Source organism: Convolutriloba macropyga, chromosome 4, assembly GCF_964194025.1.
Source record: "Convolutriloba macropyga chromosome 4, txConMacr16.3, whole genome shotgun sequence".
Lineage (NCBI taxonomy): Eukaryota > Metazoa > Xenacoelomorpha > Acoela > Convolutidae > Convolutriloba > Convolutriloba macropyga.
The window spans coordinates 71,736,976-71,809,064 of NC_134471.1; the positions used below are offsets into that span (position 1 = coordinate 71,736,976).

A 72,089-nucleotide genomic window follows, 5' to 3' on the forward strand; every position below is an offset into this window, starting at 1 on the left:
TTGAATCTTTCGATTAGGACGAGCAGCCAACGTATGTCAACACCTTTAAATATACAATAAACCTCCGAGTTACAGGAATCGTGTCTCCGCAAAGTTGCACAAGGGACCTGGAAAATGAATTGACATTTTGCGTAAGAACAGAACAGAACAAAACGAAAAGTTTACTGATTGTTGGTTAAAAGATGGCCCTCTAATGTGGAAAAAATCCTCGGATGATGTCGCAATAAAAACAGCAGCAGTTGCGAGTTGTTAGGAATAGTATCATGCCCATGCCTTTCTAATGATACGTGTGCAATACTATCTTACAGAATAAAAAAATCGATAGACAAAACAGCTGCTGACCCGAAATATGCTTGCACGTCGCTCAAAAAACACAAACGAAATCCACCGACAAATACACGGGAATAAAAGCAATATGGAATATGGATCCCGAGAACGCGCATGCAAAATGGGAACAGCCATAACAAACGCAATTATCGGAGAAAAATTACTACAAGAAGCTTACAAATAAGTTTGAAATGAAACTTCATCCTGGTCGACATTTCTTAGTAGTCATACAAGGATCATATACGATGCCATGTAAATCATAACGTATTTCCTAGTACGATCCCTGTATGAATACTAAGAAATCATTCATGATCCTTGTATGATTACCAAGAAATCATATATGAACCTTGTATGATTACCAAGAGTCATAATTTTTTATTAATTTTGTTAACATTCAAGTTTTTTTAAATTTTTTTTGGAAAGGCATCACCTATGTGATTCCCCGCCATCACCCTAACGCACAATATCATTTGCAAAGTTGGCACTAAGTAAAGGAGTAAGTCCATATATAAAAATAAAGTTTTGATATTCTCTAAAGTCAGTTTATAACAATAAATGTTCATTTATAAGAAAAATAATTTTTTTTAAAAATGCATATTACCTGGCTGCATTGATCAAGTTTCTTTCTGTATCAGTCGTTTAGGGCGTGTTGATTTAAGCATTTTAGATTTACGTCTGATTTTTTGTATGATCCTTGTTTGAAAACTAAGAAATCATGCAAATCATATTTGATCTAGTAAGATTACTAGAAATCATAAATGACCTAGATTGACTACTGACAATTTTGTAAAATGAGCAACCCGAACGAGTAAAGCGTGAGGCTCTAACAGTGCTGCTTGGCCACTTAATGCCCTCTGAGCACTACATCTTTAGCCCGTTTTTGAGGACGAAAAGTCAAATGGGTCAGACACAAAATCGGTCAAACAAAAAGTTGAATGAAAGGACCTTAGGATTAATATAATTGCCACAAACTTCTTTTGAGAGCAATCAAAAAATTTTTTTCCGTCAATGGTTTTACTCAAAATGTTAAGATTTTTATACGTTTCACAGATTTTTTAACTTTTCGCTGTAGTCTGAAGTTGTTTGATCGTTTCTCCTCAGTTTTAATGCTAAGAGTTGTTTTGATGTCGTGGTAGTTATTGCAAGCAGAGTAAAAATAACTAAATAACAGAGTACAGCGAAGAGCGAAAGAATCCCAAAACTACTAAAGAAAACAATGCTAAAGTCATTGAAGGTATTACATGCAAAATGCAAACACGAAGAAGATTCAAGGCCGTTCCTTTGAAATGTTTCAATGCCTCATCACTTTTTGAATCTAAAAGAAAAAAATCAGAGTTAAATGCGAATAGTAATAGCTTTGGAAACAAATAATATGTTTTTCAACCCGTTAGTTGTTCTATAATGGAAATAAAGAAAATTTTCAAATACGACTAACCATATAGCTGATTCAAACTTATAAAAAATGAATTTGCATTAATATCTTCAAAACCATAAGTACTAATTTTTGTAAACGCATCTGCAAGATTTAAGAGAGCGGTTAAGCTCAATGAAAAACCAAAAAAATTCAAAAAGACAAAATTTTTTAAATCTAAATTTTGATGTCAATGCTCAAACGTTTCTCGTTTTGGCAGCTTCGTTTCTCGTTTCGAGTGACTTACCTCACTCAATGAAACGACCTTTGCACTTTAAAACTTATGTTTAATTTATATTAGTTTAAAGTCAAAGGAGCTCAGAAGCATAAAAAATATTACCATTAAAAGTGCTTCTGCGGAAAATTAATATAATTTATTAATTTATCACTGAATATTTTTTAAATAGCTTTTTGAGCGGTACCGATAAGTTTTTCAACTTATATCTACTTCTGTTTCTATCTATGTTATACGGCACGCAAGTCTATTCTGCAGCTACTCCGTCAACCTTCCGGCTATGTTTTATTATATAGCGCTTATCACACAATGCGACTGCGTTGAAAAATGTTATTTATCACTATTCGGTTACAAAAATGCTCGCTTAAATTCTATGGTTCTTTCCTTTTTGTCCCCCACTTTTGCAAGCAATCAATTGTTGAAAAGATCGGAAGATTTAATTTTCGGAGCGAAAAGTCACATTCAACAAATTGCTCAGTGTAGGGTAAGTGACGCTGCTTAGAGCTAAACCTCTGGCGTTGACCGAAAACCGCTTTTTGCAATCTTAGGTTAGAGTTGCAAATTTCGAAAATATGTTTTTCTTCTCACAGAGAATTGCCGAGTTCATTTCAGGCATTATATTAGAAAGATAAAAGTGGTACCATTCAGAGAGAAGATCACTAAGAGTAGAATTGAGCGTCAGAATTAGAAAAATACTCCTTTTATCTAGGAGTAGGGTGTTGTGTTAACAGTCATTGACTGTTAACACAACGCCCAACTCCTAGAGGAAAGGAGTATTTTTCTATTTTTTTCCGCAGAAGCCTTTTTAATGAGAATATTTATTACGCATCTGAGCTCCTTTGACTTTAAACTATATCAAATGAATCATAAGTTTTAAAGTGCAAATGTGATTTTATTGAGTGAGGTAAGTCACTCGAAACGAAAAACGAACCCGCCAAAACGAGAAATGTTTGCGCATTGACATCATTGAAACAAGTTGAAAAATAAATTGACATAAATCAGCGACAATACAAAAAACATTAAAATATAAGACACAGTTTCGACAAAAAAAACTTTGAAATTTTTGATACAGCAAAATGTAACGTTATTAAAAACATTCGGCCATATTCAATAAAGGCCTAAATTCATAGTACGGTCATTACAGATGGGCGCAGAAAAATGAGAGGGCTAAATTATGACAAGAAATAATTCATAATACGAGTCTTAAAAAGATAGAACTGCACAACAAACTCTGAACAAATTGACATTGTAGAATCATAAGGCAAATAATATGCTCCAAACGTAAACTGAAATTTTTAAAGGAAAAAAACTAAAAATTAGAACTCAAGAACACGAATTTTTCAGAGTCACTGCGCAATTCAGACAAAAACAGGATATGCTTCTCTCTTGTTTGAGATATCATAGACAAAGTCAGCTCAATTTATTGCAAAACTTAGATTAGTCTTTGAAAAGACGATGAGAAGCAGAAAATTTCAGAAGACAAAAAACTGATACCAGGGTTTCAAATGGAATTACAGCAATTTTCAGTGTTTAATTATATCATTTGAAAGCAATTGCAAACTTGAAAAAATAAGCATGAAAAAACATATTGTAAGAAAAATGGTTAATCATAAAATTTTAATAACAACTGATGAATGCAAAACTAATGGTTTTCAGGGGAATACTAGAATGTTACATGCTAGATTGTGGAGAAAACTGACACATTGTAAAAAACCAGAAACAAACAGACTACTAAAAAAGATGAAAAAATTAAAGCAGAAAAACAAATATAATTCATTATTAAGCATTGGAGGCTTATATACATTAGCTTTATATAGGGCTTTATACACATTGAAGGCTTGATAGACACTTACAATAGAATGATCATTCAATTTCAAAAAAAAATGAAGTAGAAAACGAATTCAATTCAAAATTAAGCAATGAGGGCTTAGAAACATTGAATGATCATTCTATAGTAAATGTACAAAGATAATGTTTATAAGCCCTCAATGCCTAATAATGAATTGTATTTGTTTTTCTACTTCATTTTTTTCTTTGTTTTCAACTTTTTTTTGCGAAAATCAATAAATTGTTTTTTTTGTTTCTGGTTTTTTCTATCTGCCCGTTTTCTCGAAATTATAGCATGTATCATTCCAGTATTTTCCTAAAACCTATTTGATTTGCTTTTATGAGTTGTCATAAAAGATTTATGATTTTAACATTTATTCACAATCCTTATATCTTTCATTTTTTCCACATTTCTGATTGCTTTCAATTAACATAATTCAGCACTAAAATACTGCTGTAACTCTGTTTAAATCCCGGGCATCGGTTTTGATTTTAAATGATTTTTTGCCTTCAAAAATGTTTTGTTTCTTTTCGTTTTTTCGTGACTCTAAATTAAAGAATTTTGTTTTCGTGAGCTCTTGAATTTCAGTACAATTTTTCCTTCACAAAAATTAGATTATATTCTGAGAACTAGATATGCTTTTTGACTTCACAATGTCTTTTGTGTCCTTTCATTATTTAACCATTGAATAACTCTCTATAAAATTAGGTGATTTTTTTCTGATGAATTTGTACACATCCTACACAGATTTCGAGTTTTCTGTCTAAATTTTGTTTTTTGTTTGTCTTTTTACTTTATTTAGAAAATTTTTTTCGTGTACTGTCCAGGATGATAGTTCCGTTTTATCAATAATCAAGTTAGGTTTTGATAAATGCAATTTTGGCAAATTTTTTACACTTTTTTTAGTAAAATTATTTGACAGTTTCGAATCTTTGAATTTTTTTATCTACACAGGAGGAATGTTTTTGCAAAAAATAAATTTCAATTATGCAAAACTTTAAAATGTTCTACGAAAATTATGTCGTTTTTAAACTCAACTCACGAAAGTTTTTCAAAATTTAACATAGAAAACTAACTCAATTACTAATAACACGAAACAAATCCCGGACAGTGCACAAAGAAAATTTTCTGTTTTCTAGTATTTAAAATAAAGATAAGCAAAAAACCGAAAATTGGGCAAAAACTCCCGAAATCTCAGTAGAAAATTTACCTAATGTTATAGAGAGTCCTTCAATGCATGAATAGTGAACGTGAAGTTGCCATATGTACTGCGTTTTCTAAAAAGTGCTCTTAAAGATCATAAATTGAAGAAATTAATTTAAAAAGGCAAAATTATTCATTTTCAGAGCTACATAAATAAAGCATCAAATTAAAATCTGTCTTTACCGAAAACTCAAATGAGCAAAAAAAACTGGGCCAGTTGGACAAAATTGGCTAAGAACGGTTATCTGGTTATCTATTTACTCCATTCTATCAAAAACACATCTTAAAGTCGCAAAATCATTCATCGAACGCAGCGCATAATCAAAAAAACCTTGTTTGCTCAGAAAAAATTAGTTCACAGGCGATTTTAGGTCTTTATATTGATCATTTATGGAAGTCAATTCTTTGCGTTTATTTAAATGTCTAAAACAAGAAAACTGTTGCAACGCCTCATTGGCTAGTGTTGGGCTTCGCAATAGTCTACCCAATAGATTAATCAACTTGTACATGCAAAAAGCAGTTCTAACTTACTCTATAATAACTACTAATACTACTACTATAACTTTTCTGCTTCTTGTTTCTAGCGTCGATTACTTTTTCTACCATTGGTTCTAGCGTCGATTAGATTTTCAATCATTAGTTCTATTACATTAATATTAGAAACACGTAGAACTGAAAACTCTTCTTATATTGATGGATAGGTAGGTTGTCTAAGCTACTGTTGCTCTTCTTTTTCGGACAAATGTTTGTATGTAAGATGAATTGAATGCAACGATTAAACCAAACAAGCAAAGACATGAATGTATGTATGTATGCAATTGTATTGATACCAATAATCATCAGTAGCAGTAGTAATAGTAGAGAACAACTCAAACACGAGATAAATTACTCCACCGACCCTCAATTCTTTCATCACTAGATACAAACACACAACACGGTCCAATTGAAATTTTAAACGTTTTCAGAAGACGAAAGCAGCATAAATAGCAAGTTAGACGGACTACTACATCTTAACCAAAATAAACATTTGCTTCAGTCCATTTCATGGAAAATACATCGCCACGCGATTTCAAATCTATGAACGTCAAAATTGAAGATCATCAAATTATTGAATCGTTGACGTTCATTGATGGATCATGCTCGTATGATAGCAAAACAAAACTTAGTTGAAATTAGTACAAGACAAGAGTTGTGCTATCAAAAATTATTCAAGGTAACGCTAGTTATAAGTAAAGGGTAACTGTTTGGTTATAAATAGGGTGAAAAGATTAGCATAGTAGCAAGGTATGGTAAAGGAGGAAAGGTATAAATGAATAAATAGTTTCAAGGTACGCATTGTTAGGGAGAGAAAGATTGCTTAGTTCTGTATTTTAGTGAAACAAAATAAGATACACATTTTATTACAATGTACAACATATGTACACAACACTTGCATTGGACAACAGCATCCAACATTCATCACCAAAATTCTGCAAAAATCCAAAACCCACTTTTCGCATCATTCAGTTAAAAATTTTGGGTTTTCCATTTTTGTGCTAAATTTTATATCACGTATCGACTAGGAAATTCGATCTATTTTACGGCTCAAGTATTAGACACTAGTTTAATCAGCATAATACATATTTATACTACAAAACAAAAACTGTAGATGTAAGACATTACAATAGTACACTAGTTTAATAATGTAGCATGGCAAGCTTTTGAGTGCTTCTGAATAAATAACGGCGCCTGAACAAACTGATTGAGTGTTATCAACTAATCAAAAAGGTGTGAAAACTTCCTCATTAATTCCGGGCGTTGAACTTTCCGCCTCCATTAGCTGAATAGGTCATTGACCTTTAAAGAACGCATGAACAAAGTTAAAACTGCAAAAGATGTAATCATTTTTCGCCCATTTGAAAGCATCAATCAAATCATGAACAAACGACTAAAGAGCGCTTTTTGCAATCATAGTTTACTTCTAAAGGTTGTTTAAGTTAAACTTTGGTACACTTTAAACATTTTTACAGGTATTTTTAAATAAGCCAGCACCGAAGTTCAAAATGATTAACATTCGAGAGAAGAAGGGTAGCAATACAGATGACTTAAGAGGTTAAATAGTTCGCCCTTTACCGTGACAAAATCATGCGCAACGTATAATTTTGTATCAAAACTGCGAGGAAAAATAATGACTAGCCAATACACCATGCAAAATAACTTCTTCTGTTAAGAACTAAAAAGAATAAGGCTACAAGGAGTAAAGCAAAAAGAAGTTGCGGGAAGACATTTATAAACTGCTAGATGACAATTACGCAATCAAGGTATGGTAAGAGAGTAATTAGCAAAGTAACTATTACGCAATCCGGGTACCTTAACAATGAGCATTACATAACACTAAGCACAACATAATGGAGAAAGGACTAATACGTGTTATTTAACATGACAAATTTAGCTATAAAGTTGGATAGAAAAGTGAACAGAAAAAGGGATCTAAATCCCCTTCAAAGTTGAACAGATCAGATCTTGAAAAATCGAAGACGCACAGGGTGCGATAAATAGCATCATATCGAAGGGAGAGATTAATACACCAAATGATTTGATCCTTTACATTAACTTTTTGAAGAATAGTTTTCTCAGATTCAGTTTTGTCAAGTTTGTTAACTGCTCGAAATTTTGAGGTTTGTGTCCATGAAAGAGAACTGCATCCTTACATCGATCAGTTACACTGCCTGTAATTGTTCTTCATTTTGTAATTTTGCACAAGGCAACTTTTTCTTAATTCAGCCCCGTGTTCAAGTTCAGTCCAATACTGAAAGCATTGACAGCCGACAGCTCCGAACCTCCATGATGTCCCAAAATGTCATCTGCGCCTTGGACCAGTCCGCTATGTTTTGTATAATACTTCTCCATTTTAGCAATGATGTGCTTTCCGTATGTGTACTTCCTCAGCATCGAAATATGCGGTCGGATCTTTGCCATGAGAATCTTTCTTTGGCTCGGTTCCGCGACGTCAATCATTTTCTGGACGACGTAGTTTGCGAACTGGTCTCGCATCATTGTGCACAAGGCACTGTTTGCACCTTCGCCGTACAAGACCTCTTCAATCAGCATCGCCCTTTCTGGTCGAGATGCGTGAACGACACATTTCTCGACAACATTGCTCGCAAATTTGTGCTGAGCAAGCAGCATCACTTTGCCTCGCAGTTCTTGTACAATTTTGCTTTTGTCTTCAGCTCGTCCGTGCTCCAAAATGTGCTGAAACAGAAATATATGATTTTACTTAGAACTCACACGCATCAGTCAAACTTCGAGTGCAAAAGAAACAAGGTGAAAAAAACGTGTAACCAATATAATACGTTCTCGAAACGCGTCAATGAAATAGATATGACATTCGTTTAACATATCGGTAATCCTATCTGTATTCGTCAAAATGTCATCTTTCTGCCATTTTCAAACGTTTAGCAGCTAATTTGATAAGCAGTTTCTGGGAAACTCGATTATACTTAGTGTCAAACTTTGTTTAGAACATTTTACTTAATCGTACCTGAATGACGTAGTTGCCGTACTGATCTTGGACAAGTTTCTCAGTGTGAGCGTGCAACTCCTCTAATATGGGTGCAGTCTGGTGGGTAGTGCAGTGCTCCAGAATTCTCTGGATCACCCGGCAGCCGTAGGGATGCATTGAAAGCTCCGTCACTTGTCCTAGCAAAAAGAGCAACTTCAATTTTCCCCTCCAAATAAATGGACAAATTTATGCAGGGCAAATATTTTTGATTTCTATACAGGGGCTGCATATCAAAACAAATTGTAGGCACTCTCTGATATCTCGTCTGATTGTTTTTCTCTTTCTCAAAACAATTAATCAGAGCGATATCGGATTAGACACCTTAATTGGCAGAACTTTGCAGCCGTTGGAAACATGTTACATATGAACCAAATTGGGTGCTGTTTTCGCGCAATCATTGCAGTTTTTACGTCGTGAAAGCAAAATCTGAGAGAAACACGTAGAAAACCAATCTCCTTTTGGAGCACAAAAGTCATCTTCGCGCTAACAGGTGAATTTTAAATTTATAAGGGAATTACCATGACAACCATTTACTGCAAAGTTGTTTATTACAGGTAATCTTCGAGACTAATCCTATATTTTGCATATGGGCAATTAAAACTTGTTCCACTGTCTAAATGCATACTCAATCGCTCAAACACAATACGGATCTTGCAAAATCAATTATAAAGTCGATTTTGAAAAATGGGCTTGTAGGTCCCTTAAAATAATTCTATACTCTCCTGCTAAGGCTTGCAAATCTGTTAATGTTATTTCCCATAATGATCACTGGGGGTGGCTTACCTGCAAAAGCGCTGATGATGAACTGGAGAGATGCAGGTGCCACTCCTTCAATGGCCTTCTGAACAACATGATTTCCATTTTGATCCTTGACACACTTGATCACGTGTCCATCCAGCTCACGAATCATCTCAATCTGTCTGTCCCGCCCAATGCAGTCAAGAGCCTTCTGTATCACACGGCAGCCGTACATTTGCAGAGCCAGTGGCAGAACATGTCCTGAAACACAATATCACCAGTCAGTCAAAAACGACGATATAGCTGAAAGTTCAAGAATCCAATTCACCTGTAATCATACGTCTGGTTTCCAAAAAAGCCTCAAAACATCGGCAGAATTGATTTCAATCAACCATCATTCGAGTCTTTGAAGTCATGGAGTAATTAATATTACTTATAAAAATAGCTAAACACTTGGATTGTTCAACTAATAGAACGTCGAGGTATATTCTAAGCATCCAAAAATATTCATGTTTATGGAAATGGATCATCTCATACCTCTGATTTTATCAGCCAGCACATTCTTCTGCTCCGGGGTGCCAAACTCAAAGAACTTCTGGATGACGTAGTTGCCGAACACATCAGTCATAAGAGAGTAAGCACTGCTGATGATCTCAGAGAACACCAGCTGTTTCTCACTGTTAGAAGCCCGCTCCAATTTCTGCTGAATGAACCTGAACACACTTCATGATTGTTTTCAGGTATGAAGCTAATGGAATTTTTGACATTTATTCAAAGTCGCAACCGCAGCATTAGTAATGTCTAACGTGCAACGAGACATTGACACGATTCGATCAGACACTTTTAATTTTGATCATTAATAAACTCAAGGAATTCTGTCATTTTATGGACTTTATTATAACCAAAAAAGTGAATTGTCAAAGTTCTGATCGCAAATACAAGTTGCAATTATTTTTCAGATCATTCAACTTTCTTAGTTTCGCAAAAGATCTATCGCTGAATTCAGAAAAGCTTGCTTCATTTTAGAGTTATACATTAAGTCAACGCCCACAACAGACCTCGAGAGCGCTTAAGTTTTAAGTTCGTTTAATTTCCGTTAAATTTTCAATTTCTAGTTGAAGTTCATTGAAGATTATCAGAGAGTTAAAGGTTGCTTTAAAATATTATGAAAGCAGGGTAAACAGATTAAACATCAGCCGAATCAAAAGACTTAGGGTACCCAAGAGGCGAAACCGGTGGAGGCAACATAGCCTCAAAGAAGAAGAATTCGCGTTCTGTATTTCTCACCTAGAGCCATGCTGATCTTGAGTGAACTCAGCAATGTGACCAGGCAAGTCCTTCAGCTGCAGATGTGGGAGTCTGTTGTTCCTGAAGTCTTCCAACAATCTGCTCCTCAGCAGTCCGTTGTTACCTACAGTCGATGTCATCTGCACCTGAGGGAGAAAATTTTTTAACTACAAACTGGTTCCATTCCATCTTGTGTTTGAGCAGCACAGTAATTTTAATGCTCTATGGCAAGAATTAGACCGAAAATTCAGAATTTTAAAAACCACGAAAAAGTCGTTTGATATGCTCTTCGAAACGTGTTCGTCGGTCAGTCAAGAAGCACCAGAATCTTCCATTTAAAAACTTGTCTTGCTTTAACCTGTGAGAGTTTGTCGTATCCTCCCCTCAGACTTCGAGATCCTCCGCTGCTGAACAAAGAGTTAGGAGAGTTGAACAAATTAGCCGAGTTACCACTTCGGTACTTGGCCTCTGCTCCAGGCGCTAAAACGACACCAATTCTAGTTAATAATTCTTGGTTCCAACATTTAAACGGGCTCTTTTAAAAATGGATCGCTTCCTCTGAAATTAAAGTGAACCAGATATTCCTATATCGAGATTGGTTATCGTTATAAATTTTGTGGGTTGAGGAAAGACAGACAATTGTTATTGAGAGAACAAAGAAACGGGCAACTCACCCAAGTTGATGGGCGAGGACGCAGGAGAGAATTCAGTCGGGGGCGAATTGCTGTACAAATCGCTTCGCATCAACATATCTTCAAACGCAGGTGAGTGAGAATACAGTTTACTGTTAGTAGAACCCGAAACAGAACCAACTTCTGAAGAGTAATAACTAGATGCGTTATTATACACTCCAGAATGGTGCGCAGAGGAACTTCCAGTAAAGCCTCGCGCAGCTGGAGGCGGTGACGAGGTACCACCAACCAGGGCGCTCGTGTGGTGATGACTTCTTGCCGAAGATCCTAGGTGTCCCGAAGCCGAGTTGTGATGACTAGCTGAGCGTCTTTGATGATCGTTTGAGAAAAAGTTGGAGTGATGGGTGGAAAAGACATCTACAGAAAGAGAAAGGGAAGTAAACAATGAGGTTAAGTTAGTTAATAGACAGTTAAGTAGAGGAAAGTAGACACAAATTTTGTTCTTACTAGCTCCAGATAACTAATGGCAGCATAATCTTATTTGGACCACCCGGATGGTTATCTAGTAAAAGGGCACAATATTTTGCAAGACCTCAAGCAAGATAACGCCATTTCAATATTCATTCAAGATTTTCACAATAACTGCAGGTGTTCAACAATGAAACCCTGCTTTTCATACATAAATCACTTAGACTAATGTTTAATTTACAAGTTAAGTTACCCTTATTGTAATTTTTGCTTGAAAAAATCGCCATTATCCAAATTGCCGGGAACAATTAAACTGTTAATGTTAAGCAGTTCTTTAGTAACCTGGAGCATCTTCCAAAAATGGCGATGGCACCGTCGACGCATTTGCAAATGCGTTCAGTCCTCGGTTCGAGTCCGCTTTGAACTTGGTTGGGGACATCAATCGTGGGGGAGGGGAGTGGACTCGTGACGACATAACGGATATACTCTCATCCGACAATCTCCTTCCAAGCATGGGAGGTGTATCGTTTTCAGATCTGTTATTTACATTAGTCGTTGAGAAAAAGGAAGGGATCTGTTCCACAATATTCCTTGCGTCAATTCCATGATCCGAAATGCCAGAACTCAATTTTGAGGAAAATACCTCGTCATCGTATAGTTTTCCAGGTGCTCCTGATTTGGCAAAACTTTCCAATCGTTTTCGATCTATTTCATCGTTTGGTTGATCTACCTTGTTATTGTTGATGCTACTGCTGTTATTGTTGTTGTTGTTTTCAGATTCCTGTTGTTGATTGTCGTTATTGCTATTGTTTTGATTGGTTGTTCCACTTGTAGTGTTGGTTGCGGTCGTGTTTGCGTTTAAGGTTAAACCGTTAGTCGAGACCACTGCAAGTTGGCCTAGAGAGGAAAGATCATTTGAGTTAATGGATAGAGAAGAGAAAAGAAAGAAATACAAACACGATTAAGCAAGATCAGACATGTTTATTAAAGTTACAATTATTATTATAAATCAACATGAAAAAATTGACAGTCTAGGAGCAATACTGTTAAGAACGACTTCTATTTATCAGAAAGTTGAAATTGTTAGTATTGATTCATTTGGGGAGTACAAAGACCAAATTTTTTAGAGGTTTAAGAAAATCTTTGCAATCCCTCTCTTACCTCCAGTGAGAGAATTAAGCAACATTGCAGGCGGAAGCATTCTGAGAGCAGCAGCTGCAGCTTGTGCGTCCCGTCCTCCTGTCGCATTAGGCGGCAGAGCCAGAACCAGTTGTCCCGTGTGGTCATAGTAAGCAGGGGTCGGTGCCAGCAGCTGAAATCCGGGTCCCCCCAACGGCATCAACGATCCGGGCGCATTCGCAGCAGCTCCGTTCTGAAAAAAAGCCTTGTTTTAATTTCTGGGATTTATTTAAAAAACATGGTTCAATGAATAGTTCGGAAAAAAATTGCACGATTTATCAAATTAATTTTGGAGAAACGAGGCGCCCGTTTTTCCCGAACCAATCAACTTTTAAGACTTTCCGTTTATTGCATTTATCTCTTCGACGCATCATTACAGAACTCTTCACGCTTTCTATTTCACATACATTTCAGACTTGATTTTGTGAAAAATGATAAAATCAAAAATGCAGCCGGCATATAGCCGCTCAAAACGACAGGATTGATATTCAATATTGGGATTCAAACAGGTACCAAAAAATTTGAGATCTTGTTTTCCTAAAAAAAGTGAGTATTCAACTTTGGTGCTCACTCCTTATTTCACAAACAGCATTTCGAGAAGGAGCAGAACCATTTTACACATCACACGTTTCATTCAGTGGCACTTCAATGACCTTCTATCAAAATTTGAAATTGAAGTATTTAGTGCAAAGTCATTTTTGTGCGCGAAGATAAACATACCCGGCAGATTGCCGGAAAATAGCCGCCGTTGATTCCAATAAGCATGATTGGGATTGAAAGAATAGAAGATATTGAAAAAAAAAGATTTTTGTACAAAAACATTTTTTGAGTCCGATTTATTTTGATGGCATTTCGTAGTTGAACATAAGGTACTTCTGTTTCTTAGAGAGAGGCTACAGGGGCTACTATCAATACCAAGAAGCATTAGAGATGGTAACTAACACTTATAGGAACGACGTTCAAATAGCGGGCATCTAAAATTGGGCTTTATGGGTTTATCCCGTTTCTTCTGACTTCAATTTTTTATACTGACTCTGTTCATTTTGAATTGCTTTGCTGAGCAACTGATGTTCAAAATCACTTTTAGCAGAATGAGAGAAGAGAGAAACTAGCCTAGAGAAGTCAAAAAGATATCACGCAAAATGTTGAAGCGGCAAAATGAGGTAAAGCGAAACATTTTTTTATTCGACGAAGTAAAAAACATAGCAGGACAAGTCCTGACGTACAATTCAAAGAATTTTCATTGACTAAACAGGAAAACTAGACCTAGAATGGTTTATGAGTGAATTCAGAAAACCATTTTCAAAAAAAAAGATCAAAAAAAATAAGAAAAACAATATCAAAATGCCGCATGTGAACAGAAAAACCCCCAGCGAGAAATGAAAATTTAATTCAAATTAAAAACTAGGCCTAGAATGAGCTGTGAATGGATTGGGAAAACCATTTAGAAAAAAATCCAATCCAAAAAATCGAAAAAACAGTAAAAATCAGAGTGAAATTGCCGCATGTGAACAAAAAACCACTACCGAGAAACCGAATTTTTGTTCAAACATCGTTTTTTCACTCTATTTTAAAATTAGAGCGAAAAATTAGGGCTTTTTCGCTCCATTTCCTGTTTCGGCGTGACCAAAATCACTACTCCAATTTGACTTAAAAAATCATGAAAATGTGTGAACAGATCTTAAAAAAAAAAGACAGCGCCCCAATACAATTCAAATTCTTTGAATTGTAAAAAATAGGAGCGCTATAATAGCCGGCTGAGAAGATGAGGGCGGCTATTAACAACCCATGAAAGCCAACTCTTATCTGATCATTGACATGAAAACTTTCGCTAAGCCAGAGGAGAAAATGTCATGCAAAAAAAGTTGCTGAGCATAACTGAACAATTGATGTTTTGAGTTTGCGATGACAGCAAGAAAAATTAATGCAGAGGAACTGAAACAGAACTGTAGATACAACTCTAGAACCAAGACTCTAAAACAAACGCACAAAGGATGCAATAGAAAAATATCAGTATTGCCCAAAATTCAGTCTAAATATTTTATTTTCAAAACTAATGGTGGAGTTAAATAGTTCGCGGATGTGTAGTTTGGGGTTAAGTTGGCGCCTTTTATGTGTCTATATGGGGAGGGAGTTATGTATAATGTGGTAGTTGGGTAAAGTGGGAGGCGTGGTCAGGGACGTAAAGGTAGAAACGGACACGGGAAGGTTGGGAAGAGTATATACAAGGGTAGGAGAAGCGTAGAAACAGATCAGGACAAGAAAGCAGAACATTTCGACATTACATTTCTAATGAGAGACATACTCAGCAGATTCACGGAAAATAGACTCTATTGATTCCCAAAACAACGATTGGGATTGAAGGAACAGAAAACCATGAAAAAATTGATCGTTGTACAAAAAAAGCTAACTATTTTGTTTGGATTTCGTATTTAGACCTACTCTTGCTCTTAATAAGCAGATACAGGGGCTAGTATCAATACCGAATAGCTTTAAAGATGTTAACTAAGACTTACAAGAACAACGTTTAATTAGCTCGCATCTGAAATTATGCTTTACTGGCTTATCTCGTTTCTATTTTGGATTTCATTTTTCGAAAATTCTGTTCAATTTAGATTGCTTTGCTAAGCAATTGCTGTTTATAAGCACATAAAATGAAAGAATAATAAAGCTTTCCTAGAGAAGTCAAAAAAGATTTCATGTAAAATATGAGGGCTGCAAAATGAGGTAAAGAGAAACCAATTTTTATTCGAGGAAAATAAAAGTAAATAGTAGCGCTATAATAGCACGGTGAGAAGATGAGCGCAGCTATCAATAAACATAACTAACGTTGCTCTCGAACGACTGGCGAGCGATTGGCTTCGGTAGTAGCCAGCCGGGGCTTAGGGATGCTATCATTAGAGGAGCTGAGCGGAGTTGGTGGGGGGAGGAGAAGGTTGGGAGGGCGGGATGAGAGGGGGTTTAAATCGCTAGGTGGAGGAGGGTTGACGGGGGCAGTGGGGGCGGGTGTGGTGTGACTGAGGGGAGGCGGAGAAACAACTTGGAGACTAGTAAGGCTGTAATAGCTGCTAGTCAATCGCTCGAACAATCTAGGCACTTATTGTCCTCCGTGCTGTACCTTTTTTTTCTGTTTTTGAAGACGAAAAATTGGTCAGAGAAAAAATTGCATAAAAAAGACAACAGGAGCAATATAATTGCTACAAACTTCGTTTGACAGTAAATAATAATAGCGGTTACACGCATTAACTTAATTTCGAATGTTAAACCCATTTTCGAAAACAGCAGTCAATATTCTGACAAAGTCAGCGTTTGAGAATTTCAATTTAAATCGTGAGCAAAGTGCTCCAGCTTAAAACACAACCGGAGGACTCCACAATCTACAAAACTTAAGAACCATCTTCGAACTAAAAAAACTGAAAATCCTTTTAGAATCAAGATTTAGGGTCTGACTCAAGAAATGTCCTTGATATCATGAATGTTTGCCCACTCAGCAGTTTCGTTGAATCGTATAATAAGAGACGTGCAAGGTTATTGCGTTGCTCAGCGACTTAATTGCCAGAGACTTTTATTATTTGATTTGTTAGACTAAAAGCAACAAAAATTTGATGTCAGACGAAAAAATCTGTGGTACAAAAAATGCATTAATAGACCGATATATCTATCTACACTTCCATTTCAGCTATAAAGGGACAACTCAAAGTCTGCTGCAGCCGACCGGAGTATATTAGGCGTGATTGTGATTGTAGCTTACTCAAGTTTCGGACTGGTGCAAAAGTAGTAAAACTGTAGTAGTAAAACTGTTAACAATAGAGCTCAGCTGCTTAACACTGAATAAGAAAGAAAATTTAGCTTAAATTTTCATATTTATCAGATTGAGAGTATTGAGTATTAAAGTTTTAGCCATCTTTGAATATTTTGGAGAATCTATCCTTACAGCGTTTTCCTGGTCAGGGACAGACTCACATGGATCAATTTACTACTGATTGCTGACGATTGCGCAATATACCTCTCGAAAGAAAGTAAAGAAAGTAAGATCAGAATTTCACAATTTTTTGCTCAATTCTAGGACGCTTTTCTGCTATGTTGCTTATCAAACTTAAGATTTCGTTCGAGAATCAAAATCAAGTTTCAAGCATCAAAATTTACCTGGTTTGCATTTTGGTTCTGTACATCATTCTGTCCCACATTAGCTTGGGTTGTTACACTGTTCTGCCCATCGTTACTTTGCCCATTGATGGAAGCCTGAGCATTTTGCTGCTGGAAAAGCTGCGGGTACATGAACGGCAAATGGTTGTACCCTCCTCCGTTGTACGGGTTCAGGAACTGAGATCCAGCCATTTGTGCCAGAGCATATGGGTCCGCAAATAGGTACGGGTTAAGAGCCGCAGCAGCTGCCAAAGCGGCTGCCGAGTTTTGGGGCTGAGACTGGTTAGGGGCGCTCTGGTTGTTCTGGCCGGTTGTATTGGTGGCAGCGTTGCTCACTGCAGGATTATTCTGTCCGTTAAAGACAGCCATTGCTTGAGCTAAAACAATCAAACGTTACTTATAAGTAACTGCCCTCGCTATACGCTTTTTAACGCTATACGCTTTTTAATTTAAGTTCAAATTTAAAATATTCGGCTATCCGCATTTTGATGATTTCGCGTGTTTTTTTTTAACTTTGTGGCTAAACTATAGCTAGTAAAGACCATAAATTTCAATAAGAGACCCGTGAGATTTTGTTTTTAAAAGCAACACGCTTTTAAATCGACTGGAGGTATCGCATTCACCCACACGTTGAAGCTTCACGAATGAAGACAGAGGTAATAACTGGCAAGTAGGCAACAAATATTTGGAAACAGGTGTAGTTTAAATTGCACTACTTGTCGCTGAAAACGGTTACAATGTCATAAAATTCCTGCTATGAGGTATACTAGAAATTACCATTTACACCATTACTAAGGTGTTGAATATCACCTACAGGTGATCAAATTCAACAGGGGGGAAAGTAAAGTTCCAAAGATATCTTTCCAATGAGCTCACTCACCCAACAAGTTCTGCTGTTGTTGGTTCTGCAGAGCAGTTGCCATGGCCATCGCATACTGTTGTTGCTGGTTACCATTCATTGACCCCGCAGGGTTGTTCATTCCATTCAGGTTCTGCTGTTGATTACCAGGGGCTGGATTCACACCTGGGTTCACCTGTTGCTGATTGGTGGCAGCAATCGGCTGGGAGTTCCCAGTAAACGCCTGCGGCGCCATTTGTCGCAGGAGCTGCATTGAAATAAAGCACGAAATTAATATAATAAGCGTAATCAAATTGTTAAAATTAGAGATTTCTGTAACGTATTTTTGATAATACGATATTTCTAACTATTAGCTTTATTCTGAAGGCACTGATTAAAATAAAGCTTTGTAATAAGTTTTCAAGGAGGCTAAATGGATGTCATTTCAAGACTCAAATAAGAATTTTAAAAATCAGCCTCAATATAAATTAATATTTTGAATCCACTATTGTAATTGTTCTCAGGCTTTTTATTGTTTCAGCTTTATTACAGTACAGAAAGATAAATTATATGTGACTATTTGGAGACGCTATTTTGTTGACCTTGAAATTAAATGTGGATTCATATAATCGTACCTTATCTTCAAATTTGAGTCTAGAATTCACGACGCACGTTGATCAGTGACCTTGTACACAAAAGCGGTCATGCACACTAATGTTAAGTGGTCATCGGAAACAGCTGTATGGCAAAAAGCTCATTATCGTCTGTCCCATAAAATTGAAAAACGAACCTTCGAAAACGCCAGACTTGCGAATGAGCAACAATGTGAACATTTGAAAGAATTCATTTTCTTTCTCGACAATATTAAAATAGATCTTTGTGATTAAAAATTCCGTCCATTGCTTTTTGAAACGTTTCCTTATTTCAATCTTTTCAACTTGTTGTGACACTATGCTGTCTAATGTCCAGACAATTACGAGCATTCCTAAAAACTTTTACGTAAACAGGACGTAGCCCAGACTGAGTTTGCGAAAGATTTAAGATTTGATTTCATTAACTTGCAACTGCCCACTCAAAAATTCACGAGAAGGCAACGAGAGCAAATCAACTTCTCGAAAACCGAATTCCCTTTATTTTTTACATTAAAAGGACACTATAGAATTACAGAATTTTGTGACTAATTATCTGGCAATAGTTTTTGCCTCAAAATTCTTTTCGTATATTTATACTTATGTTATTTATGTATTTATACTTATGTAATGATATTTTACAAACCTCTCAAAAGTAATCAATAATTGATAGCTGTGAAGGGATGGCTGAGTGAGCAAAGCTTGTATTTCTATAAAATCTATTTACTTTAATTGAGGCTTATTAGAGATCAGCTAATAAAAGCACAAAAATGTTATTAATACCAAAGAACGTCAATAACTTTGAATCACTTTTTTTTGCTTCTATTAGCTGATCTCTAATAAGCTTCAATTAAAGAATAGATTTTATGGAGAACAATTTGCGAACAAGAACGTTAAAAATTTAATTTTTTCCGCTACTTCCTCCAGGTTCAGTAATAGACAACTGTGGGAGAGTGGGTGCAAATTTAAAAGCTCTACTTATTTCAGGCAACAGTATAAAACCAGTACTCCTCGTAAAAACGAGACAACCCAAAATAGTGCTCACTCAGTATCGCTTTACAGCAAAAATTGCATGAATGAATGTGCAAAAAAAAGCATATTTGAAGTAAGCGTAACGTCATACGGTTCCATCAAAAAATCTGGACATATAAATACCAAAGAACGCCAAGAACCTCGAATATGCCAAGATTTTTTGGGGCAACCGTATGACGGTCACCGATCACTTCAAAACTGCTTTTTGCTCATTTATTCATTCAATTGCGACGGAATTTGATTCATGCGGTCATTTTTTACTTTTAGTGCAGCAATTTTTTATTCATGTGATTAAAATTTTGGTCATGCATGTGGCTCTATATCACTCTCACTATATAAAACTGTTAACATTAATTCCAAATTTAATTCACTCCAATTGAAGCTTATTAGAGAGCAGCTAATAGAACCAGCAATAAGTTGTTTTATTTTTAGTAACATTGTTATTTATTTCAATAACAGCTTATTGCTTCATTTATTTCAATAACAACTTATTGCTGCTTATATTAGCTGCTTTCTAATAAGGTTCAATTAGAGTGAATTAAAGTTAGAATTAAAGTAAAAAGTTTTTTATAGTGAGATAAAGCCATATGTCAGAACAAAATCTTAAAGAAATGAAAAAAAATTGATGCACTAAAAGTAAAAACTGACGCCAGAAACCAAATTCAGTTAAAATTGCAATCATAGCTTAGCGAAAAGAAGATTTGAAGTGATCACGACATCATACGGTTGCACCAAAAAAATCTTAACATATAAATACCAAATAATAGCCCCAGCTATCGCTTTGTGGTTAATAAAAAAGCAATATAGATCACAATTAAATCACGTCATATGTGAAAAATTCACCCGACAAGTGCAATCGAGAAGTTCATCACACGAGAAGAACGTTATAGAAAAAAACCGCAAAAATGGTCATGCAACAATTTTGCATAATTTTTTTGGAAGTAGTTTTCTGTGCAAAAAATAACATTATTAAAAAAAACCACAATTAGACCAATAATAGACTCGCTATCGCTTCGCGGCTATCAAAAAACAATTGGCAGCTCTATTAGCTGCAAAATGTACTTCAGTCCTCTTACATTTAACATAAGATACAAAACTGAAATAAATTAAATTCCAGGATGGCAGTCCGACGCTTATACCACTCAGCTATAACGGCTTAGACACTCCTTGGCCCAAAAAATTTTGATAGCAATTAATTTTATTTCTGAATGAGAGCAATTGAAATCACGCAAAACTTGTATCAAACGTGAATAAGTCACATGAAAGCGAAAATTTTTCTCGAACAAAAGGGCAAAAAACGGTCAATTTTTGCATATAAAACGACACACACTTCACTACAATTGCTTCAAACTTCGCTCGAGAGCAATTAAAAAACTTAAAAAGCCCGTAGATTGGCAGAAATTAGTATCGACATTTGCTGTGACATCTCCATTTGCTTTAGAAGACCTTGCCTAACTTACGTATTTTCCCGAAAATCTGCCTTCAAATAACATTCCATAGTCAGATACACTCGGTTGAGCTGAACTCCTCTAATTCAATTAAGCAAAAATCGGTTTGAGAGTCAGCTAAATCATGTGTGAACAAATAAATATTCACACAAAAACACTCATTCCAATACAAACGAAAAAGACGTCCGACACACCACTCAGTCGAAAGATTGCATGCATGTCACGGTTGCAACAAAATTCGACATGAAAACAAAAAAAAAGGACAAAAACAGTCGGACAAATTCGAACGACAAGCGGGGCAATTTAATTCGGAGAGGGCCGTAGCCTGGTGAATTTTTATGAGCTCAAAAAATTCCGCCTGAGGAGGGCTTCGAACTCCGAAACTCCGGGGTACCAGCCTGAAGCAATAGCACTCGGCTTTCAATGCCTTAAAATAGCCTATCTTACAATCGCTTCCGTTTTAATAACAGAAGCGAAAGCGAAAGAATGTTCTAGAGGAAAGGCGGGAAAAACGGTCAAGCAAAAATTTTGCATAAAAAGACACTCACGTTTACAATGATTGCTTTAAACTTCGTTTCAGGGCAATTAATGATCACTCCAAATAGATAATTGATAGCCATGGGGGACACATTGAAATTTCAGTTCCATGTAGTATCTACCACTGACCTGGTTTTGATACTCCTGAAACAGGTGCGAATCAAGCTGCTGGTAGTCAAACGGAGTCTGCTGGGCTGGATGGGCCTGTCCCGCTGAGGACACATTTGCACCAACTCCATTCACCTCCTGCAACCCTACGCCAGCTGCAGTTTTATCATCTTCATTTTGATTCAAAGAAGAATTCTGGGACAAACTGCTCTCGGGTGATCCAGAAATACCAGTTGCTTCAGATGAAACTCCATTTAGACCTCCTCCATTGACCAGATGTCCGTTACTGCTCCCGGGATCGCCACCCACCTGGGCTGGAGCAAACTCATTTACCCCGAGACCAGATTTGGCCTGGTTCTGAGGAGTTGCGACTACTTCAGAGGCAAATTCGTCCGGCGTCGCAGTGCTCTCTGGTCTCGCAACAACACCTGGTTGTTCAGCGTCATGATTTTCACTTTGATGACTTCCATTAGATGTGGCGTTAGTCCCATTCGAGGCTTTTGAAAGGACATCCTGGGCCGCACCGATCTCGGAATCCATTTGCGCATTCGCTGCACTCTGATTGGTTGTTTCCTTTGATGACTCATTCGCATGGTCACCATTGGCAGAATTTTCTCCGTTGCTAGTTGCATCCTATTATAATAGAGAAAATGAAAGCTTGCGAAAACTGGTGAAAACCCCTGGGATTAATCACTAAGACTACAAGAAAAGTGCATTTCATTGCCGATCAAGCTAACCGTTTCTATCTGCATGGAACTCAACTTCTCAACGCGATTGGTTAATTGAGTTATAACTTTAATTGTCAAATTCTTCACTTCAATATCCAAAAATGTCCTCAATACACTTTCGCCTACTAGGGACGTTTCAACCAAATGATAGAAGTCTTCTTCATAACTAGTTAATTTGCTACCACTCACCTTTTTAACTTCATCCATGATTTGAACCATTTCAGACAGCGCAAACAATTATCGACAATCAAAATTTAATGAACAATAAATAAATTCAAATCAATTTCTACGTTGAAATAAAACAGGTTTTTATATAGCTGAGGGAATTTGCAAGGGTTAGCTTATTCAATGGGTTTAGTTTTTGTCAATGGATTTCGATGACTCCAAAGATTTCAGCGTATGCACATATGACTATAATATACACAATTAAGCCGGCGCGCAGGTATGTATATGTTAAATAATTTTCAGTTTAAGCGAAGTTTAATTCAAGATGGTTTGTACAACTTTTATCTACACAAACTGACGAAAAAGTGAATCAAGTTGGTGAAACTTGAATGTTCGTGTTTTTGTTTTGCTTTGCTAACCTCAATTGTAAAAATAACGCACAGTAAGTTAAAGCCAGGTACATTCATTCTTAATTAGCTTCACTTAGTTTTAATTACATTCATAGATATGAACTCAGCTCTAGAAAGCTTATTTCATTGCCAAATTTTTATTCTCAAACTTAAGCAAAAACTTTTTGCGAGAACTTGAAAGTACTTTCTGACGCAAAAGAACGTAATTGTGAAGTAGAAAAATCCACGTCAGCTAAAAACTTCACGAGCTAATTTTCATGAGAGTTTTCAGGCCGCTCTGCTGAGCTCTACTCAGGCGAGCTTTGGTTATAATTAATTAAATAACTAATTAACTAGAGGTGCTAACTTTCGAGCTCAGACAGGGCGCCACCGTTCTCAACTAACCTCTACTTTTTACTTATCATAACTATTTTATTTCTCAAGAATATAGAAAGCCTTAACGTCAAGCGTGATCAAATAAATCGCAACCACTTTCAGACGAAAACTGTAAAAATCACGCTGAGCAGATAAATAAATCTTGATCATTTAATTTTCAGACAGCTCAATTTACGATTGAATCAACTTTATTTCGTCAATCTTATATCTTTTGAAGACCAAACGAAGATAGACAAGCTATTAATCAAATTCGAGTTCTTAATATCTTAATGAAGCTTACATGAAGACGTTAGTTTCACAGTTCGTGAACTAGAGATTACAGTATTTAGACTATATCTTTTTATGCTTGAAATATAATTCAAGATAATTGAAACCTTCATCAAACGTTTTTTCATCAATAAAAAATTTTCGCTTTAGAAAAAAAGATTTGATATAACTTAACACTCCGGTCAATCTGAAATACTGATTAAAAACCGACAAATCTTTTCTTGACTAGATAACGGTCATGCGAGAAATTCATTCAGGTTAGCCTCTGGGATGACCTACAATAATCTCAAATGCTTCCAACAAAGACCAGCTGGAGTTTTATATAGAACTTTCTTGGTTCTCTCCATTGGCCGTCGTAGTTCACGATCAAAAATTTTACTGATTAAAAACAGGCAGATTTTTTGCTGGTCCGCATTCCATTTGTAAATTTTTATGACAATGCCCAAAAATTTCTAATATTGCACAACAATAGACTAAATCAATATCATATTACTTCAATAATTCTAACTTGGTTTTCTCCATTTGAGGTTGCGATAGGTGCCGTTATGTTGCCATTGTTGTTTGGAGCGGGTAATGTCATCCCCATGCCCATCAATGCAGCCGCTACATCCTGCTGACTGATCATTCCACCTCCGCTTGAGTTTCCACCCAAAGACAGTCCACCTAAACATTTTCAGGACTTAATAAAAATAGGTCATATCTGATCGAACCATCTACTTTGGCTAATTTCAAAAACAGTGCGTTTGTCATAACCTAGCTGGATAAACCCAGAACGAGCTGGTGAAAGGTTTGTCCGAGGTAATTTATGGAGTTAGATATTTTAGCCCTATAAACGGCGATAATAAATTATACAGTGCGTACAGGTAGGTATGCCTGACTAAAAAGATGCTCTTTCAACCCCTTTTTCAACTGGGGAGTACCCGAAGCAAAACGTATTAAATATTCAACCATTTCAATTCTCTGATTACTGAAAATCACAAGATTTGTTAAATACCAAAATCTTTTTGCTGTCCACTTGAGTGAATTTTGGATATTTCTCCTCAAAGTAGAATATTAAAAAATAGGACAAGTTTTCAAAATTTTCGTTCTGTTCTTCACAAAGTTTTTCTTGTTTTGTTAAAAACCAGAATTAGTAAAACAAGTTAACTGTTTTGGTAGATTGTCACAGCCTTGAGCATTGATTTGGTTTGACAGTTACAGAAGATGGGGCATTGGGGGAAAACAACCATTTTTTTTAAATTCTGCTTTTTATTCTATACTAATATGACCGGTTTGTTTCTCCAAGAATGTATTTTTGAATGACATTTCAAACAAGGAAAAAACCTTGTCCCCGGCCGTTGCGTTTTGACCAGTAAACGGTTTTCTTAGAAAATTGATAATATATGGAAAAAGTCTATGGCCCTGTTTAAAAAAGATGTCTGTGTGCCGTTCTGCGTTTTTTCCTTGACGAGTACGGTGACCCCTTTTTTTCAAAAACCCATATTTTTGAAATATCTTTCCATTGAGAGAAAATGGTCCCGACCGTTTGGCTTTAAGATAGCTGTGAAAAAACCGAATGGAAAGAGATTTTGCGTGATATTGCAAAAAGGCAAGCAATATCTACCGTATGTTAAGACTACCCAAATGTGCAGCATGAGCAAAATGTGCAAGAAAATTTTACTTAACTTTTTATATTGTCTCACACTACAGAAAAAATTAACATATTCAACTACTGCATTTAGAAAAATGCTCGAAAACTAACAAAATTTTCCCGGCAATTCTGAAACGTTTTAAAAGCATACGTTGTGTACAAACTTGCCAAATACCTTGGATTCTCAGTGAAAAAAATTCAACTCAAACTATACCAGTTAGAAAGCAAAGTTTAAGAGCTATGAGTGTTTGAATTTGGACAGGTGCTATTGTGAAAACAATGAAAAATAGGCATAGGTTATCATAAAAGTAACTTATCGACTTCACTTAGTTAAAAAAACTGGACATTCTTACTTGGGCAATTAAACCCCCCCTTCACCGTTGGATTCACTGACCGGAGCCGTACCCGTGTGAACATACCTGTTTGTCCCTGTAACAAACTGGCCACCAAGCTGTTCACATTTCCAAGTCCTGCAGCGGCGTTCCCCACGCCTGTCAAACCCAAATTGGGCTGAGTCTGATTGGCTGCACTGGTTAATGCACCCAAAAGAGCAGGGTTGAATGATGATAAAAAGCGCTGTTGGGCTGCCAACGCATTGGCATAATCTTCCAATGTACTTTGTTGCTGTGGTGTCAAATTCAGCAGAGACGGCAGCTTTCCTTGAGCTTGGGGACTTACATTATTCACAGTCCCATGGTTTACAACATTGTTGATCAAAGATTGCTGCTGACCCGTTCGTAAATTTTCGACCGAAACTTGATTATTGCTGGCGTTCACAGCCGGTGGTAAAGCTGGATTCTGATGATTTTGTTGTTCTACGTTAGCTGCAATATCACTCACAGTTTGATTAGACGAACTATTCAATGTTTGGGGCGAAAATAACGAATTCATTATCAAATTATTTGCTGCTTGTGTATTGTTCACATTTGCTGACGTCAGAGATTGCGCAATTCCCCCTGCGTTGTTACGTAACATTTCCGGGCTTTGTTGCATATTGGCCGAATTCGCGGAGAGCAGAGCCGCGGCCATAGATGGTAAATTTGCAATACTGTTTTGTGAGTTGTTGAGGCTTTGCGAATGCTCAACTCCTTCGCTCTTGGAGGACAGTGTCAAGTTAGATTGCACGTTCAGATGTTGTTGATTACTCAGTTGATCGTTGTTTGCTTGGGCAAGGTTGTTGTTTACAGGTATTGCAGAAGAGGCGCCGTTTACCTGTGACGAGGTATTCAATGATGACGTGAGGGCATTTGCAAGAATATTCGTCTAAAACAAAGTTTTTTATTAACTAGTTTTCAGGCATAAGGATATCAGGATTAAAATTTCTCACAAAATTTGCGTATGCAAAAATCACATCTAATTCTTTTTTTCTATTAGTAATGTCAGAAAATCTCATTTATCACTTCTAACGTCCAACGATATAATTGCTGAGATATTTATATCTCAAAAATAAGATAACCAACAAACGTTAGGCAAAGGCGAATCGCTCTCAAATGACCGGCGAGCGGTCGGCTTTGGTAGTCGGGTGCGAGACAAAACAAACCATCTAAAGTTGGATAAATTGCTCTAGAACGACAGGCGGGGTAATATAATTGAGGGACAGTAGCCTACATAAATTTTTCTTTATTGTTGCGGCTAGGGAGAAACTCAAACCCTCAACTTCCAGAGTTTTCGACAGATGCATTAAGCTCCCGACTAGCAGACACTCCTGCTCTCCAAGCTTAAAATCGCTTTTACATCAGCAACAAACTATTTCAGAAGGAGAGAAACTGAGAAAATAAGCAGTCAAGTGAGAAAAAATCACTTGAGAAACCAAAGAAAGTTCTAGAACAAAAGCGCAAAAAAGATTGAGCAAAAATTGTGCAAAAAGACACACGTTTACAATAATGGCTTCAAATTTCGTTCGAGAGCAATCAAATTTCGTTCGAGAGCAATTAAAAACTGCCCTCGGCAAAACAAGATTCTTTGTCACGGGCTCCGGCGAATATTATACTTAGAAACTAGTAGAGCGCTAAGGGAGCTGCCCAGCTCAGTGACTTAATGCCCTCCGGGCTTTAACTATTTATTCAATTTTTGAAGAGGAAAAGTCGAAAGCGTCAGAAGGAAAACCGATCAAGCGAAAACTTGCGTAAAAAGACCACAAGACTAATATAATTGCTACAACCTTCGTCTGAGGGCAATTAACAATAAACGCAAGTCAAAATTTTATTGGTTCAAACACTGTCAAAGCAAATTCCATACAGCAAGAAAACTTACATATTGATGTTAAAAATTAAATATTGGGAAAACAATTTAGCATGAACTGACTTAAGTTGAAGTCTGATTGAAAAAAAAATCGACAGCAATAAACAGACACCCAAACTATGTAAATAGCACAGCCACTGTAGAATGAATATAGCAACAAATCTGAGTACAATGTTGTGCTTTACTAACAAATAGACAAGTAAAATAAAAAGAAACATAGCCAGTAAATTGCCGTAAAAATAGCCGCCTTTGACCCGCTTGACGCACATTGGGATTGAACAGGAAAAAAAGAGTTAAAAATTGATAGAATTTTTTTAAGTGTCATTTTTTATTTGGTGTGCAAATTCTGCATATTCGGTAAGGTTCTGAAATTACTCTTAATTCAGCTTTTAAACAGAACGCTATTAAGCATAATACTAATGCCAGCTAGCAATGCTTTAATAAACTTTGATAACCTAATGCACTATGACTTAATGACCCGGCTTTATATGTTTATCCCGATTCTTTTGATTTTGCACTTTTGACTTTGACCAAATTCACTACATTGCGTAATTCAATGCGTAAAAGAATTTAAAATCTATTCAGTTGAAGCAGTGAAGTAAGTCAGAAGTCAAGCGTGAAAATCGTGACTTATGTAAAGCGTGATCAAAAAGTAAAGCGAATTAAAAATGAGAGCGCCTATATAATAGCCGTTGAGAGGCTGACGGTGGCTATTAACAAGGTGCATCTGCTTCCTAATGCGCCAGCAATTAAACAACAATTGAAATAAGTGAAAGAAGAATTTTCACATTATAACACCAAAATTATATCACTAAAAAGTATTCGGACGCAATTGTTATTGTGACGCTACGACCCAAAGCAGCAAATGCAAGAAACCGACGCCTAAAAATGTCAGAAAACACTAATAAAACAACACGAGAGAAAATCGTAAGATGTAAGTATCTTTAACGAATGAGTGCGCGTAATAACGAAAACAAGGTAATCGTATTTGCAATTCTCGATTGATTAAATCTCATTGACTTGAATTTGGCTGTTCTGATTTGATATTTGCAGGGCAAGAGGTTCCAATTGGAATGGAGATGAAAAGTCGTCAAACTTTAACAAATGACAGCGACGTTGACATCTCTCATATGTCGCAACAGAAAAACAGCAACATTGCAAAAGTCAATTCCATTAAAAATCTTAAAACTTCCAAAAACCACTTCTAGGCTACTAAAACCACAAAAACAAATATAACCCCATAAACAGCAAAAAAAAATCAATACATATCACTACGCAAGCAAAAACACAGGCTGCCCAATTGTGCGACGAAATCTTGAAAAAATTAACAGTGGAGAAAAGGCGGCATCGGCCTTTCATATTTCTTCAGGAGCACTCTGCTGATAAGTTTTGTGGTCCTCAATTAGAAATTATAATAGTGCACAGAGCGCAAGTCATTTTTAGAGAGAAAATCAAGTGGAGATAAAAAAAACTTAGAACATTATTGACTTGAAACCACAATCAGGTTCACGAAATTGTCAGCACGAACTCATCTGACAACCTGTTCAAGTTTAAAAAAAATAAAGTTTCAATATAGCAAGAAATTTGACTGCGATGACGAATTGAAAGCAGAGCAGATCAGTAGTTCAAATCAAAATAATTTGCATTTCAGAGACTCTATTATCGACAATTCATTGCACACAAGCAAAAAGAAACGATGATACAAGTAACCAATAATGTTATCGTTGGTTTATTTTAATTGACTTTTTTAATATCAGAGAAACTTCGGTCTCCCAATTTATAGTAAATGTCCAATTTTCAGATATCATACTCGGCCGAAATCCGCGAAAAAGTTTACTATTAGTAAAAAACAATAAATGAATTTCACAGCTGAAGAAATACAGAAATTTGCAACGCCCAAGTTGCTCATGTTTCAGAAAAAATATGCTTTTGTTACAACTTCCAGGTCAAAATAAGATCTAAACCAAGCACGATAATTTGAAAAGAAACAACAATAATTTTTAACAAAAACTTAAAACCAAGCTGAAAATACTATAATTCATTAATTTAAGCTACTCAAAAACCAATAACTTCTAGAGAGAATCGACATGAAAAATCTGAAATTTCAGAAACCTTTTTCATCCTTAAGCAAATCATACATACCGAACAAAAAATAGCACTATGAGTATTGGCAAATAACCATTTAGCCGAAAACAAAAAATTTAGCCGACAGCTTCATTCTAATTGTTCAAAAAATTGCGTCAATAAATCAGTTCGCGGGACTAGTATGTTTAGTATGCCGTCAGTTTGCGTTTCGCTCAGGAATCCAATTTCCACACCCAAAATATACAAAAAAGAGCAACTTTTTTGAACAATTTTTGTCTCAAAATCGCGTCATCGAACATGTACGAATAGGCAAAAAGTACATGTTCGACAAAAAGGAAATATATTTCACTAGCTGTAATGAACACAAAAATTACCTCGCCCATTTGTTGTGCGCTATTGAGTGGCAATAATATAATGAAAGTAATATATAACTCATGACCAAATTATACAAGATACGAACCAAGGGTAATCTTAAAGCAAACTTCTATCTGAGACAGGGAATAAATTTTATCAACGTAGCAACTCGTATATAGTCTGACAGACACAGCTGAATTTGAACTGCATGGGCGAATGTACAGATATGGTCTAGTAAATATCTCTACACAAACAGCACTTTACAATACAGTCAATGTTAAATTATCTATCAACTCAATAGTTATGTCAAAATCGACCGATTCGACCAAACACGCACAGCCTAGTAAAGCAAATACCATATAACTAACCATCAATGGTTTGCCAGAACCAATGCGAATTCGCACATAGATATCAATAGACTGTATAGTTTCAATATTAGTTATAGTTTCATTCTGCAACCAATGTCTCCCTCAGACATTTAAGTATTTATAACTAGGCTAACTAGAACTGGTTTGGCCAATTTTATGGGTCACTAAATCATCTTATTGTATATAACAAGACAAAACGGATCGGAAGTTTGGCGCTATAAATATGTGACACGAATTGTGAATGACAAAAATGGCACGACTGTTTGGTTTTGAGCACTTCTCAAAATGCGCATCCTGTAACTGAAGTAAGCATTAATCGGTCCTCAAAATGGACATTGGTGAGATCAACTGATAAGTGACAATCATTGCTGTTATAGATGTCAAAGTCATGATTCGTTATGCTTAAATTGGTGTCAGGACAATTTACCATATGCCATTATACCCAATGCCAATATACCCAATGAAATTATACCCAATGTTCTTTGATATTTTCGTTCAATAATCCGACAAATTAGCAGTCGCTATTACCCGTATGTTTTAACATACTTAATGGTCATGACCATGCCTCAGCGGCCCGTGGGACTTGATATGAAACTATCACAACCGAACATGGGATTAAATTTTGCGAACATGGGATAAAAATACGTTTAAGAGCTATTTTCTGCTAACAAGTACTCGGATTATGGAACGAAAATATCATGTGAATTGGGTATAATGGCATTGGGTATTTTGGCATTGGGTATTTAGGCATTGGGTATAATGGCATTGGGTAAATTGTCATGTAACCGCTTAAATTAGCGATCTTTGAACGCCATACGTTCAACTCATGTGAAATTCCACCTTAGAGCACCTTTTCAAGCATATTCTGATAAAGAATAAGTTCTTAAGACGCTATTTTAGCCTTAAACTTAGAAGTGTTTTTACGATGGTGGTAAAGAGTGTAAATAACACTGTCATTCATCCTAAGCGCATAATAGTAGTCAACGTGTCGTCAAAGTTAAAATGATTTAATTTTAAAACCTTCAATTTTTTCAGTGAAAATAATGTATTTTCATCGAAAAATCAAGCTGATGTTAAACAACGTTCTATACTAAAGAGCCGAAATAAGGATTCAAAAATCAAGTTAATGTTAAGTCATATATTATGAGAGGCAATTAAAACATGAATTTTAAGAATCTAGACAGGGGACTAAAACGTTACTTATTCTATATTCATTTAAACCTTTAAACTCACAGTTAACAAATAAATTAAAGAGCAGAACAATAGCAACTTTGCAACGAAATTTTCGATCCTGCTAAGACAGTTGCAAAAATATTATAACTCACCTGAAAATACACGGCGTAATAACAGAAACGAGAATAAACAATAACAACTGGTAACTTTCACGCTTGCCAAAAACGTGTGACCTCAAAGCACCCTCGAGTCAAATCACAAAACGCACAATTTAACTTCAGGCTAGCGTATATTGGAAACAAATTGAACAATTTAACTGGTGAATAAAGTTTTACATGGTATTAGAACACGGTTCAAGGAACAATCTGTTTAATAAAATGAACAGATTAAATTCAGAATCTGAAAGCTCAATTTGGCGAAAAACCAGTTGTTTCCCAAAACAGAGTTAGTTATACTTTGCGAGTATGTTCCCAATTTTGAACTTGTTAAAGAAACCCGAAATAGAAGCAAGCTTGAATTATCTCTCCACGACTTTGGGGAATAGGTTCGATACAACTCAGGGGACGCACGTAGTTAACGAGTAGTTATAATAGTTTATCAAGTTATAACTTCCCTTATTATTAGTGGCTATTTGTTATCAAGTGTATAGGAATTCGCTTACGAAAGAGACAGAACTCACTTGGTTAATACTATAAATACTAACCATACATAATTCTTATGTGAGCGCAATCATAAATCCCCCATGTTCGAAAATAGGCCTTTAAGCAGTCCAAATAATTACATTGGTTGCTATTGGCGATATATTACTTGACAATAATTATATCGAATTTCCTTGGCAACAATCTTATGAGGGCCGCAAATTTATATCACAACAGTGGACAAAATTACATAATTAGCCAGAAAATTGCAGGAATTAGACACAAATTTACAACAATTTATTTCAAAATCACTGGTCAATTTATTATCAATGCTTCCTTTAAAAAATTGTAAGACACACAGATCCTAAATTCCGCAATGAAGTCTAAAGTAGCGAGGAAATATGAAGGCAAATATAGAGAGGCAAAAATTCTGTACGATTTCGGTTTGTCGCACATCGCTCCTCTATATGGCACTGTCACTCTTATCTAACTTATTTAAGCCAGCCAAAATGAGAAATTGAACACCCCTCATATTTAGAAAATTTAGTTAAATACAAAGATTAAGAAAGAACAATTAAAAATAGTTCGAAACCTCCTTTTGCACTTTAAGAACTCACATGGAAATTTATTCAACTGATTTTACTGACGATTACTAGTTACATAGAAGGAAGTAACAGTTAGTTAATTATTGAATCGATGAAGAGAAATGTGACCTCATAAAACATGTTAATAAGTAACAAGTGACTTTGAAATGAGCTCGTAGGCATTTCGATAGCAGCCAAATAAAATTTCAACATCTACATGGTCGACATAATAGTAAGCAGACAGAACTATCACCAAAAATTATAATAAAAAATTAGCATAAAAAATAGTAAGTATAATAAACATAGCTGGCAGATAGCCGGACAGTATTTGCGATAGCCTTGTAGACCTGTAGCCTGAAAATACCAAGGAAAGAATGACATCTAAAAAATTTGTTCAAAAATCAGATTTTGGTGCAATGTCTTTAACTGATTTAGACTTGTGTAATGCGAATCTACCCTAGTAAATCTTCAATTAAAGTTAGATATATTCATTTGACTTTGACGCTTCTAAGTAAAGTAAGCAAAACTCATTTTTAGAGAAATGAAAAGTCATTTTGGGGAGTGAGGCAAGTCACGCACACCAAAAAGTAATTAAGTGAATGAGCAAAAAAGAACTTGTTCCAAAAAGTGAAAAGTGACGTCGAGCATGCATCTCAGTCGAAAAACCACCATCTGAGTCGGATATAAGGGAAAGGCCCGAATTGTCATTGGACAACTAAAAAATTCAACCTAGAAATGCGTAGGAATGAATTCTGAAAACCATTCAGAGAAAAATGAAAAAGAACAAGACAAATAATTTTAAAGAGACTACAGCGACAAAAGAATTTTTCATGAATTGAAGACTTTTTCAAGATTCTTGTTCAAACGTGACAGAAACTAAATCTGGAATTTGATTTAAAAGATCGCCGAAAAAAGTAACAGATCATCAGAAACAAAGCTACAAGAAATCCCAATAAGACCCGAAAATTTAACTCATTCAACAATTTTGCTCTATTACTCTCAAAAATTAATCAGACAGAAATCACTGTCAGATGTTTCGAACTGCTTTAAATTGTTGCCAAACACTTACATGTAGAAAGGAGAATGTGATGACCTAAAATTCTACTTCTTCAGTTAATTAGGACTGCGAAAATATGAAAATTAACTGCAAAGAATGCAGAGTGCTGGACTGAACAAAACGGCGTTCTATTGACCGATGTCAAATCATTTTAAGAAGGCTAAAAATAGACTCAAAACCGTCACTTACTTCTTTCAGGGAAGAAATAGAATGACTTACTGGATTGGACTTTTTGACTTTCATTGACATTAAGCAACACCAATTGTTAAAAAAAACGTTAAATTCTCAACTTCTCTATAACAATTGAAACAAATGACTGAACTCTTGAATACAAATTAACTTTCAGTATTCAATAAAAGAATATTCTGCCAGAAACTTGCTAGTGTTTTATTCAAATAGGGCAAGCCTTATAGGTTAGGTCACAACAAGAATAATCGGTGTTTTGACTCAGACACTATCAAAAAGGACAATTGTTGGTTCCATAGGACCAAGAACAACGATGATACAAAGCCTTGCTATTTCATCACCAAAATAATGAATTTTAAACGGTCTGCAAAAAACAGCCAAAAATTATCACCAGTCATTGCATTTTATTTCATAGGGTTGGCCCCACGACAAGAGAAAATGCTGTAACTGCATTTCAGAGCATCTTTCTACAAAAAATGTTTTAAAAAGAGTGGAACTTTACTCAACTGAATAGAGTCTCACTGTCTACCGATAGTTTTGCCAAGAGTCAGCTAATAGGAAAACGTAATTTTTTTTGCAGAAAATGGATTAACTCGCCAAAAATATATACGAAAAACCAAGCACAATTTAAAATAGAACTTATAATCCTACTAACAGTCTCTAATTTTATACTTACTTCTGTAAAAGTTTATTTATTGTTTGAAAATCATCACACATTTAGAGATAAAAATTTATGCTCAGCAAGCAAAGATAAAAATTGAACAATTAAACGAGTTATCTATTGCTGAGTACCAATCAGAGGAGCACTTCTGAAACACGAAGCGAATAATCATTTCTGAATTATTAACAAATGACTGAACTCTTGAAAACAATTATATTTTCAATTTTCGATAAAGAAATACTCTACGAGAAATTTGCTAGCGTCTTATTCCAATAGGCCAAGCCTTATAGGATATGTCAAAGCAAGAAGAATCGGTGTTTTGACACAAGAACTCACAAAAAGGACAATTGTTTCTTTCATAGGACTAAGAACAACAATGAGACAAAGCCTTACTATTTCATCACCACTATAATCAAAATTAACCGTCTGCCAAAAATGAGCCAAACATTTCAATTATAATCAGTCATTGAAGATATATATAATTTATAGGGTTGGCTCCATAGCAAGAGACGCTGCTGTCCCTAAATTTTGGAGAATCTTTCTACAAAAAATGTTTATAAATAGAGTGGAAATTTACTCTATTGAATCGAGGATCAAATTTTACCCATAGTTTTTTCAAGAGTCAGTTAATAGGACAACCTAAATCATTTTTTGCAAAAAATGGATTAGTTCTCCAGAAAATTTGGATGAGAAACCAAGCACAGTTTGAAATGGAAATTATAATCATACAAATAGACTTTAATTTTACTTCTGTAAGCTTTTATTCATTGATTGAAAACCATGACACATCTTGAGACCAAAATTTATGCTTAGCAAGCAAACAAAAAATTTGAACAATGAAACAAGTTATCTATTGCTGAGTAATAATCAGAAGAGCGCCTTTTTCGGAAACACTATGCGAATAATCATTGTACCGGCTAAGCTCATCGTTTAATTAAAGTTCACTTACAAAAATTCAACTAATTCAACACCCCTGCTCTATTGCTTTCAAAATTTAATCAAACAGAAAACAGATTTTGTACTGCTTCAAATTGTTGCCAAAAAATTACATGGAGAAAGGGGAACCTCAATATTCAAAAATGTGACTGGCCAAAAAATTTACTTCAGTTATTTAAGGACTGCAAAAATATGCCAATTAACCACAAAGAATGCAAAGTGCTGTTTCGAGCGAAAAGGTGTTCTTTTGACCGATGTCAAATCATTTTAAGAAGGCTAAAAATAGACTCAAAACCGTCACTTACTTCTTTCAGGGAAGAAATAGAATGACTTACTGGATTGGACTTTTTGACTTTCATTGACATTAAGCAACACCTCCAATTGTTAAAAAAACGTTAAATTCTCAACTTCTCTATAACAATTGAAACAAATGACTGAACTCTTGAAAACAAATTAACTTTCAGTATTCAATAAAAGAATATTCTGCCAGAAACTTGCTAGTGTTTTATTCAAATAGGGCAAGCCTTATAGGTTAGGTCACAACAAGAATAATCGGTGTTTTGACTCAGACACTATCAAAAAGGACAATTGTTGGTTCCATAGGACCAAGAACAACGATGATACAAAGCCTTGCTATTTCATCACCAAAATAATGAATTTTAAACGGTCTGCAAAAAAACAGCCAAAAATTATCACCAGTCATTGCATTTTATTTCATAGGGTTGGCCCCACGACAAGAGAAAATGCTGTAACTGCATTTCAGAGCATCTTTCTACAAAAAATGTTTTAAAAAGAGTGGAACTTTACTCAACTGAATAGAGTCTCACTGTCTACCGATAGTTTTGCCAAGAGTCAGCTAATAGGAAAACGTAATTTTTTTTGCAGAAAATGGATTAACTCGCCAAAAATATATACGAAAAACCAAGCACAATTTAAAATAGAACTTATAATCCTACTAACAGTCTCTAATTTTATACTTACTTCTGTAAAAGTTTATTTATTGTTTGAAAATCATCACACATTTAGAGATAAAAATTTATGCTCAGCAAGCAAAGACAAAAATTGAACAATTAAACGAGTTATCTATTGCTGAGTACCAATCAGAGGAGCACTTCTGAAACACGAAGCGAATAATCATTTCTGAATTATTAACAAATGACTGAACTCTTGAAAACAATTATATTTTCAATTTTCGATAAAGAAATACTCTACGAGAAATTTGCTAGCGTCTTATTCCAATAGGCCAAGCCTTATAGGATATGTCAAAGCAAGAAGAATCGGTGTTTTGACACAAGAACTCCCAAAAAGGACAATTGTTTCTTTCATAGGACTAAGAACAACAATGAGACAAAGCCTTACTATTTCATCACCACTATAATGAAAATTAACCGTCTGCCAAAAATGAGCCAAAAATTTCAATTAAAATCAGTCATTGAAGATATATATAATTTATAGGGTTGGCTCCATAGCAAGAGACGCTGCTGTCCCTAAATTTTGGAGAATCTTTCAACAAAAAATGTTTATAAATAGAGTGGAAATTTACTCTATTGAATCGAGGATCAACTTTTACCCATAGTTTTTTCAAGAGTCAGTTAATAGGACAACCTAAATCATTTTTTGCAAAAAATGGATTAGTTCTCCAGAAAATTTGGATGAGAAACCAAGCACAGTTTGAAATGGAAATTATAATCATACAAATAGACTTTAATTTTACTTCTGTAAGCTTTTATTCATTGATTGAAAACCATGACACATCTTGAGACCAAAATTTATGCTTAGCAAGCAAACAAAAAATTTGAACAATGAAACAAGTTATCTATTGCTGAGTAATAATCAGAAGAGCGCCTTTTTCTGAAACACTATGCGAATAATCATTGTACCGGCTAAGCTCATCGTTTAATTAAAGTTCACTTACAAAAATTCAACTAATTCAACACCCCTGCTCTATTGCTTTCAAAATTTAATCAAACAGAAAACAGATTTTGTACTGCTTCAAATTGTTGCCAAAAAATTACATGGAGAAAGGGGAACCTCAATATTCAAAAATGTGACTGGCCAAAAAATTTACTTCAGTTATTTAAGGACTCAAAAAATATGCCAATTAACCACAAAGAATGCAAAGTGCTGTTTCGAGCGAAAAGGTGTTCTTTTGACCGATGTCAAATCATTTTAAGAAGGCTAAAAATAGACTCAAAACCGTCACTTACTTCTTTCAGGGAAGAAATAGAATGACTTACTGGATTGGACTTTTTGACTTTCATTGACATTAAGCAACACCTCCAATTGTTAAAAAAACGTTAAATTCTCAACTTCTCTATAACAATTGAAACAAATGACTGAACTCTTGAAAACAAATTAATTTTCAGTATTCAATAAAAGAATATTCTGCCAGAAACTTCCTAGTGTTTTATTCAAATAGGGCAAGCCTTATAGGTTAGGTCACAACAAGAATAATCGGTGTTTTGACTCAGACACTATCAAAAAGGACAATTGTTGGTTCCATAGGACCAAGAACAACGATGATACAAAGCCTTGCTATTTCATCACCAAAATAATGAATTTTAAACGGTCTGCAAAAAAACGGCCAAAAATTATCACCAGTCATTGCATTTTATTTCATAGGGTTGGCCCCACGACAAGAGAAAATGCTGTAACTGCATTTCAGAGCATCTTTCTACAAAAAATGTTTTAAAAAGAGTGGAACTTTACTCAACTGAATAGAGTCTCACTGTCTACCGATAGTTTTGCCAAGAGTCAGCTAATAGGAAAACGTAATTTTTTTGCAGAAAATGGATTAACTCGCCAAAAATATATACGAAAAACCAAGCACAATTTAAAATAGAACTTATAATCCTACTAACAGTCTCTAATTTTATACTTACTTCTGTAAAAGTTTATTTATTGTTTGAAAATCATCACACATTTAGAGATAAAAATTTATGCTCAGCAAGCAAAGACAAAAATTGAACAATTAAACGAGTTATCTATTGCTGAGTACCAATCAGAGGAGCACTTCTGAAACACGAAGCGAATAATCATTTCTGAATTAGTAACAAATGACTGAACTCTTGAAAACAATTATATTTTCAATTTTCGATAAAGAAATACTCTACGAGAAATTTGCTAGCGTCTTATTCCAATAGGCCAAGCCTTATAGGATATGTCAAAGCAAGAAGAATCGGTGTTTTGACACAAGAACTCCCAAAAAGGACAATTGTTTCTTTCATAGGACTAAGAACAACAATGAGACAAAGCCTTACTATTTCATCACCACTATAATGAAAATTAACCGTCTGCCAAAAATGAGCCAAAAATTTCAATTATAATCAGTCATTGAAGATATATATAATTTATAGGGTTGGCTCCATAGCAAGAGACGCTGCTGTCCCTAAATTTTGGAGAATCTTTCTACAAAAAATGTTTATAAATAGAAAGGAAATTTACTCTATTGAATCGAGGATCAACTTTTACCCATAGTTTTTTCAAGAGTCAGTTAATAGGACAACCTAAATGATTTTTTGCAAAAAATAGATTAGTTCTCCAGAAAATTTGGATGAGAAACCAAGCACAGTTTAAAATGGAAATTATAATCATACAAATAGACTTTAATTTTACTTCTGTAAGCTTTTATTCATTGATTGAAAACCATGACACATCTTGAGACCAAAATTTATGCTTAGCAAGCAAACAAAAAATTTGAACAATAAAACAAGTTATCTATTGCTGAGTAATAATCAGAAGAGCGCCTTTTTCTGAAACACTATGCGAATAATCATTGTACCGGCTAAGCTCATCGTTTAATTAAAGTTCACTTACAAAAATTCAACTAATTCAACACCCCTGCTCTATTGCTTTCAAAATTTAATCAAACAGAAAACAGATTTTGTACTGCTTCAAATTGTTGCCAAAAAATTACATGGAGAAAGGGGAACCTCAATATTCAAAAATGTGACTGGCCAAAAAATTTACTTCAGTTATTTAAGGACTGCAAAAATATGCCAATTAACCACAAAGAATGCAAAGTGCTGTTTCGAACGAAAAGGTGTTCTTTTGACCGATGTGAAATCATTAAAAAATGGCTGAAAATTGACTCAAAAGCGCACTTACTTCTTTCAGAGAAGGAACAGATACGAATTTTACTGGAATTGTTGGCTTTCAATAACATTCGGCAACATCTCCAATTATTTAGAAATGTTAACTTATCAATTTCTCAATAAAAATCGAAACAAATGACAACTCTTGAAAACAAAATAATTTTTAATATTCGATAAAGGAACATTTTACGAAAAATTTGCAAGCGTGATATTCAAATAGGGCAAGCCTTATAAGATAAGTCAGATAAGCCTTATAACAATAATCGACGTTTTGTCTCGAAAACCACAAAAAAAGGACAATTGTTGGTTCCATAGGTCTAAGAACAACGACGAGACAAAGCCTTGCTATTTCATCACCGCTATAATGAAATTTAAAGTCTACCAAAAACTGCGCCAAAAGTTTTAAGTATCATCAGTCATTAATGATATAAATGTTGATTTATAGGGTTGCCTCTATAAGACGCTGCTTTTAATGCATTTTGGAGCATCTTTATCCAAAAAATGTTTTCGAATAGAGCAGTTGTACTTTTTTGATTAAGGTACATTTAAGAGCAATTTAGGTCAGTCAGAAAGAATATAATTCGATAAAAAATAGTCAGCGACAAATCAACCTTTCTATGTTAAGACTGAATACTGAGATTGGTAACTATATACAATTGGAATTTAACAAGTTTTATATTCAAACTTGACGTTAGGAGCTAATAGCGATATAGCACATTTACATAAATTTTTACTCTTTATTTCTTTCAAAAACCGCTACAATGGAAAATCCTCGGATCTATTCTGCTCCCCTCCCCTGTTTAATGGGCATTTAATTTCGTCTTACACAAATGCATTTATAACATAGTAACGTGAAAAGTAATAGCACCTAATTTGGAAATGGAAGTCGTAAAAACACCGCGAGGGGGGGGGGACTAGATGCAAATCCTATTACAATATTCTACGTTCGATTAAGCCAAGATTTCTCCATCGGTCAACTTGGTTGAATAAATCATGGAAGCCGCTGTTCATTTTGAAAATCAGTAATGATCACGGTTTTTTTCTTAAGTGAGTCCATAATTTTAAGAGGCCAAGTATGTCTATCCGAAAACATTCCATGTGTCAAATTAAAAATTTAGGTAAAATGTGGAGGTGCGGGGCATCGATCCCCGTACCTCTCGCATGCTAAGCGAGCGCTCTACCATCTGAGCTACACCCCCTTAATTGTCTCTGCAATTGGCAAGTTATTTATGCTCTAAATTTGTTCCGGGGGTATCCGCCTGCTCTACTTACTGAGTTAAAGGAATTGTTGTTGGTATCCAGAGCGAATGGAAGCGATCCAGAAAGTGACGCAGAAGAATTCAGCAAAGCCGCCAGATTTCCATTTGCTGCCGCGAGCGTTGCAGCCAGCAACGCCGCTTGGTTTGTCTGGCTGAATGCAGGCTGCGCGCTGTTGCTCGAGGTCACAAAATTAGCTGGTTTCTCGAGATTCGAATTCTGTGCCTCTGGAGCGACGTTGCAGTGATTTGAATGGTCCATGTCTTACTATTGTTCAAAATTCCAGCAGCTGATATCGTAGTTATAAATAGTACAAAATTAAATACGGTGTTTGAGGTTTAGTTTCGATGTGCAATGTTTACAACTATATCAAAACAAAAAGGTGATGTAAAGTTAGCCAACGCAAGTGTATTAATCAACTATTGACAATATAATACAAAGATTAGTCGATCAAACAGGGTCAATGCATTGCGATAAACTATTACACCGTTCGCGTATTCTTTCTATTCATGGCTGTAGAGCGGTGATTTTTTCGTCGTGTTTCACAGAAATGTACAGCTTTCAAATAGTCAGAAGGCAGCGGTTAAATGATGACATACATTGGAGACTCTGAAAGACGTAGCAATTGAAATAAAGCAAAAATGGGGAACCGAATTTGTACGTATAATACACTTGAGGATCTAATCATACAGGAAATGCTGCAAGGCAGAGAGAGGAAAACATGAGGCGTGCAAATGGCAACAGCACACGGCTACAAAGACACGGGAAATTAGACCGTCTATGAGCGCATATAACTCTAACCGCACATTCAAACCACAATATGAATCAGACAGATTTGAAAAGAGGGAATTTACCTCTCTCAGTGGCAACATAGGAAAAGGTAGAGCAGAGGTTCTCCTTTTGTGAAAATGTAAATGGGTAAAATCTACAACTCACAATGAAAGTAACTTGATTGCATGCAACGCTGATAGTGCAGCTCAAGTGTGGTTTAGTTAAATGATTTCACTGTTGCAGATTGGAAAATTTATGCCTTAGGTTTTCTTGTCCTAGTCTTTTAGTGAGCCGCAAATAGACTGACCAATTTCAGAGGTTACATGTAACCATTTCAATTATGGTACGCTTATGTGAAGACCCAACAAACAAATTAAACATGAAAAATAGATATTAAAAGTGAAATACATTCAATGGTAATTGTTAAGTCAGCTTGAGAGGCGGTAATGAAAAGAAAAACTACAGGAATATGTATACCAAAGGCCAATTAAAATTTTTTTGTTACAATATCACCTTGTCACCTTGCAAATCTGTTCAATGATTATTTCAAATATGATATCCTCCTTGATCGAGAGCACAAGAGCAAACTCCTGGAACTCTACAATCGGTTCTTTATATCCCGCTACAACGAATCAGACCCTTGCACTTGGCGTCTCTTGTGTGGCTGCAATAACTGTAGAGACTTGAAGAAACTCATCTTTACGAAAATAACAATAAATTTTGAACAACTCAATAACCGGGTTTTATGCGAACCCGTGGATTATTTTATCCTAAATCCTTTATTATTATTATTATTATTATTATATTGCCTAACTAAATATGAATAACCTCGCGGATGATACGGTGTTAGTGGCAACACTCAAAGAAGTCTACATAACTGGATGTGGTCAAAAAGCGGTAGGGCATGGCGAAAGAAGCCCGAACATGATACCTTCGAAGAAATATGGACTGAAATGCAAAATACTTTTAAATTGACCAACTCTCAAACAAGTCAAATATTTCAAATACGTAGGGTGTTCGATTTCATCAGACTGCAGAGATGCCGTTGAACTAAACAGCCAAAATGGAAAATCCAAAACACATTTGCTTTTTGACAAACTAAAATGAGGAACAACCTAACCAACAAAAATGTCCTAAAATGATTCATTTGGCCAATACTTTCTTACTGTTCAGGCATGGACCACAATAAAGAGCATTGAGAAGAGAATAGAGCAAAAGGAAAACAAAGAATAATGGGTTCTTTCCCATTATAGTCCCCCCACCTTAGAGGTCAGATAACCTATAGCCCCCCCCCCATCATGGCAAACATACCATAAGTGGATGGGGGGCTATAATTTAGTGGGGTGGGGGCTATAATGGGAAAGACCCGAATCATCTACCTATAACAGTTTTGTGTATCTGCTATCTGCGTAACACGAAAGAACATAAAACATTTAAGTATTCTGCAAAGGCAGAATGGGTTGGTGCTATGACTACATTCAGTTTCTCTGCTGGAGGTCTGTCTCAAAACTTGACCATACGCTAAGAAAAAACGTTAATAAACCGTTCAGCCGTCCCTCGTGAATAGTATTTAAGATAACTTGAATTTGAGGGTAGCCGTGTAGAACATATTGAAAACTGCTATCATTTACTACTGATTATCAGTTACTACTGATTTGCCATTAGGTATTGAAGTAGTAAATGAGATTCGACACCCAGAAAAAAGCCGACAGCAGGTTCCTTCTCATCTCAGATTCTGCGACAATTCTCCGAGCAAATAGAAAAATTTGAGAGACAAAGAGGAAACCCAGCCCATCACCAGTGGCGGGAACGTTATCCCCACGTGCAACTGCGGCAGCTACAATCCCTGCCAAAGATGAGTTAACTATCAGCTGATTCTTTTCCGAAAGCTTGCCATTAGATATTCCTAATGTTAATAATCACGTTGATAAACTTGCACTACGGTCCATTCTCCTATGATGCCATTAGTTATCTTTGGCAGCGCCGAAGTTATTTCTAAATCTGAAGGACCCTCTTCGCTGAGTGGTCTCCATCAATTCCCCGAATACACAAAACGTCCCAGAATGGTCAACAAAGCCAATGCGACACAAGCTCCACATGCAGCAAGAAGATTAAAGGGCATAAGTTTTCGTGTTTAGCAAACAACAAGGTCCTACACCTCCCTCCAGAATGCACTCTGTTCGCCGAAGAAGACATAAAAGTCCTCATCAGATTTGATGTCCTCACCAAATAAATAAAAGTCCTCATCAAATTTTTAAGTTTCAACGATATCAAGACTTTGGACTATCCTGAGCACTGGTATTTTTATCTGCATGAAAGTTTTAGTCAAAGTGTTAAGATCAAAAGAGCTAAGCGACGTAATGCGCCAATATTTTTCTCCTCGCATACAATGCATCTTCTGAATCAGAAAGAGACTAACCTCCGTAAGCTTACAAACAACTGGACACTTCTGCTCTCACTAAAACAAAGAGAACTTGATAAATCACTTAACGAGTCGATTGAATTGGACAAGCAATTTTTCATTGAACCTATCATGTTCTTCTCACTGTTTTAGGCTGCTGAGAACACTTGGCTTCAGTAAGTCTTTACCTTCTGTTATGTCCTATAGCGGAGTTTCTCTGTCCTCTAGCTCCGAGATCGCAAATGGTTTTAATACGCTCTTTGGTTCCGTTTTTTCTCCCAAAATTAAATACGATGTGCCAGCATCTTATGAATTTTTGCCAGAGTTGTGTATAGACAACGTAACGGTTTCAGAAACAGAGATAAGAACCCTATTATTGCGCTGCGATGATTCGAGCTCTATGGGTGCTGATAATATTCCCTCATTCGTTCTTCGTGAGTGTGCAACTATTTTATCTCCAGCAGTTCAACAACTCTTTTACTGGGTTACCAAAAATTGCACCTGGCCTTCGTTATGGAAGGTATCGTATATTACGCCCTTACATAAAACGGGACCACTGAACCTGGTTGAGAACTATCGTCCAATAAGTATTTTATGTAAACTTTCGTTGGTATTCGAACGTATTTTGTTTGATTTTATTTATCCAAAGGTGAAGTTTTTAATTTGCAAACAGCAACACGGATTCATGAAATTAAGGAGCACTGTAACTCAAATGATTGATTACTTAGATATTGTTTATAAATCTCAAGACATAAGCTCTCCTGCACTTTCAGTTTATTTTGACATCAGGAAGGCCTTTGACACTGTTCCTCATCGATTATTGCTATCTAAACTTCAAATTCTTGGCTTCTGTCCTGGTTTTTTGTTATTTTTTGAGTCTTATCTTTCTGATCGCTTACAGTGCGTCAAAGTGAATGAAACTTTCTCTTCTTTCTGTAATGTGACATCTGGTGTACCACAAGGCAGTGTCATCGGACCACTTCTTTTTCTGTTATTTATCAATGATATGCCAAAAGTAATCTCACATGGATCGTATTTTCTGTAAGCTGATGATTTGAAAATTTTCACATGCTGCGAGTCACAACTTATACAACAGGACCTTAACGCCTTACAGCAGTGGTCAGTTTCAAATGGCTTGAATTTTCATCCGTTCAAATGTAAAATTTTATCTTTCAATTTTGACCGTTCGCAAGTATTAAAACTTTTTGAGACAGAACTGGATTATATTGACTATATTGAAGACATTGACTTCACCATAACGACTAATTTGAGCTGGCAACGTCATATTGATACAAAATTAGCTAAATGCAAAAAGATTTTCTATTTCATAAAGCGAAACGTGCCTTTCACGATATCAGCAAGGAGGAAACTTTTATTGTATCAAAGCCTCGTCCTCTCCATCCTTCTTTATGGTTGTTCTGTATGGCAGCCTTCCATAACCTATATGCGCAAGCTGGAGAAATTTCAATCAAAAGTTTTCAGATGGATTAATTCTGATCGCGATTATGTTTCTAAACTTCAAAGATTTTCTTTCTTACCAGTTGGCTACCAGAAGATTGAGTCGGACATGGTTTTGCTTTGGAAAATGATCAATAAACAAGCCGAGGTAGAGAGTGAAACACAAAGTAGTTCTTTCAACACAAGGTCATCGACTCTTGGATTGTTTAGCGTGCCTAAAACGCAGAAGTTCTGCTCCGAAGATAACTTTTTTGTCAGGGCCACCAGATGTGCAAATGAACTGCTAAAGCTAAATGTTATTAAATTCGATATGCCGCTTGGCATATTTCGTACTAAATTACATATTTTCTAGTTGAAAAACTTACTCATTTTAACATTGATATCTCTTGTTCTTATTTCGTAAAATGTTTTTGTAAAAATTGTCGCTCTTAATTTCTCCTGATGCCTGGACTAAATGATCTCCTCACTCCTGTTTTGGAATTGAGTCTTTTACTACTACTACTACTACTACTGATGAAAACCTAATCCTTATCTGCAACGACTGCAGCCCAAAGCGAACTAATAACTAGAAGTCTTCAAGAGCCAAGTACCAAACATGGTCAACTGAACAACCTTCAGGAACCGATAAAAGCCCTAGCCGAAAAAGTGGAAAAGTCAAGTGAACTCATCACTCAGTACAGAATGACGTGAAAGTTATCAAGAAACCACAACCATGCAGTTAAGCAGCAGCTGTTGAAAATGCGCCGCTAGGAAAAATTCACCTTTTTCACTGTCCCCAAGGCAACCATAGGACACCGCATTCGAGGAATTTCCGAGAGTAAGGCCAAAACGGATCTTGCAAGATACCAGGAAGACCCTGTGGCAACCGACCAAATCCTTTCGCACACAAAGGAATACGAAACCTCATTCTTTAGAGCTTTGACGCGAATGCCTTTCGTGCAAAAAAACTGATGCTTGAAGTGTTACAGGGAAAGTAATCGATCTCCTGAAAGATAGTGAAGAGCAAAATAATTCGAAACGGGTTGCTTTGAGCAGAAACCAAACTAACCTTCGACTACGGTAACTCAAAATCCCGACATTTAACACCCGAAGCATCCTTGAAATCAATAGAAGACTAAAATTGTCGAACTGCATCCTTAGTGACATCTGTCTCTTTGAGACCTGGTTGACGGAAGATGTCAGGACTGCCTCCATCTTCCTGGAGAATTACAATGTGTACAAAATCGACAGGACCGCTACAGACGGAAGGAAATCAAAGCACGGAGGAATACTGATTGCCATTAGAAACCAAAGTGAACATTCATTTCAATTAGATTGCTCAAAGCCGGGCTACCTCGTGATAAAGACTCAATTAAGCGAAGGAACTCTTATCCTCTGCCTTACCTACAACGCATCCAGTCCAGCGCCTTTTAGTGGTCCGGCGACGAGTTCCTATGTCTGCTGAAAAAATTCAGGACATGAAATCTGCTCTTTTCTCTAAACATTTTCATTATAGTCACCAGTGATATCAATTTCTCACAAACAAACGGAAACGCTCTCCTCGTGCAATGAGTATCAGACACAAACTCTTGAAAAATTTGTCGAACTTAATCTGGCTCAACACGCCGAAACTCAACTGGACGTCGTGTTGTGACAAGCTTGAACTAGTAGTCACCTGTCAAGTTGATTACTCTCTCATCAAAAACTAACTGGACAATTCACAGACCATTGCCACTACATCAGCACTCTAAGCGCTAACTTCGACGGCAAAATGGACAAGTTGATAAATCACAAATACGCTTTTACAGAGCTGTTTAGAGTTTTTTGAATGATTCGATCAGAGAATAACCATTCACACCCTACTAATTTTGCAATGTAAAAAAATTGTGGAGCAAGGGTACGATCGAAATGGGAAAGAGTAGACAAGTTTGTCCCAAGAGTAAACTCAAGAAAAATCAAGAAATTGGAAGCAATGAAGCGCAAACCGAACAAGGGTTTGGCGAGACCGATGAAAACAAAAAAAAACTAGAAAACCCCCAAAGCATCCGAAGCAGACCTCGCTTAATTTGAGGCTGAAGCCTTTGAGGGAAGAACCTGCAGTTGAATTCACAAGTATCTAAAGTGTTTTCGCAAAGCCCCAGCCATCCAACCAATGGTGAGAAGCGGCTCCAAAAATTCACAAAAATCGTGCGAACTCTACAATGACTACTTCATCAGTGATTTTGGAAAAAGTCAAAAAAATCCCGTCATCTCTTGCGCCTGGAAACCTGGACCAATTAACCAGAAATCAAACCAAGTTGACAACAATTTGAAAGAACTAAACGTGAACAAATCCATGGGAAACGACAATACTGGAAATCTCAAACTTCAAACATGCCATGGAACGCTAAGTAAAAAGCACATCCTCAAAACGTGCCCAAACAAATGTACTTTTCCTGACACCTGGAAACCTGCCTAGTAGCACCAATCCTCAAAGAAGGCAACAAAGCAGACGTGAGCTGCTTTAGACTATAAGTCGAAAGTATCGAAAATGTTATCTTTTACCTCATCGACAACCAAACCAAGGATATAATATACGAAAACCGATTTAGATTCGGAAATTCAATGTCATCGACTGTCCAACTTCTTTTTATTTCTTGGTCAGATCGACGACTACTATTACAAGCCAGACAAATAACTCTATATCTGGACTTTGCCAAAGTGTTTGACACTGTTCCCCACGACTTTCTCTTAAAGAAAATCAGAAATTTCAGCATTGGAGGGAAACTTCTCCCTACAAAACGCCTATGAAGTCACAAAACAGTTCCAAAGAGGTGAGCCGCCAATAGCCAAAACCAGACTGCATACGACTGACGATAACGTCTTTGCACGAACTAAGAAACTCTACATCTGCCTTATCCGCGCCTCTCCCAGCTTTCACCAAAAAAAAACACGAAAAAAGGACTCTAACTAATATCAAAGAGTATTCTTCAAGAGGAAGTACATCGAGACAAACAAATGCACATGGAGACTCTTATGCAGATGTGGAGACTGGAGAGCTTTGAAGAGTTACGACAAACTTGGACTGCAAAAGGGGGGAAACCACCAAGGGCGTTTGCCCTGAAGTCTATTCTACAACAACTACATGAACAATGGTAGAGGACAAATTTCTGCGTGTTTCGATTTTTCACAACGAACGACACGCTCTAAAGGCGAAACAGCTTCGAAAAACTCACATCACAAATAGCAGAAGGATATAAATAAATACCAGATTAAATGCCAGGTCGAGGAATTCGTCAAAATTTATGTAAGAAATGCGCTGACAACCGCTGAAAAAAAAATATTTTTCAGCGGATTAATCTTATATAATTATCCGCTTAATGTGCTGAATTTTCAGCACCTTTCTTACATAATTTCAGCTCTTCTCAACACTTTTCTTGCACATTGTTTTGCATTATTCACCACCTTTCAGCGCATTTCCTACATAATTTCAGCACATCTCAACACTTTTCTTGCACATTGTTTTGCATTATTCACCACCTTTCAGCGCATTTCTTACATAATTTCCGCATCTCTAAGCACTTTTCTTACATAATTTGCGGGCGCACCAAAAAAATGCGGGGGGAGCTGAACAACCAGCGTCTCAACGGGTCAGGGGGGATGGTGCACCTATTGACAAACACTTTTACATAGGTGATACTCCATACCAATTTGGTTCGATTTGACTTTTCGTCACCCAATTCAAAAAATCTTTGAATATTTCTTTTACAAATCAAAAGATTGGCATCTGTTTGTACACTAAGTCTAAAAGTACGCAGGAATGAAATTTTCACAAGTGCTGAAGTTTGTAAGAAAAGTGTGGAAAATATGTAAGAAAGGTGCTGAATCAGCTGATATTAAAATTTTCAGAAGTGCTGAAAATATGTAAGAAAAGTGCTTAATCATTTGCTGATTTTATGTAAGAAATGCGCTGAAAGGTGCTGAAATATTTTTTTTCATCGGATTCACCATGTGCTGAAAATATGTAAGAAAGGTGCTTAATCAAATGCTGATTTTAGGTAAGAAAAGCGCTGAAAAATGCTGAAATATTTTTTTTCAGCGGATTCACCACCAAATTCTTAATCTTCAGCGCATTCAGCACAAATCTTACATAATTTCAGCGCATTCAGCGGATTTCTTACAAAAATATCCGCTTACAGCTGCTGACCCCTCGACCCGGGAAGGAAATATCGGATGTATTTGTTGTAACTGCCGTTTGACATAATAGGTAACTGCTTTGCTGTCTGGCCACTGCAATAACAGAACAAAACAAACTGGACTAAATGTGGGCCTTCAATATGGCTCTTATAACCAAAGGAATTATTCTAAAGCTTTTAAAACTCCTAGATGTGTTTTGAATGTGAACTTTAAATGTTTTTACCGTAGCAAAACCTCACAATAGCCCACAGACAACTACGCGATATCAAAAATTGATCAGGTTATAAATACAATGAGAGGGGGGTTATAGGGTATATGACCAATAATCTGGTGGGGGGGGTCTATAATGGAGAAGACCCCAGGTTTCTTATAATCGCAAACGAACTTGGATCTTTAAAACATATCCGACTAACGTCGGATAAATAGCTCCCAAACAACTGGCGGGGCAATTTAAGTCACAAGGGGCTGAAGCCTAGAAAAACTTTTATGGGAACAAACCATTAAGACTACTGACGCGATCGCACCGACGACCACCGGCGTTAAAGCATTATCAGACTTAAGCATTATCAGACACGTTCTGAATAAGAGCACCTTAGGTCACCAAAAATTCAAGCGTGAAGTCACTCAAGAAAGGAAAATTTTCTTGATCAAAACAGTCCAACAAAAATTTGCATAAATGGCACAAAATACCTCATATTCACAATAATACCTCAAAACTTCTAAAGCAATTAAACAGTTTGTTCTTCTGAAGTGTCCAAGTAAACTGCACATTGTTGTTGTGGCTTCCTGGGGTTTGACACCAGAGGGATTTCTCCAATAACTTCTGATTAGAACGATGTCCAAATGTTGCGACAGTCACAGCAGTCGCAACATAGTTGCCATGTGCAAGGGTTGGAATCAGAGAATCTGTAATCGACAAAATTCCACATCAGGTTGACTTTTCGCGACTTTAGACCGACAGGGTTGGCAAACTGAATTTTTTCGTTTATTCTGTTAATGACTCTGCATGTCCGTTTCTGAGCCTCTGAGTCTTTTCTTTCTTGCATTTGTTTGAAAGACATCGTGGACCTACCAGATTCAGGGTTGCAAGTGAGAATTATGACGTTATGTTCTCCTTCAACAAGTAGTTTGGACATGAGCAGAATGTCGTTGCACTGCATGAAGAGCGGAAGTGCTTGTACGTTGAGGAGACGTAGCTGTTGGAGCTAGCTTCGATTGGAATAATAGAAGTACCAGTTCGAGGCACGTTTTTAAGAGCTCTCTAGGTCTCTGGTTGAACCACAGCTCAACCGTATGCAGTCCATTCCGTAGAGCAGTTTTGGCAGAAGAATGGATTTATATAGTCCGAGTTTGACAGACACATTGATTTTTGGCGGAATGTTTCTTCGAAGCAGGTAAAGAGCCCTGTTGGCTTTCTTCAGTCTTTCGGAGATGTGTACAGACCAGGTCATGTATTTAGTTACAAAAATACCAAGATTTTTGATGGAGTCAGCGCTGTGCAGTTGACTTATGCCTAAAATCAGATCTCGTGAGTGGTGGTGGATTTTCAGTGCAGCGCATTTTTCAATTGCCAAATCCATTTTGTTGGTCTTCACCCAGTGCTGAATGCTGTTCAGGTCTTCTTGAATTTGCCAGTCGGCTTTCCCTGTGAAGATTATCTTTAGGTTGTCTGCAAAGATGAATGGTTCGCTGAATTTCAACAAGTCAGGTAGGTTGTTGATGAAGATGCAAAATAATAGGAGCCCGAGCAGGGAGCCCTGTTGGACACCGCTTTTAACTTCGAGAGTTGCAGAGGAACAATTATTCATTCGAACAGACTGTTCCCTTCCAAACAGGTAATCATGAAGGATTTCGAGGAAGCAACCACCGACTCCAGTTGAAGCACAATGCTCTAGTAGTAGACGGTGCGGTACGCGGTCAAACGCCTTTGAGAAGTCGGAGTAAAAAGCGATTACATTGTCATCCTTGTTGCACTCCAGTGACTGATGCACTCTTTGAAGAAATTTTATCATGTTGGTGCTTAATATCGACAGTTTGCGCAGAAAACCGTGCTGATGATCACTCATGAATTGCACAAAATGAGTGTAGAGAGGCTCATACATGAATTTCTCAAAGCATCTGCTGTCTATGTTAAGGAGGGATATTCCGCGATAGCTGTTCATCAGTTTCCTCTTGCTTTTTTGTAGATGGGACTAACTGCGGCCACTTTCCACTTCTTGGGCAATCTTTTTAGTCTTTTGATGTTATTGAAAACTTTGTGGAGTGTTGAACTCATCTGCACGGACTTTCGCTGGTACAAAATTGTTGGGATGCCATTGGGGCCTCTATATCTAGTTCTAGTAGGATGGACTTGATATTGGCTTTCGGGATAGTGAAATTTGACAGCGTTGGACTCTCTTCTTTAATATCTTCAATTCTGAAGGGTTCTTTGGCGGAGTTGGAGAAATGATTAAAAAGAGAGGCCTGGTTTTGGGCTGTATTTGCAGTTCTGCCCTCGTACTCCATTTCGGATGGAAAGTTTGAGTCCTTTGTCAGCCTTTTCAGATGTTCAAAGATCAGTCAGGTTGTTCGTGATCCTAGCAAACGATTCTGATATTTTTTACGATCTTTTTCGATCAGTTCAGATACCAAGTTTTGGAGTTTAGCTACGAACGCTTTTCGATAGCATGTAGGTCTCAAGACAAGCCTCTTTTTTGGGTCTCTAATTTTCGTAACATATGCGACGTGCACATCCCAGTATTTTAAACTTTCCGCCATTAGCTGTACTGGTAACTACATTAAGATTTGTAGTCCGGCCTTCATCTTTTTTCCTGATTGCATGTCCAGAAACGTCTTGTTTTGATCTTTATACATCTGTACATTACACACAAAATAATAGTTTTCTTCAAAAGAATTTGAGGAGCATTGCTCATGCTTTTGGTGTCTTTAAATTATATTGTTATTGCTGAGAATTTGCGGCATCTGCTGCAGGTTAATTGTTTTCAGGATGTCAGTATGAAAATATTTTCAATTATCTCTTCTCGTAGCGCAATCACGAAATCAGTTGCCGAGTACAGTTATTTAGCACCAACAAATCTTCGCAATTCCCTTGATTGACCTGCTTTTCAATGTTCGGTCACTGGTCAAGTCGACAGGTCAGGTCTCCGCACAATTTATGCTTCGAAAGGTCTTTAACAGAAATTTTCCTACTTTTTCATTACACCTCTTTGCTGGGTTCAACAGTTCATTGTTCCTTCCAGCTCCGGTTGCAGCATCAGATTAGAGAATTCGTTATTTGCTATGCTAATGTAGTTGTTGTTGTTAGGGCTTTTCGGCATCAAGCCGAGGGGATTACTCCCAGAGTCCTTTGGTCTCGATTCCACTATCTTCTGCAATCCGGGCAATCACAACATATAGTCCATGTTGTTGTTGTTGTTGTTGTGACTTTTTGGCATCAAGCCGAGGAGATTGCTCCCATAGAAGTTTTGCTCTCGATTCCACTATTTTCTGCAGTCGAAGCAATCACAGAAAATGGTCCATGTACAAACTACTCTTTCGTTGAAGTTCAAAATCAGACGGTCCCACATGAATGAGAGAATACGTCTTTTGAGTCCCAAAGGCTGGGAAAAGTCTATCTCTTCAGGCAGATTGTTGGCAACTTTGGCATTTCGAAAGTAAAAGTTCTCTCTGAATTTCTCGGTTCTCAGTTTTGGAATTTTGAATAATCTGCTTTTAACTCTAACACCATATTGGTGTTCATAGGTTTCTATCAATGGAAGTGCGTTTTCTTTATCATGGTACGGTTTAGACACTAGAAGTAAATCATTGAGTTGCAAAAACATAGGAAGCGGAAGTAACCTTAGGGATACCACGTTTTAAAAGTACGACGCATTCCTATAGCCCGTTATCCACTTCAACGCACGTTTTTGAAAGCATTCCATTAGTCTCATACTTCCACGCAATGGGTGCCAAGTGCTTGAAGCAAAAGTAATCAAGGGTAGATTTAGGGATTTGAAAGCACAAATTTTCACTCTCGTTTCCATATTCTTCGATAAATTTCTCTTCAGAAAACCAAAAGTTCGATTAGCTTTCGCAAGCCTAGACTCGAAGTGCGTTGCCGCTTTCAGGGTACCTGTAAGCTGCACTCCCAAGTCAGTCACCTTTGTGGATTGCTCTAATGTAGTGTTATTAATCGTAAGGCTGAGGGACTGTCCCTTAAATTCTATATAACAACATTTTTCAGCAGCAAGTGACATTCTGTTCCTGGATACCCAAAGTGAGATTCTGTCAACTTCTTTTTGAATTTTTTGGTTACTTTTGTCAATAAACAAGAACTTTGCGTCATCTGCATACAGATATGGGGTGCTGGATATCAAGGAAGTTGGTACATCATTTATGAAGATGCAGAAGAATAAGGGGCCCAAAATGGACCCCTGCGGAACACCACTTGATACTTGTAGCAGGTTTGACCTGACACAATCACATCTTACGAACTGTTTACGGTTAAATAAGTAGACCGTGAGAAATCCTTTTATGGATGGGCGACACAGCACCAACTTTCCAGCAGCTCGGGATTTTTTCTAATCTTTTGATGTTCCTAAAGATTGCGCTCAAGTGTAGACTGAGCGGTTCAGCCAGTGGCTTCAAGAAACAGGCGGGAATGTTATCTGGACCTCGAGTTTTTGAGACATCAAGGTTTGTTTAGATTGCTCTTATTGTGTTTGAGCTGACATCAAAATTCATTAGGTTTGCGTCCGGAAGTTCATTGGCTACCGTGTCTTCGGTCTTCTCAGAAAATACAGACTGAAAATACCTATTTAGCAGGTCTGATTGTTGAGTGGAATCGGCAGTCTTTTCCTCTAGAGAAAGTATTTTTGGTAGAGTTACTGTTTTTCTAAGGCTCTTTAAGTGCTTGAAGATCACTCTTGTATCACGAGTGGTCACAAGCTTCTGTTGATACTGACACCTATCTTCTTCTGCAAGTTCCAGTAACATATTTTCTAATCTCAAAACATTTTCCGATAGCACTAAACTGTTTGGTTTCTTGCATTGGTCTCGCCGAGTAGTGCTCAGGATCTTCATATTATGAGACGTCTCCCTAGAAAACCAGGGAGGCACAAGCTGTCTATGTTGAGTACGTTTGGGACAATGTTTCTATATTAAGGATTTAATGTAATCATAAAACTCCTCAACCATGCAATTGATGTTAGTGAGGCATGTAGCCTCGCAAGGGAACAAGTTCATTTCTCGCCGCATCGCATCATAATCGGCGTTGAAAAAGCTGAAATAATTGGAGACAGGGGTTTTGCGTTCTTCTCTGTGTTCTTTAATCGATATTAATATCGTTTCGTGATCTAAAACGTCAAACAGTTGTCTGAAGACAAAATCAATCCTGGCAGTCGTGTTTCCCACTTTCCGTTCAAACACAAGATCTAGTTTGTTTTTTCCACAAGTACTAAAGTCCACTATTTGGTGAAAGTTATGTCTTTCAAACATTTCAATCACCGATTGCTCGTAATCATCTGCACTGTGATTTAGGCTCCAGTTGACCTTTGGTAGGTTGAAGTCTCCGCAAATCAAACATGCGTATTGCTTGAATTCTTCAATAACTCTGAGTACCTGTTCAACGTCAGCTAAAGTGTATCCGTAAGTGCTACCTAGTGGAGGATTGTAGTTGACACATACAAGACATTTCTTCAGCTGTATGTCAACGATAGTGAGAAAACGTCCATCCGGGAGATCGTCACAGATTCGTTTTGCACTGATGATGCTCTGGATAGCTACCAAAACACCTCCAAGTTTGTTGACAGCTCTTTCACATCTGAGTAAGATATACCCAGGAAGCATAAGTTCTGAGTCTTCCATGTCTTCATTCCACCAAGTTTTCGTAACGATGACAATGGGGTATCTACAGGTCATCACAGCATTTGCAAACTTAGTTCGTCTGTCAAAATTCAAAAGACTACGAGCATTTACTAACATCAGATTCAAATTTTCTAGTCAATCGGATGGTTCTTCCAAATCGAATTTCGTACCGTTGTGAAGCAGTTCAAAGTTTCTAATTTTGAGTTCGGTTACAGGTGTTCCCTTCTCTATCATCTCACGTCTCTCCTTAAGACACAAATTTTCTTTTTCGGATTCTGCCGTAGTTAGTGATGGAAGTACAAAAAAACTTCGGTCAGAAAGTAGTTTCCATTTTTCTCTAGCTTTTGATAAAAACCTCCGTGTGTCCCAACAGTTGGGAACAGTTACTAGAACGCTTCTTGGCTTCGAGTGTTCTTTATCAAACCTTCCAAGTCTTCTCACGTTTTCAACCGTCGTGTTGACTTCAATTGCATCAAATATATCTTTTATGTTCTCATTAAGTGAAATCAAGTTCTCATCTTTTGTCTTTTCCAAGTCTTCTGGAATTACTTGAATTCTGAAGGTTTTCAAGATATAGTGATGTACTTCCTTCTGTTCGTCAGACGTTTTCTGCACATTCACAACTTTCTTAACTATCTTCTCTTCAAGGATTTTCACCATGGATTTATCAGTATTCGCATCGCTGCCTGCAAGAGCAGCTTCGATTTTCTGATTGATCTGTTTGATTAGGGAATTATCCATCTTTTACAGGCTCTCGTTGAGCTTGTCGTCAATTTTTCCTTCCACGTTCACTTTTGTGCAGTTCTGGATGATTTGCTCTTTCTTCCCTTTATTCGAGCATTCGTTACACAGGAGTAAAACATTCGTCATCAGACTTGAGAGCACCTTATGGCGTCCTCTTCCAATCCAGCACATTCCATGTGCATCTTCAATCCACAAGAGATAAAGTTGTATACAGCTTCTCCTATTTTGATTTGACTTTTACATGCTTTGCATTTCCCTTCGGAGTTGCGAGACATTTTGCGAGACAATACTTCAGCCTATAAACTCAGCACGTGATAATAAGGCCCAGGTACTCAAACCGATCCGAAGTAGCATAGCAAAAGATGTGTTTTCAAGCTATATCAAATGATAAACTGAGAACCAAGAGTTAATTGCTCTTAGTGATTTTTTGGTCGCGAAGTGATTTTTCCCGACGAGCTTTTGATAGTCTTTTTTTTTCTGGGCAAAGCGATTCAATTCACCGTTGACTCTCTTCACAGCTGCCAACGTTCGAAGTTCGTACAGAGGTTTCTGATGCAACTGAAGATACTCTGTCAGGATTTCAGGATCGTTAGATTTTTGCTTCGGCAGAATTTCACGTTTGCTACTTGGAAGACTTGGGTTCTCAAGGCTTTGATATGATCCCAAATATCTAGAGCATCTTCACGGGTGCAATGGACGACCCCTTGTATCTGATTGCCAAACGACAATAAGATCTTCCTCAATCTTTCTGGTGATACCTGAGGGAAGTTGTTACTTCTATGTTGAGTCAACGAGTTATTGAATGTATCGTGCCAGATAATAATGTCCGTACGACGTCGCAGAGATCTCCGGGGAATGAACTGAACAGTTTTCCATTTGTTGTTCTTTTTCTGATTGAAGCACAAACCGGGTATGGCAAGGATGTGACGATTTAGTCTTATTTGGATGAACCAAGGTAAAGATCGAATCGCATGCAACAATGAACTTGCACCAAGGATGAACATTTAGGGGATAACCACGGCTATCCCAGAACACTCTATCTATTTAATTTACACATGTACATAACACTCTTTTTGAAAGTCAACACCAGGCGGTCACACATAAAAACAACTTGTCTTGAATCCCGAAGGCTAAAAAAAACTATTTCTTCAGTCAGACTGTTGGCAAAGTAGGAAGTGGGATTGGAAAAAATGTCACGCTAAAATCGCTATCCCACTACCGTTGTCGGCGTCCCTTTTGGCATCAGAATTGACTTGCAGATGAAGACCTCATTGAGATAAACTTGCTGAATAGCAGTGCAAGAGCTACTTTCGTTCGAGACTAAGTTTATACGATCGAGAAGCAACCATCTTTTCCATCTAAGATTTTGATTTTATTTGATTCATATATTGCGTGCCATGGATGGCATAGCTCCTCCCATGTAAGAATAAACGAATGAAACATGTATTTTTTTCACGTAATTAGCAAATGAGGTTTTGATAGTTCTGACTCTAAATTGCCTCATGTTATTGATATCTTTATTTGGCTTGTTTTTATTATGACCTGGCCAATTGATTAATCTCTTTCAGAATAGAACAGGAGCTATTCTCACGGAATTTTAAATATTTCAGAGTGAAACCTTAGCTTTTAAGTGGGAAGGAACTGATAAAACTAGATGCTCTTTTTCTGATGCCAATCTAACTAGCTGACTTTTGTCTTCAGCCAACAGGTTCTGCTGCATTGCATCCTCTTAAATCTAGTTTTGCATTCGTAATGAGTGATCCTTTTTTTCATGACACAGACATTTGAAGAAAGGCATCTTGCACACCCAATTACAGAGCAAGTGCCATTACATAGAGAATTTAATAGTAAAAATGATGCACCTGCATCTGTCGGTGCATGTAAAAAGCGCCCACTGAGTGAGGGGCACATATGAAAAAGATTCCAAGTTTGAATTATTTTTCTCTGCAACAAAGAGAAAGGTCTGTTTGTTAGTAGATGTCAATTAGGCGTTCCGCAACAAAACTTTTGCAAAATCCCAAAAACTTTGAAGCAGAGTTTTTAAACAATTACGAATCTCGACATCAGTTTTTCAGAAAATTTCAGAGAGTTTTGATTTCGGCTTGTTATCTACTATCGATTGGCTCATTGGCACATTTGCTAGGTTTAAAAAACTTTATGACTGGACGAATCGAAAAACAATCTTACGCTAAAATCTCTATCGCACTAACATTGTCTGGATTCCTTTTTGCTTTAGGATCGACTTTTAGATGATAACCTCAGTGATAGATAATCGAGAAGTTGTCATCGTTTGATTCTATGTAAATGCTTTTGAGAAGGTGCCATTTAATCCCGTGTTGAGAAATTCTTCGGATTTAAACTTAAGAAATCGTCGGTTTTCGTCGCTTTTACTTCGCCAAAACCGATCAAAGCCCTTACGTTTTTTTCGTCGTTTTGATCGGTTTTCGTCGGTATTTTAACGTAAGAATCGTCGGTTTTTGCCATTCTAAAAATCTCACAAACCAGGAAGTCACTGCCAGGATTCGAACCTTGGACCCCTTTATTACTAGCCACTTTCTCCTCCACTGCACCACTTTTCACTTAGTTTTATCTATTTCTTTTGTATTTAAAGCAAATTGAGACTGACAATACCGACAAAAAACTACGCTAATCGACACTTCTTACATCAAATACCGACAATACCGACGAAAACGTGGATAATCGACACTTCCTACATAAAAAACCGATGAAATCGACAAAAGTCGACCAAAAACTACACTTCTTGCTTCGATTTCGTCGCAATTTCTCAACCCGGGATTTATCGGAGATTTTGTTTCTATTTGCTTCATGGTGCTTGCTAAAGACGGCTCCGCTCCATCATTGTATGACCAAAGGAGTGACACAAATAGTTGTTTGAATTTCCAACTTACGTTCTCATATTCTAATTTTTATTGCATGCATGATTTAGATATACATTTGTAGCCTATTTTGAACATGACCTGGCTAATGAATTGATTGAACTTCTACGATACAGAACAAGAGATATTTTTCAACAAATTTTGTTTATGTCAGTGTTAAACCGCAGCTTTAAGTGGTAAGAAAAAGAGACAATTCGAAGCTCTTTGTCTGATTTCAAACCAGTGACTTGAACATTTTGTTCACCCAGCAAGCAGAGTACAATTCTTCTGCTGTATTCCATCCTCTAAAAAGCAGTTTTGAGAGTTGTGAGTGAACATTCATAGTGAGTGATTCTATCTTCTATGACATAAACATTCAAGAGGATTCCATTGACTTAAAAGCCAAAGCGCGATGGCAGCAAAAAATGATGTTCTCCGTGTGTGTCCAACTGGAAGACGATATGCACACCCGGTTGCAAAGCAAGTGCCATTAAAAAGGGAATCATTATGAAAAAATGTAGCACATGCTTCTGGGATGCATGTAGAATGCATCCAGAAAGCTATAGCCACAAATGAAAGGAACCAAAATTTAATATCACTTTTCTCTGAGTCTATGAGAAAGCTTTGACTGTTAATAATTGTCAGTTAAGCGTTTTGCAGCGATATTTTTGCAACTTCTCAAAGTTTTTCAAGCAAATTTTGTTCAAAAAATTACGACAATCTTCAGAAAACATCATAAATTTTTGATTTCGCCAAGATATAAAATTTAAATGATCACATTGGCATATTCGCTAGATATAGAAAACACTTATTATGCCAGGAATGATCTGAAAAAAATTTGACGCGACAACATTTTTTGCGCTAACTTTGTTCGCGTTCCTTTTGGAATTAGAAATCACTTGGAGATGAAGACCTCATTGACAGAGTAGAATTGGAAGAAATATCATTGTTCGATTGTAAGTTAATTCGGTCGAGAAATTGCCAACTTTTCTATACAAGAAATTGAGTCCATTTGCTTTAGAGTGCGTGCGATAAACGGCACCGCTCCTCTCAAGCGATAGCGAACGAGCGAAACAAGTGTTTTTTCTAATTTCCAAAGTGCGTTTTTAATAATGCTAACTTTGAATTGCCTCACGTTAATAAAAATTTTTGTGGCTTGTTATTACTATGACCTGTTCAATGTATAAAAATTTAGCAATTTAGAACACAAAATTTTATCACGAAGTTCCAATTATTTCATTGTGAAACCTTAGCCTATAAGTGGGAAGGAAATGAGAGAATTCGAAGCTCGTTTTCTGATGCTAATCCATCGACCTCAGTTTTGTCTTCAGCCAACAATTTCTTCTGCATTCCATTCTCTTAAATCTAGTTTTGCGTTTATTTGCGTGAACCTATCTTTTATGACATAGACATTTTGGAGCCCTCTATTGACGTACAAACCAAAACGCGGTTGAAGCAAAAAAAAATTGATATTCTTCGTTTGTATCCACCCAGAAGACGATATGCACACCTAGTTGCAGAGCAAGTGCCATTACAAAATCGTTATTAAAAAAATGTGCACGTGGGTCTGGAATGCATGTAGAATGCAACCAGTAACCTAGGGGCACAAATGAAAGGATCCAAAAATTAAAATTATTTTTCTCTGAGTCAAAGAAAAATTTGACTGTTAATAATTGTCAGTTAAGCGTTTTGCAACAATTTTTTTTACAAATTCCCAAGATTTTTAACCAGATTTTGTATTAGAAAATTACAACAATCTTTACATCATTTCTGCAAAAAAATAGATTTTTGATTTCGTCTGGTTATATGATATCAATTATCACATGCATCTTCGCTAGATATAAAAAACACTTCTTATGACTAGACTGATTAGAAGAAAATCTGTCGCCAAGATCTCTATCGCGCTAAAAATGTCCGAGTTCATTTTGACATTAGAATTGACCTGATCGACTTTCTCCATTTGCATTCACTAGGAAGACGATATGCACACCTAGTTGCAGAGCAAGTGCCATTACATAGAGAACCATTATGAAAAAATTTGGCACGTGCCTGTGGGATGCATGTAAAATGCTAGGGACACAAGCAAAACGATCCAAGACATAAAATTACTTTTCTTTGAGTCTAAAGGTTTTGACTGTCAAAATTTGTCAGTTAAGCATTTTGCAGCGATATTTTTGCAACTTCCCAGAAATTTTTCAGCAGATTTTGTACTAAAAAATTTCGACAATCTTGACATCAGTTTTTCAAAAAAAAACTCATAGAAATTTGATTTCGCCGGATTATAAAATATCAATTATCAAATTGGTACATTCGCTAGATATAAAAAACACTGATTATGACTGGAATGATTAGAAGAAAATCTGACGCTAAAATCTCTATCACGCTAACTTTGTCCGCGTTTCTTTTGGCATTAGAATTGACTCGCAGATAAAAACCTGAGTGACAGATAAACCTGCTGAGTAGAATTGCAAGAGTTGTCTATGTTCGTTTGTAAGTTAATACGTTCGAGAATTTGCCAACTTTTCTATGCAAGAATTTGATTCTGTTTGCTTCATAGTGTGTGTGCGAGAAACTGCACAGCTCCTCCACTGTGAGAACGAACAAGCAAAACAAATGTTTTTTCAATTTCCAAAATGCGTTTTTGATAGTTCTAACTTTAAATTGCCTCACGTTACTGAAATTTTTCTGTGGCGTGTTTTTATTATAACCGGGACAAGGGATAAAAATTTTGCATTATAGAACGCGAAATATTCTCAAGGATTTTCTGTTATGTTGGAGTGAAACCTTAGCCTTTAAGTGGGAAGGAAGTGCGACAATTAAAAGTTCTTTTTCTGACGCAAATTCAACGACCTGACCTTTGTCTTCAGCCATCAAGTTCCTTTGCATTTCGTTCTCTTAAATCTAGTTTTGTGTTTGTAATGAGTAATCTTATCCTTTATGACATAGACATTTGAGAGGACTCTAACTGACGTACAAATCAAAACGCGATGGCAACAATAGGATTTTAATTTTCTCCTTTTGTGTCCACCAGGAAGGCGTTATGCACAGCTAGTTATAGAACAAGTGCCAAGAGAAAGATCTGATTGTTAGTAGTCGTCAGTTAAGCGTTTTGCAGGAAATTTTTTGCAACTTTCCCAAGATTCTGAAGCAGAACTTTAAACAGTTAGGGCAACCTCGATGACACTTCTACATTTTTTTGTAGAATTCCAATATCGCCTGGTTGTATACTATCAATTGGCACATTGGCACTAAAAGAACAAGAGACACAAAAGGCTTGAAACTCAAGTAAAAAAAAGGAAAAACAAAATGTCAATCGAGAGAGCCAAGGAGACAGTTTATTAAAAAGACTGCGAAGCGAGACCAACGATAAGTCCAATATCAAAAGCAAACTTTTTTTAGGACTAAAACTCAATGTTTCTGTTTGAAGACAAAAAGGCAAAACAATAAAAGACAAAAAGACAAAACAACATAAAAACTTAAATGAACTTATTAACTTGTACTAAATTTGAAAAAAACTGGGAACTCTTTTTAATGGAACTAAGTAGGAAACAAAACATGGAGGGCAAAATTTAGAGTATTCTTAACTTCTTTTAAAAACATCAAATAACTTCAGGCTCATGAAAACAATCAGCTATGAAATGAATTTGTTTAATAGGCTCAGTTGTAATGTCATCGCAAAACTATGAATACTATCATCATTCATCATATGTCTTACAACTAATAGCAGAAGAACAAATATTGTCAACAGTAAAAAACTATCGAAAATTTATATAGAGTCTAATTCGTTGAAATCATAAGCTAATAGCTATACAAAATAATACAAAAGTACAATTTAGTTTTTTTTGGAACGGCAGTAGGACTGTTCTTGTTGAAGGCAGATTGCTAATGTGACAAGACAGCCAAAAGGTCTCATGCATGCACAAATATTCCAAAATTAGAACTTTGTTACAAGCTCGAAGTTACGCTAAAATTATTTAAGTTTTCAATTTTATTCCACCAGAAAAGTATCGATCTCTCAGTTAAGAAGTTTACAGGAAGAAAGATCAAAACAAATTGCAAATTGAAAATTTCAAAGTGTTTTTTTTAAAATAAATTTATTAAAATGCATGAAAACCAAATTTATGGATAATGAGATATAGATACTTTTCTAGTAAAATAAATTTGAAAACTTTGGAAAATACAATCTTCTAGACAGTTCAAAAAACTTCAGCTCAAAACAAACTTAATACAAAACTAGCCGTGCTGCTTGTCCCTAAAATACAGTTCAGTGTTTCAACTGTTAGCTATCTATATAGTTTGACAAAAAAGTCACTATATACTAAGAACAAATGTTGAATTTTTGTGAAAAGTCGTTAAATTAGAAAAAAACCGGCGCATATTTCACTCCAGAACACTCTCAGAGGACTTTGAAGTTAAATTAGCTGCGTTTGAACTTGTCGGAGATGATTATTTTAGTGCTTTTTAGGTTTTGTAAGTCCGGAAAATTTAAACAATATTATCTGTAATTTGCGTATTAATTGTAACTCTAACAGGAAGAAGCGTAATTTGTGCATTTCTGATAAAATTGAATCCTGAGAAAAATTCAAAACTTTGGTCACTCTGTGGAAGAAACGAAATTGAAAAAGTTCCTATTCTGCGCATTACGCTGGACGGGTGTTCTAAAATTACGACTCATAACTCTTTACAATGAAACTCATCAATCTGCCAAAATTGACTGAATAAAATACCAAGAACAAAAAAATCTATTCAGTGGAAATTAAATCGATGGAATGTTTAATAACTTTCTGCTCTCAAGCATAAAACACAATTAATTATTTTCAACAAGAAATGTCTCAAAAAGCAAATTTTGCTGGGGCACACATTTTTGGTTTATTTCTTTCAAACGTTTTGACTACGTCCTCCTGAAAGTTAAAACCATGTATCACAGACTGAATCCTTTCCCATAGTTGTTTGATTTTTGAAGAAGAAATTGAATTGTATCGCAGCAAATTTATTCTTGTTAATTGGGCTGATTTTGAAAAAATCAACTTCCAGTTATGAGCCAAATGTCATGAGATCTGAGGTATCATATATCACAGTTAACAAAAATAATATATTAGGAGACAATATTTATAAAATTTCTGAGGAAAAAAACTTTTTTAAGGTGATTTTTGTCATACAGTTCTTCTTTTTTCAAAGATCACCAAATTCTGTTATAATTTTTATAATATGATCTTCGTGCAGACTTCTCTTTCCATTAACACTCGTTTTGAAAAGCAATCTCATAAAAACAGCAGCATATGCTTTTTTTTCATTTTGTAGCAGGTATAACACAATTTTCTCCAGAAAGAAATCTGAACGGCAAAATTTCTCTATATAAGATTTTTCGAATCTCTTCACAGTTGCTTTTTAATTACGAATGAAATTTTACGTACATAGGATTATTCATTTGTTAAAGAAATGCCTCGTTTTTCTGAAACCCAGGCTGGCCTTTTTTCCTCCTCTGCATTTACGTCTAACGCTCAGTTACTACCTTTTGTGTTGTTTTTAGCGCCAACCCCATTTGCTGCTTAGTTACAACCCCATTTGCTGCTAATCAGGGAAAATTTTTCAACAAGAAGTTTCTTTATTGTTGTTCAACAGGCTATTTAATACACAATTCAGCATGACAGCAATTTCTAAGTGGTCTGATCTATACGTTAGTTTTCCCAAAAAATTATACTTATCCAAATTACAGTTTGTTTTTCAAAATGAGTCAGTTATGGTTAACAGACTTTATCTACGTTTGTGAAAATGATAAAATTTTTTAATCACTTTTTTACTTCTATAAATTGGCAATAGAAATGCTAGATCAAAAGCTCTAATAGTTTAAAGAACAGTTTTTAGTTTACAGCAGTATCAATGAAATTTGAATACCGGAGTGTCGATAAAAAATTGTTGTTTTTTTTCTGTTCTGCATTTTTTGCGATACGTTTCAATGCTTGCAATGATAGCAGAACTGAAAAAAAGTCAACAATCTTTATCGACACTCCGGTATCGAATTGTCATTGATATTGCTGTAATTTGAAAACTGTACTTTAAACTATCACAGCTACTGACATAGCATTTCAATGGCCAACTTATAGAACTTTAGCAAATTTATTCTTTGTGGTAGAGCAAATTGCCCCATTTAATTTGAAATTTTAATCACTATCACAAACACAGATACCTTTTTTCAGCCATACCTGACTCAGTTTGAAAAAAGAATTTTAATTCGAATGAAAACAAAAATTTTTTGAGAAAACTAACGTATAGATAATACCACTTAGAAAGTGCTGTCATATTGAATTGTGTATTAAATAGCCTGTTGAACAACAAGAAAGAAACCTTTTGTTGAAAAACTTTCCCTGATTAGCAGCAAATGGGTTGTAACTAAGCAGCAAATGGGGTTGTAGACAAAACAAAAGTGGGTAACTGAGCGCCAGACGTAACTACAGAGGAGGGAAAAGCCATCATGAGTTTCAAAAAAAGGCATCTCTTTAACAAATGAATAATCTTCCGCACGTAAAGTTTCCCGTGTAAAAAAGCAACTGTAAGAGTCTTGAAAACTCTTATATAGAGATTTCGTTGTTTAGGTTTTGTTCTAGAGAAAATTTTGTTATACTTGCTACATATTGAATCACCAGTGAGCATATGCTGTTTTTAAGAGATTGTTTCTCAGAAGGAGTTTTAATGGGAAAATAAATCTGCCCGAAAATCATATCACAAACATTATAAAAGTGTTCGAAAATTTCTAAAAAAAAGAAGAGCTCTATCAGACAAAAGCACCTATAAAAACTTTTTTTCCTCAAAAATTGTATAAATACTGTCTCCTAATATATTAATTTTGTTAACTGTGATATGATACCTCAAATCTCATGACATTTGGCTCAAAACTCGAAGTTTTTCTTTTCAAAGTCGGCCCAACTGACAGAAATAAATTTGACACGGAACAGTTCAATTTCGTTAAATATCAAACAATTATGTGAAATGATTAAGACTGTGATACATAGTTTTAGATTACTGGAGAACGTAATCAAAAAGTTTGAATGAAATAAACAAAAATTGTGTTCCTTATCAAAATTTTTTTGAGACATTCCTTGTTGAAAATAAATAATTGTGCTTTATTTATGAGAGCATAAAGGTAGCAAAATTCTATTGAATGCATTTAAAATGATTAGTTTGATTTTTTGCTCTGTTTTTCTTCAGTCAAATTTGGCAGATCGGTAAGCTTCATTGTTGAGTTATCTGTCGTAAGTTTAGAAAACCCGTCCAGCGTAGAACGCAGAGTAGATTTTTTTTAATTTCGTTTCCTCAACTTAGTGATCAAAGTTGTGATGTTTTTCAAAATCCAGCTTTTTTTCATCAAAAATAAGCTTCCAAAATTCATATTGTTTAATTTATCCGGAATTACAAACTTATGAAAAAAACCTTCTCAGGCAAGTTCAAAGACAGCTAGTTTTACTTCAAAGTCCTATGAGAGTGTTTTGGAGTGAAATAAGCGCCGGTTTTTTTTCTAATTTAACAACTTTACACAAAAGTTCATCATTTGTTCCTAGCATATAATGAATTTTTTTCATCAAACCACATAGTTCGCTAACAGATGGAACAATTAAATGTTTTTAAATGACAAGCAGCACGGCCTGTTTTGGGGGTAATCTTGTTTTTTTTTAGTTACAAAGCGTTTGGACTGTATAGAAGATTGTCTTTTCCTTTTTCTTAACATAACTTTTTGCCTTGTTCGTTCATTCAATTTAATTACTGGAATGGTATTATAACCAAATGATTTCAATTTCTTGATCATATACTGTAAGTTTATTTTAACCTGTAACTGAGACCTAACGATTGCAATATGTATATATATATATATATATATATATATATATGTGTAAATATATGTATATATATATATATATATATATATATATATATATATATATATATATATTCAATTAGGAGCTAATAGTTTTTTTATGGCTTCAACACTGTTTTTAAGCATAACTGATTTAAAGTTTTTTGTCTAATTTTTATTGTTATTTGGTAGTTCAGTAAAAGCACTTTGTTTTTTGTGACGTTTATTTTTACTGCTTTTCAAACCGAAAAAAGTAGATGTTTGAGCTTCTGCTTTATTTATATCCTACTTTTGTCATCTTGTATCTCAGTCCCAGCAAAAAGATTTGAATTTTTTTCTAGTGTTCAACAAGTTAGTCGTCAATGCGTTTTTATGCTTTCAGAAAATTGGCTGAGAAATTGCTGTGAAACTATTGGACAAATACTGTGAAATTACTGGTGAAATTGCCGGATAATGGCTGTGAAATTTCGAGTTTGTTTTTTGTTACTTTAATTAATTATTACACATTTGTCCATTTTTGAGCTCTTTTTTTCTTGCCCATTGCTGTATTAAAAACAGAACACATATCACAAAAACGGAGTTGAAAAGAGGCACAGTCAAGCATTTCTTTGCGTTCTTTGTGAATACAACTTTCAATAGACGTACAAATGAACTAGTTTTTATAGGTTTTCATCCATAAATTTGCTTTTCATGCATTTTAATAAATTTGTTTTAGAAACTGCATTTTGACTTTTTCAATATGCAGACTTTTTATCTTTCTTTCTGTAAACTTCCTTAACGAGAAATTGATATTTCTCTGGTGAAATATAATTGTAAACTTAATTAATTTTAGCATTTTCATATTTTAACTAATGGTTTCTAGCATTAATTATTCGAGCTTGTAGAAAGGTTCTGATTTTGGAATATTTGCGAATGTATGAAACCTTTTGGCTGTCTTTTCACATTTGCAATCTGCCGTCAAGAATACCAGTCCAACCGGCGTTCCATTAAAGCCCAATGGTACTATTGTAATTTTTTGTATAGTTATGAGCTTATGATTTTAACGGCTTAGACACTTTATCAAATTTTGATAAGATTTTTCATTGTTGACAGCATTTTTTCTTTGTTTATTAGTCGTAGGACATATGATTGATGGTTATAGTATTCATAGTTTTGCATTGAGGTTACAACTGAACCTATTAAACAACTTCAGTTCATAGCTGGTTGTTTTCATGACTCTGAAATTATTTGTTGTTTTCAAAAGAAGTTAAGGTTGCTTTTAATTTTTCCCTCCATGTTTTGTTTTCTACTTAGCTCCATTAAAGAAAATTCCCATGTCTTTTTTTAAATTAAGTACAACTTAATACGTTCAGTTTTTATGTTGTTTTGTCTATTTTGTCTTTTTTGTTTTTTCTTGCTTTGTCTTTTTGTTTCAAAATATAAACATTGAGTTTTAGTCCTAATAAAAATTTGGTTTTCATATTGGATTTTTTGTTTGTCTCGTTTTGCAGTCTCGTTGATTAACTATCTCCTCGACTCTTTCGATTGACATTTTGGTCATTCTTTTTTTCTTTTGAGTTCAAAAACATTTTTGTGTCTCTTGCTCTTTTAGCAGACAAATGATTTTCTTTTGTGGTATCAGTTTTTTTAAGATTTTCCCTGTTTTGTTCTTCTTTACGTCAACTTGTAGCTTAGTGTCACCAATGACAATTCCTTTTCAGTTTCTGCTCCAGCATACCTTGTACTTCATAATGAATCATTTTATAACTGATGGTTTATGACTTGGACACTGTGTTTTCATTAAAAGTTTTTTGAAACTGTGATAATGAACGTTTTTCTTGGCTAATTTTGTGTCCTTTTGCACACTCCTTCAATTAAATGGCCCCATTAATCACCACAATATCCCATATGACCCTTTCAGTGAGACGTTAAAAATTTGTTGGCTTCAATTGTTCTTGTAATCGTAGGTTGTTTGTAAGGTTTTGAGTTTGGAATTTTTTTAAATTGGTAGTCTAAGGCCTTAATGTTACCAATGGTAGGTCCAATTTAGCTTCTTCAAGGGTTATGTTTGAATATATCTACTGCTTTTTGGTAAAAAAAATTAATTAGTGTTGACTTTCGAAATTAATTGAATTCAGAAAATTTAGCGGATTTTTGAACTGCGCTATTTTCTTTCTTCTGTCGACCTGATACCTAGTGTCTTTAAAGAAAGATATCATATGCTTTCTGCTTAACGAAAATTCAAGTTGTCCAAAACAGGTTTCGTAAATGGCATCTTAACTTTGCTACAATACATTCTGAAATATAGTTTTTGATTTTCCGCCTTTATTATTTTTGTTTTTTTTTATTTTTTTCTTGAACTTGGTCTTGATATTTGGCCTTCAACTGCAGTTTTACCTAATTCATATAAAGTATATTAATGATTTGAGTTTGGAACACTTTTTCTTACCCATATAGCATTTGTTTTCGAACAGTTAATTTTTGATCATTGATATTTTCCTACCTCATCTTTATTTGATAGACGATCATGTCAAAAAGATGGCTGAGCGGAATTGGAACGTAATAATCATCCTTGTTTTTTTTAACATATTTGGATTTTTGAGCAGATTTTTTATAATATCTACCTGCTGATCTCCTTATGAATCAAAATGCCGATCAACCAACAATATTTAAATTTTCTCAATCCTTGTCGACTAGTAAAACTCAAAAGTTTTATTAAGTCTGCCACTTTCAGTAGCCTTTTCCCCCATTATATAACTATGATCTCAGATTGCGTGAAGCCATAAGAGAGAAAAAACTTGAACTTTTGGATCAAACTATTTTCCCCTAAGTTGTCATAGATCCATATCAAGTCCTAATATATATCAAATTCAACTTAACTTTTAACTAAGATATTTTTTCTGAACAGATGTCGAGCCTAAATATTTTATTTTCTTTTTCTCTTTATCAAATTAATGTAGTAGACATTAATTGGTTCCTATTGGATTATCTGTCGCAAAGGCAGACCATTAGGCGCGGTCGCACCGGACCCCCTGTCCGCGACCCAAGTCGGTCTGCCCAATACCTGTCTTGGGTCGCGGACTTCATCCTGGGAGTCCAATGTTATTTTTGAAGAATAATTTTAACTAATAATTAAATACTTAATATATGAGGCAGCAGTGAAAATGTGGTGGATATACAGTATCAGAAACAATCTGCATACATATTATCCGGAGAGAAGCACATTTGAAATAACTGGTCGTCGTAAAACTTTCCTTGCCTTAAGTGATAGAGCAGTGGTCACTTTACGTCCCCCAACACGGACGTTGGAATACAATTTGGTGCTTTTTTGGAAGGAACCCAAGAAGCAATAAAATGAAAACCCAAATCAAAGTGATTCAAAGATTTTCTGAAGTTCTCTTTCGTGCTCATTGCTATCGAAAAAGAAACCGGCGGCTGCCAATAAAACTAGTGAAACTGACTCGATCGCAGAGTTGCTGCACTCTGGAGAAGCCGTTTAAGAGTCAAACAGAGCAGATTCGGAGATAAATGCCAAAAAGGGTATAAATACCACCGAAATTGGCCATTGGGGATGCAAGAGATTGCCTGGGGCGAGGTATTAGAAATATGACTCGACAAAACGTCGTCTGGGGGGGGGGGGGGGGGGGGGTGTCATTCCGGGTCGTTAAATACACGGTCCCGGAAGAAGAATGACCCGGTAAGCCGAATCATAAATCTGGTATTTCGGAACAATGACCCGGTCTTTCGAGTCATAATCCTACCGTTTCGAATCATAAATCACCGTAATTCGATTCAACCGAATCGAACAACTTAACTGCAAATAAATTAGTTTGAATTTGCTTTACAGTGGTAATCAAGAACAACAAAAATTGATTGCAAAAACATGCTTTCTGGATACCGCCTAGCAAGGATAGTACACTTTGTTCAATCAGCCAACAATTCACAGCCGACGGAAACTAACTTTAAATTTCAGTGCGGATTGGTTATGAAAGCGATGACAACAACTTTGCACCCAGCTTGGTTCGAAAAAAAATTATTTTTTAAAAAGGAAGCTTAATAGAGTGGTAATGTTTTGAAAAAAATAGTGCGCTTAATATGGAGCGCCGGAATAAAGCCGTTGAAAACGGTCTTACACTCAGATGAAGACGTTGCTACAATTTGCCATGAGGATCCGTATTCAAATGGATAAAAAGAAGGAACATAGATATCTTTTTGCCTGGAAAAGTCAGACAAACGTAGAAAAACATATGACAATTTTTGGGACTGTTCTAAAAAGGAACTAGACAACAAGTACTAACTGGTAACTTTGATCGGGAGTGGTTGCACCATAGCCAAGTTTAACACATGTTCAAGAAAAATTTTTTGTTAGTAGTTGATTGAGAGATTGGTAGTTGATAGCCCTGGAATTAGAGATTAATGTGCTTCTTCTGAATCTTTTTAAGTATTCCGATGAGCGACGTTGGAGTTGAGCTTGCTTAGGAGGATAAAAAGTCATAGATATAGTAAAAGTTTTTTTTTACTTATGGTTATAGTTCTACTTATAGTTAAAGTTACGCGACAAAAACGTTAAAAGTTTACCAAAACCACAAAACAAACAAGCAAACAATTATTCAATATCACCCGCAGCATTCAACCAATTTTTAATTGTTGCTCAGAAAAATTTTGACAAAAATAAGCGAACGTGAGCAGTAAGTCAATCAATAATAAGTCTTCTATTCTCAATACTCTTGATCAGTGAAATGTCTATGTGTTATGCATTGAAAAATTTGCTAAAGCAGTAATTTCTTTGACACTGTGTCCTGTAAGATTAGCAGTTTCTAGCGGCAAATCTTTGTTTCCACCGCTTAAAAAGTTTTGAAAAACTTTAGAAAATATATAGAAAACTTTATGCAAATATTCAAGTCATTTGCTGTATGTATTCACCGGCGCAAATTGATAGACGATATATGCCTTCAGCGGTATTAGTTTTTCCAAACCAAATTTCAACCCCCCCCCCCAAAAAAAAAAAAAAAACTAATGGAGAATAAACGAATTTGTTCATTACATCAGTTTTTGCGTGAAATGCAGCGTTACTATCGTGTAGCACTTCACAAAAACATGTTGGTAAAACTGTCTTGAGATTGTCTTGAAAGAAAAAAACGGTTCTTATCATTTTAAATTTGCATTCTTGTTTAAAATTCTATTGAAAATGTAATCTGATTAAAATGAACTGT

General features: G+C 35.9%; 1 protein-coding gene and 1 non-coding gene across 5 annotated transcripts; both read right to left on the bottom strand.

Moving 5' to 3' along the window:
• Window positions 1-5,749: 5,749 nt before the first annotated feature.
• LOC142337875 (uncharacterized) lies at window positions 5,750-41,482 on the bottom strand. Of its 4 annotated transcripts, none has more exons than XM_075387478.1 (15): window positions 40,815-41,482; window positions 25,585-26,428; window positions 24,044-24,198; window positions 21,612-22,223; window positions 17,879-18,104; window positions 16,999-17,375; window positions 12,835-13,045; window positions 12,016-12,570; window positions 11,248-11,622; window positions 10,932-11,053; window positions 10,574-10,719; window positions 9,824-9,999; window positions 9,332-9,547; window positions 8,528-8,685; window positions 5,750-8,238 (listed from the first exon to the last, which is right to left on the bottom strand). In XM_075387478.1, the coding sequence occupies exons 1-15, from the start codon at window positions 41,058-41,060 to the stop codon at window positions 7,759-7,761; spliced, it is 4,899 nt and encodes a 1,632-aa protein (XP_075243593.1). In that variant the 5' UTR covers window positions 41,061-41,482; the 3' UTR covers window positions 5,750-7,758. The 4 variants fall into 4 exon arrangements, with proteins under 4 accessions (XP_075243593.1, XP_075243594.1, XP_075243595.1 ...); XM_075387479.1 differs by lacking the exon at window positions 40,815-41,482 and adding an exon at window positions 29,866-30,103; XM_075387480.1 differs by lacking the exons at window positions 11,248-11,622; window positions 12,016-12,570 and having other exon boundaries at window positions 40,815-41,480.
• Window positions 40,669-40,741, bottom strand: Trnaa-agc (transfer RNA alanine (anticodon AGC)). The gene has a single exon. It is a non-coding gene; the product is annotated as a tRNA-Ala (tRNA).
• Window positions 41,483-72,089: the final 30,607 nt, after the last annotated feature.

Excerpts from the sequence above, each read along its gene's own strand:
- LOC142337875 (XM_075387478.1), bottom strand. The coding sequence starts at position 41,060 with ATGGACCATTCAAATCACTGCAACGTCGCTCCAGAGGCACAGAATTCG. Across the intron at positions 10,000-10,573 it reads CAAGATCAGCATGGCTCTAG|GTTCATTCAGCAGAAATTGG; the intron begins GTGAGAAATACA and ends AAGTGTGTTCAG. Across the intron at positions 8,239-8,527 it reads ACGGCAACTACGTCATTCAG|CACATTTTGGAGCACGGACG; the intron begins GTACGATTAAGT and ends TTTCTGTTTCAG.